We start from the raw sequence: 72,089 nt of genomic DNA on the forward strand, positions 1-72,089 counted from the left end.
AACCGCCAGGTAAGTATCACGTTACTTACTCCCACTTGAATGCCCCAGGAAGCAGGGTTTCTATCACTGACGCTCTTTCTCTCTCTTTCATGCAGTACCAGCGCCCTCTGCTGGAAGACTTCCTCGATGCAGCCCACGGCCCAACCACAGTAGCCCTGCTTCCCCTAATCCTTCCCCAGTGTACTGAATTAAGGAAATAATGCTTGCAACAGGTCCCATACACTGGTTTTGTGTTGTACTGTATTATGCTACAGTGTCTCCCCATTTACTGTGTTTGACAGAGTCTTGGATAGGGTTTTAAACGTCTCACTTTGGATTCACTATTTGTATACAGATTTAAACATACTCACAGTTGTTTCCCCCAACCTCTGTACAGCGATCCTTTTTCCAAATAAACAGTCTTCTTAAACAAACAAAGGTCAGGCCCGTTATTTTCCTCAGTGGTTTCTTTTAAAAAACAAACATACCGCTAAGTTTTCTTTAAGAACTGTCTCGTTCCTAAACGGCCTTTAATATTAACTAAAGCAGTTACTGTAGTTTCCAGCGTTCCAGCCCTGGACCCGCTGAGGTTTACACCAGCAATAAATAAAGAATAAAACGATGTAATCGCTGTACTCCCTGGGTTTTGCTGTACGATGTGCTTTCCACCCACACAGGTAAGTAATTCCACGAAAGGTTAGCATCCAGTCTGAACAGTAGGCTCCCTTATTCCAGAGAGACCCATACGCTGTTACTTTTGTTTTACAAACACGGTTCCATACACAAACAGATTCCAGCACTATATCCACAAAGCTCCGTCTTCTCTCTTAGACTAAAGCTGTTTGTGAATATTCTTTCACTGACTTTCTTACGTGAGGGGAAAGTATCAGCCTCCCCACGTTGCTGATACCTTCTCCTCCCCATAAACGCTGACTATTGCTCACTATATATATATATACACACACACACACACACACACACACACACACACACACACACACATATCAGAAATGTCTTCATCTAGGCAATGTGGGGAAGCTATAAAAAAGGCTAACAAGATACTCGGATACATTGTGAAAAGTGTTGAATTTAAATCAAGGGAAGTAATGTTAAAACTGTACAATGCACTTGTAAGACCTCATCTTGAATATTGTGTGCAGTTCTGGTCACCTCGCTATAAAAAAGATATTGCTGCTCTAGAAAGAGTGCAAAGAAGAGCGACCAGAATTATTCCGGGCTTAAAAGGCATGTCATATGCAGACAGGCTAAAAGAATTGAATCTGTTCAGTCTTGAACAAAGAAGACTACGTGGCGACCTAATTCAAGCATTCAAAATTCTAAAAGGTATTGACAGTGTCGACGCAAGGGACTTTTTCAGCCTGAAAAAAGAAACAAGGACCAGGGGTCACAAATGGAGTTTAGAAAAAGGGGCATTCAGAACAGAAAATAGGAGACACTTTTTTACACAGAGAATTGTGAGGGTCTGGAATCAACTCCCCAGTAATGTTGTTGAAGCTGACACCCTGGGATCCTTCAAGAAGCTGCTTGATGAGATTTTGGGATCAATAAGCTACTAACAACCAAACGAGCAAGATGGGCCGAATGGCCTCCTCTCGTTTGTAAACTTTCTTATGTTCTTATGTTCTTATATACACTTGCATTGTACACATTTGATCTGATCTTATTACAATGTATCATATGACTCTTCTCATGTTACAGTATTGGAAGAGACAGGCAGACAGATACTGTCACAAACACTGACAGTGTTGAAGATTGCAGAATGGGACTCAATAAGATAATACCTTCCAATACCGGTTACTATTACAGAAGAATTGTGTTTCTTATACAGACCAAATAACGTGTGACGTGTCAAGTCAACAACCTTGTCTTTTATGAGGTACAGAACAGTTAGTTAGTAAAACGATCAGAACCTGTTTGAAACCCCATCCAGGACCCCCCTGCTTTATCCTTGTCAGAGTGAAGCACCGTGCTGCTTCTCCGTGTCACCAGCAGAGCCCCTAGTATGGGCTGAGGTCACCGTTACAGTCCATGACTGCCATCTGGTGGAAATGTTTACATGTCTTTCCAAGGCGAATATATAACGGATAAGACAGTTAGTTTTGCCAGTATGCCAGTAGATGGCAGCAGAGCACTGTTAAGCTATCTTTGTTATATATTGTAATTTTACTGTACGCCACTAGATGTCAGTACAATGACCCAAATAAGAGTCCTTTTCTGAAAATATGCACAGACGAGCTATGCTGTACAGTAAAACCTGTAGAGTCTGGCATTACTTCAGACCAGAACATTGTGCTGCACAGTGTGCAAGAGTTACTGTAATAAAATAAAATAAAATAAATAACAAAACTATTTTAACACTTAAAAAAAAAAACTTATTGCTGTACATACACAGTATAATAAACACAAAACTATGTTAACACCTATTTCAATAATCTATTGAAAACAAAAGGGCACCCTTTCCTGGATAAAACAAGTCATGAATGAAAACCATTTGGGTACTGTAAAACATCCATCATGAAAAATACAAAAATAAAAACCACATGTGGCTTACCCTTGCAGGATATAGATTGATCACCCTAATGGTATACCTCTCACAATGACCCTGCCCTCACAATGACCCTGATAGTATACCTCTCACAATGACCCTGATAGTATACCTCTCACAGACCCTGATAGTATACCTCTCACAATGACCCTGATAGTATACCTCTCACAATGATCCTGATAGTATACCTCTCACAATGACCCTGATAGTATACCTCTCACAGACCTTGATAGTATATCTCTCACAATGACCCTGATAGTATACCTCTCACAGACCCTAATAATATACCTCTCACAGACCCTGATAGTATACCTCTCACAATGACCCTGATAGTATACCTCTCACAGACCCTAATAATATACCTCTCACAGACCCTGATAGTATACCTCTCACAATGATCCTGATAGTATACCTCTCACAATAACGCTAATAGTATACCTCTCACAATGACCCCGATAGCATACCTCTTACAAACTTTGAGTGCTGATCAATGTGTTTATAGGGATAAATAACCTCTGGATTTTATTAGGGCTTTTTACAGCATAGGGTGAATTTATTTGCATCTTATCAAGCCCCTTGTTTTCAGGGTAACCTCTAGTGGTCAATGCACTTCAGGGGTTGCAAAGTGTTCTGATTAAACAAAGCCGTGGTTTATGGTTTATTTACGCCAGCGGGGTGAGGCAGGCTGATCAAATCAACACTGAAGTTTGTTAGAATCAGAGTGTGAAGGTGGAAGAATGGACAGAACGAAAGTATACTTTAGTAAATTTCATGTGACTGCAGATAACAATGACAGCTATTATTGAGAGCCGTTGAGTTGCAGTCGTTGAAAGATTGTTTTGAAGGATTATGTTTAAATTTGTAACGTGTACCTTCTGGTATACCTTTTCACCGCCCATGTGTGTTATTTCTCTACTGTGAATATATTATATTGTGGATCTGAAAAAATAAAATCTACAGTGCAATGCACAGTCTGCAAAGTGTTCTCTGCAGGGACCAAAGATCAGTTTACAAGAAATAACCCTTAATATTATGTCAGTGTAATATTAATGTTAAAAAAACAAAACTTTAGCAGCCAAAACACATAGAAGTCCTAATCTAAATTGTGGCAGACAGCAGTCTTCCGGACTGCAGGTTATATAGAAGTTTCCAGTCCTCATATAGAATGTGACCACATCCTGTGTGAATTGACCCGAGCATTGTGTGGACAAAGGGGCAGTGATAAAGATTTGCCCTCCCCAAACTTTAATCACAGCATAGAGAGTACAAAAGCCAGAGGTGACGAGGGAAACACTTACAACACATTTCATTGAAAGGTTTGAAAACTACAGCAAATCCTTTCAACAAGATTAAAAAGGTAAGCATTTTTTATAAGTGATTATATGCATCAGATCTTTCATTCTCATTACAGATCAACCTGGACTGTAAAAAGTGTGCATTCCACCAGTGAACTACTAATGTTATTGTCCGTTATCACAGACTGAATCTCTGAATATAAAAATGATATAGAACTATCAGGACAAACACCCACATAGTTCAGCAACTATAACACTAAAACACATCCCAACAGTACCAATTATGATCCAGCATTGCACAGCCTTTATTAATAATAGGTCATGTATAATGGAAATCAACATCAGTAAGCTCTAGATGACAGATTTACTGCAAGGTATTCATGACTTTGCATTGCAGATTCAGTTCTCATATTATTGTCACTTTATTGCTTGCACTAGATTGTTCTTGCAAGCCTCCTGCACACATCCTGTTTGTGTGGGCTGATCAGTGCTGGCTGCTTTCTGCTGAGCGTGTAACTGACATCCGGAGAAACACACTTCTGACACATTCAGTCTGCACCTCTTATCTTAGTTTCTCTTTTCGTATTTTTAAACTACACCATTTCTTTCCACAGGAAACGGATGTTGTTCACACAAGTGGTGATGTTTTGAATGCGCGACCTAGTTCTTCACATGTGAAAAAAAAAGCAATGGAAAATATGACAAACATCAAGTGACCTTTATATGTTTTTCTGTCGCTAGATGTATTGCTTTTACATTTTATGAATATGAATTTTTCTTGGATGTTTATATATAAAATCATAATACAATGTTTGTACTGGAGTCAAAACCCTGTATTAGTCAGCAGATCAGGAGTTCTCCAATAGTCACTAACCTACATCAGACTATCTGATTCCCAGCATTGCTGTACAATATACAGGCACTCCCTCTTCACTGGGGCTCAGATAGTCACAAACAACGCTTATAGATACGTTGGTTTGAAAGGAGATTTATAGAAATGTATGCCTACAGAACATGGCTGTCATGTAAAATAAGGGCATCACATTGTAATCATTTCCAGTGCTTATAATCTTATTAAAAGTGTACTTCTTCATATCTTGTGAGGTGTTATAAATCATTAGCACACTTCTCTGTGATGTACCATGCTGGTCTGTGCTTTACCAGGATTTCACTACACTTTCTATTATGCTTTATTAAAATGATTGAGGTCAACTTGTATATGGGATATAGGCTGTCAATGATTACATTCACTCCCATGTAAGTGTATTGATTATTATAAAGTATTACTAGAACAATCTATAGCATTGTACAGGCTGAGAGATCACAGTGCTGGACATGCTGAGTGCAGTATTTTGTATGTCTGTGTAATGTACTATATTGAAATTTTGAACAACAGCAATACAAGTGATACATCTTCTCATTTATAGAAATGCATGGCAATTATGGCATACCAAATTCCAATGAGGGCTGTGATTGCTCAAGACCTTTCTTTAGTAAGCATGCATGTGTTCATTTTTCACATGCCATTCAAATACCCTTTTAAAATGTATTGTTAATATTCAATCATTCCTAATGGGGATTCAATATAAACTGCAGGAGGTCATCTGTGTTTCATTTAAAAACTATAGGTTTATTTTCAAAGCATTTTCTACAGGCTTTAATGAATCTGTAGTGGAGAGAATGGGAGAAACAACATTATGTATAGTGTTACATACTGGAGAAAACAAACAACAAAGCTCATATGAAACCATTCATACAACGCAGGGGCCAGACCATCGACATGTTCTTAATATTTACTTTCTTATTTTGTACTTGAGTAACTTCTCAATTACACTTAGTTACATTGTAATGACACACAGTAATTAACACAAAATAAACATTTATATGGGATGGATTACTGTTAATGATGACATTCACACCTATGTAATGGATTGATTATAATATATTGTATTAGAAGTACAACATATTGTATTGTGCATGCACCTAGACATCACAGAGCTTTCAACTAGCAAAATTCCAATTTAATCTCTAGTTTAGTGTATTTATATAATTTAGTTTGATGTGTTTCTTGTATTGGGTGGTCATGATTGTGCCAGTGTATGCAATGTGTTTTTTTATGTTGTAAGTGGAAGGTTATTTTATGACTTGCTAATATTGTAAACTTGTTGAATGTTCAGTGTTTGCATGCAGTCAGGGCTGGTTTTGATGCAGTGTTTTAACAGGAATGGGGTGAAACATCCAGGTTCGTTTGACATCGCCCAGATGTCTCATTCTGAATGGAGTATTTCTGGAGTGAGCTAAAGGAATGCAGGTGAAATGAAAGAAGAGCTGAACAGCTGAAGATGTAATAAATATATCCGCCAGACCCGTACATGCTGTGGACACGCTGGGAACTAGCATAGAGAACTAGCATACCAAGCTTCAATTAGATCACTTTATTTAACTAACAATACATACATTGTTTTACAAGTACACTTAGCTATACATGTAATTTAAATAGACATAGGTAGTGGCTCAATATAATAAACAATTACAAAATACAAATAAAACCTTTTTTTTTCCAAACTGCTGTATTTTTACAATTCAATTGCATATTTATCCAAAGTCCTCTGTTGTGACAATTCAATTGCATATTTATACAAAGTCCTCTATTGTTACAATTCAATTGCATATTTACTTGGTCTTTACTTGTCCAAAACTTTTGGTAATTAATAAAAAGTGTAGGCTCTCTTATTAGTTTCATCTTGATATTTAAATACTCCATTTATACAGGTTTTATTTTAAAACATGTATCTTTAATTAACTTGCAGTTGGAGAGTCATTAATGCAAAGAGGAGACAAATGAATTTTAGCAGCACAATATTATTTGGGGTTCAAACCAGAAACATTTTCTTAATATTATTTTTTACATGAATAAGTTACACTTAGTTACACTGCAACGACTCAGTAATTAAACATGTCGTTCTGTAGATATAACGCTACTACAAATTCACTAAACTTGTAAAAATTGCACAACACCTTTTTTTCGGTTTTGGTAGGCTGGGCAAAGACTCGCACAATGAGTGCTCGTTAGTTATGTTAGCCAACATGAGGCTGACTGTTTCAGCACTAGACAGGCATCGTTAACAACAAAGTGGGCAAGGGACACAAACAAAATAATTATATAATAATAATAAAACCTGTTGTGTAGCCCTTATAGATATGTGGCAAAACTAGTTAGGGGATCTGTAAATGTGTTATTATGCATACCAGTTACAGATTGTTATTCGAAATATTTTTTTTTTACTATAACACATTATAAGAATGTTCTAATATATCCCTTTCTTTCTATAAAGGTTCATTATATTCTCTGTGCTTTAACATGTTTTCTTTCATCATGGGATACTGTGGGATACTACAGAAAAAAAAAAATGAAACGCATCAAAATGTAATCCATGGATACAGGGAGAGAAGACAGGTGGCAGCGCATTCAACCTTACAGCCACAAGGCTGTGGAATGATCTGCCAAGATTTGAAGAGAGGCACTATCTCCTGCTGCTTTTATAGTAAGATTTAAAACACATGTTTACAATTTAGCATATGTATTATAAAGGGAAAATCTATCATTCTATTTTATACTTCTTTTTATTTTTTATTCTACTTTTTTGTCACTGCTTTTTAAAGAAAGAATTAAAATGACTTTTAAAAATGATTTTAATGGATGTAATTTAAAGGGTTATGTTATCATTGTATCTTTTACAATTTCTCCAAATCGTTTTGTATGTTATGCAGTTGTGTTATATTTTATCATTGTATCTTTTACAATTTCTCCAAATTGTTTTGTATGTTATGCAGTTGTGTTATATTTTATCATTGTATCTTTTGCAATTTCTCTAAATTGTTTTGTATGTTATGCAGTTGTGTTATATTTTATCATTGTATCGTTTGCAATTTCTCTAAATTGTTTTGTATGTTATGCAGTTGTGTTATCTGTCTCTGTAAAGCGCTTTGAGGCGAGTTATAAGAAATGAAGCTTGATTGACATGTTCCAGCAGTTCTTAGCCATGTGTAGGATGAGAGAGTGCCTGTAGTGGGATGCGTGACCTTTGCAACACAGCCCTGAAGAGTAGGGGACTTTCCACAGTATTGGGGTTTTCATTTGTATTATTAATGTGTCTATATGTTGTCGTATGTTGTCGTATTTCTGGAAATAATGCATCATTTATTTTTCATAAACATAACTTGTTTGCACTTTTGACAGTATAAGTTATGGGTGACATTAATCTGTTATACATACATGTGTTATAATATATAAACAACAGCTTAGTCTACAGTTATTAATATCCAGAAAAACAATGTTGAAACTCGACAAACATCACTATCTTCAGGCTAGTTAATTAGTCATTGTTAACCTGTCTCTGCCTTCTAATAATGGGAAAACTACTAAATAAAGCCTGGGTTTAAGATATTTTTTTCTCTGCTACAATTTAAATCAAGGAGATTTTAAATGATGCACTTGCTATCAATGTGCACTCCGGACCGGGTATTTTATGCTGAAAAGAAAACCTGTCGGGACAAATCTGAGTGAAAATAACAAAAGCACAGCGATAAACTGGACAACTGTAAACATGAAGTGCAATTAGCGTAATGTGTTTGAAATACAAATTCAGCAAAATAGAATCAGGCTCAGTCAAGATATGAAAGTAAAAACAAGTAACAACGTTTTGTTTTTCTGAGTTTAATTAGGAAACAAAATTGGCTCAAAATAAGTTTAGAGGGGCGTGATGTGATAAAAAAATAAACCCCCAAAAACTTCAATCCCCAGTTATAATTATAAACACATGTTTATTTCTATTGAAGATTAATATCTAAAATAAATATATACAGTGTATATGGTCGAATCCATACACTTCCAATGAGAAAATTAATTGACTATACAAATAAATAATATACCAGTATACATTTTTTTTTTTTTTTTTTAAACTTTTGACCTATATTTCAGAAATAGGGATGCGCTCCCTCATAGCCTGCTATCCACAGACTCTTCATGTATCTCTAGTGGTCTTATAACAGTTCAGAAATAGGGACGCGCGGGCAGAGTTGTTTAAATAGGTATCCTATTCAGTTTGATTTACTTAAAGTGCCAATTTATTTTACCCATGTTTTTCTAAACCAGGTTAACATGTGCAATTACTCTCCCGCAAACTGAGGGTCAGTAGGCATCCTCCAATCCCACCAGCATCTGGCGCTTTTTGGTGATTTCCCAGTCATAAAGCATGCAAACCTAAATTACTGACAATTCATTTGAATGCCCAAAAAGTGCCAAAGAAATCCTGGTATTTCTAAATGTTTTTTTTTTTTTTTCTTTTACATGCAGTGACTAAAGCAAAATATGACCAGATTATTAGAAACCACAACCAGCCAAATGACACAATTTTTATTATTATTATTTTAATAAAATATTAGAATGTATTAAATAACCTATTAGTCAGAATATATCCTCACTCAAAAATATCTCTCATTGAAATTGAACAGTAATGCTCCTGTAGCTGCACACATCAACCCTTATCAATAATCATCAACACCATTATAGCAGATGTTTATATATTGATCATTAATGTTTATTTGATTAAAACAAAGAAATAAGGTGTTATATTGGTGGCATACTTCCTCACATTCTCACGGTCCATTGACGTAAGAGTTTATTTTTTTGAGGTAACCTATTTTCCAATACAGTGTGGTTTCCATGGAAACATCTGCCCCTATACAGATGAACACTTAACTGAATGGCACACTGCTGGCTTGTTAACGCTGGCAATGGCACGTTGTTTTTCCAGCAGTAAAACTGCAGGTGCCTTTGTGGGTTACAGGAACAGGATGCACAGATACGCCTTGAAACCAAAGTGACTGTGGTGCTAAAAATTGATTTTATTGTTTACACTTCCTTATTGTATTGTTCTGCAAATAGGTCACCTTTATGAACACCTGTTTAAAGATTTTGGTGATTACTCCAAATAAATGATAATGCTTTTCATAATAAAATTATATTGACATATTACAATAAGTCTAAAGCATCGTGTCATCCAAAACATTTAATATAAAGTTTCTTAAAAATGCTATAGTTAAATGCTCTTATAATGTTGCTCTTATTATTACAGTTGTTTGTACAGACAATTAGAAAACGATTGAGTGCGAACAGCCAATCAGCTTCCAGATTTAGTGGGCTTCAATTTTGCATAGATGCCCGCTGGAATGTTGAAGTGCTTAACTGTGAATTAAATTTTAAAATCAATCTGCGCATTACAGGCTTTTTCCCTTAACATTCTAATCTACAACTAATCTAATAACCTAAAAAGCTACTTAAACATACTTTCTGATGCTGGTCTAGAGACAAGCAAAATCATGCCTGTGACAGGACATCGTAATGAAGGCTCAATTCACAGCTACTGGACAGCAAATCAACAGGGAAGACACGATTGGTCCACAATTCTGTCATCGGTTGGATGCAAACAACACCCTCCATCCAAAATAGCCAGTCAAACTGCCAACCCTGTTTCAGTTCTTTACGCACCAACCAATCCACTCCCTGCCTGCTTTAATGATGCCCCGCCTCCAACAACAAGTTTCGTGTCAGACTCAATACTACATGGACTATTCAACAATTGTATATATCCAGATAAATTATAATAAGAAAGAGTAAGACCCCAATAAATAAATATGTTAGCAATAATAATAATAATAATAATAATAATAATAATAATAATAATAATAATAATAATAATAAATGTTTTCTCTACCTGTATATCGTTTTTCTATTCTAATTATGTTAGGGACTATTTTCCTCAGCGGAATGTTAACTGGCGAAATATCAGAAGTTCAAGGTAAATACAGGTTTTAAAGTTTTTTTTTAAAAGAGAAAATAAATAAATAAATCATTTTCTAATAGTGATAGAGCCCTCTCGATGCGGGCTCTACCGTGTGGTAGATGACCTTGACTTTTGTTAGCGCCCCTGCCTACGGCTCGGGAAACATAACTCCAGTCACAGGCTCTATCGGTTAATTACACTGAGTGTACAAAACATTAGGAACACCTGCTCTTTCCACGAAATAGACTGACGAGGTGAATCCAGGTGAAAGCTTTGATCCCTTATTGATGTAACCTGTTAAATCCACTTCAATCAGTGTAGATGAAGGGGAGACAGGTTAAAGAAGGATTTTTAAGCCTTGACACAACTGAAACATGGATTGTGTATGTGTGCCATTCAGAGGGTAAACAGGCAAGACAAAAGATTTAATTGCCTTTGAACGGGGTATGGTAGTAGGTGCCAGGCACGCCGGTTTGAGTGTGTCAAGAACTGCAACGCTGCTGGGTTTTTCAGGCTCAACAGTTTCCCGTGTGTATCAAGGATGGTCCATCACCCAAAGGACATCCAGCCAACGGCAGGCCAGTGGTCAAAAATGGCTCATTGATGAAAGAGGCCAAAGGAGGCTGACACGAATTGTGCAGAGCAACAGACGGGCTACAGTTAGTCAACTAATAGTCCAGTACAACATTGGTGCCGAAAGACCCATAAAAGAATGCACAACTTGTCGTACCTTGACACGAATGGGGTATGGCAGCCGACGTCCTAACAGAGTTCTATTTCTTTCAGCAAATCACAAGAAACTGTGGTTGCAGTGGGCTAAGGAATGAAAACACTGGACACTGGAGGATTGGAAAAACATTGCCTGGTCTGATGAATCCCAGTTCCTGCTGTTTCACGCTGATGGGAGGACTAGGATATGGAGAAAACTACATTAGTACATGCATCCATCATGACGCATATCAACATTGCAGGCTGGTGATGGTGTGGGGTGTGTTTTCATGGCACACATTGGGCCCCTTGATAAAAGTGGAGCAATGTTTGAATGCCACAGGATATCTGAACATCACTGCCAATCAGTGCTTCCCTTCATGGCAGCAGTGTATCCATCTGCTAATGGATTTTTTTAGCAGTATAATGCCCCATGCCACAAGGCTTTGATTGTCCAGGAATGGAACATGACAGTGAATTCAGCTTTTTGCAGTGGCCTGCCCAGTCACCAGATCTCAATCCAATTGGGCATCTGTGGGATGAGATGGAACGAGCTATTAGGAGTAGAGATCAACTACCAGCCAACTTGACACAGCTGTGGGAAGCATTGGAGTCAACATGGGCCAGCATCCCTATGGAATGCTTGCTACACCTTGTAGAGTCTATGCCTTGACGAATTGAGGAAAAAAAAAGGGGTGCAACTCAATATTAGGAATGTGTTCCTAATGTTGTGTACACTCAGTGTATATCACATGTAAAGATGCATTATTTAAGCAATGAAATCCTGATTATAGGCATTACTGTGTGGTAGTGGACCGCGTTGGTAAACAAGACCATACAGTGAAGTGCCCAGCCTGGGAATTCTTTGGCTAACTCATGAGGAACCTGATTAGTAGGGACATTTGAAGCAGTCAGCTCCTGATTGTATTACTGAACCTGCAGGATTTGAAGCAGTCAGCTCCTGATTGTATTACTGAACCTGCAGGATTTGAAGCAGTCAGCTCCTGATTGTATTACTCACCCTGCAGGATTTGAAGCAGTCAGCTCCTGATTGTATTACTGAACCTGCAGGATTCGAAGCAGTCAGCTCCTGATTGTATTACTGAACCTGCAGGATTTGAAGCAGTCAGCTCCTGATTGTATTACTGAACCTGCAGGATTTGAAGCAGTCAGCTCCTGATTGTATTACTGAACCTGCAGGATTCGAAGCAGTCAGCTCCTGATTGTATTACTGAACCTGCAGGATTTGAAGCAGTCAGCTCCTGATTGTATTACTGAACCTGCAGGATTTGAAGCAGTCAGCTCCTGATTGTATTACTGAACCTGCAGGATTTGAAGCAGTCAGCTCCTGATTGTATTACTGAACCTGCAGGATTTGAAGCAGTCAGCTCCTGATTGTATTACTGAACCTGCAGGATTTGAAGCAGTCAGCTCCTGATTGTATTACTGAACCTGCAGGATTTGAAGCAGTCAGCTCCTGATTGTATTACTGAACCTGCAGGATTTGAAGCAGTCAGCTCCTGATTGTATTACTGAACCTGCAGGATTTGAAGCAGTCAGCTCCTGATTGTATTACTGAACCTGCAGGATTTGAAGCAGTCAGCTCCTGATTGTATTACTGAACCTGCAGGATTTGAAGCAGTCAGCTCCTGATTGTATTACTGAACCTGCAGGATTTGAAGCAGTCAGCTCCTGATTGTATTACTCACCCTGCAGGATTTGAAGCAGTCAGCTCCTGATTGTATTACTGAACCTGCAGGATTTGAAGCAGTCAGCTCCTGATTGTATTACTGAACCTGCAGGATTTGAAGCAGTCAGCTCCTGATTGTATTACTGAACCTGCAGGATTTGAAGCAGTCAGCTCCTGATTGTATTACTGAACCTGCAGGATTTGAAGCAGTCAGCTCCTGATTGTATTACTGAACCTGCCTGCAGGACCTTTGAAGCAGTCAGCTCCTGATTGTATTACTGAACCTGCAGGATTTGAAGCAGTCAGCTCCAGATTGTATTACTCAGCCTGCCTTTACACGATGAGCCTGTTTTAAAACATATCTTTTTAAATTAGTCTTAGGTAGATAACTAATTGTGTAGACTTATGCACAAAACTAGATTATTAATTAAGTTCCCCTATATTCATTTTTTGTTAAAAGTGACATGCCCTATACTTGTGGCATACTTTCTCTGTACTCTCAAGACTTGTATTGAGGTAAACCATTTTCCAATACAATGTGGTTTTCATGGAAAACATCTGCCTCTATACATATGAACCCTCAACTGAATGGTCTACTTCAGCACAAGCCTGGTATTTCAGTACAGCAGGTGTTTTTGGGGGTTGAACTTGTGTGAAACAAGAAGCATAGATATGCCTTAAAAACAAAGCTTCTAAAAATGGATCTTGTGTGTGTTTCTAAATCGGATTTCTCAGCAAATAGGTAACATCTGTTTAAAGTTATTGATGGTTACTTAAAAGGAATCATTCTTAATCACACATTACTATCGTAAAGCATCTTATTATCTGATTCAGCAATTATGAGGTTTACTAAAATTATATTTATAGTAACAATTAGTTAGCTGCTCTTATAATATTGATGCAGTCTCTTATTGTACTTGTTTCACATCTATAGATTATTGATTATTTTAAAAGTATAATTAAATGAAAGCAGAACTGAGCCCTGACAAAGACCATTGCATCACACTTTGAAAGAATGTAAACACTTCAAATTATTGCCTTTAATATGTTTAGTTTACTAAAACTAAAAATCTGACCAAGAATTCAAAGCTTCACTATATTACAACAACAACAATTCACATTTCAATAGCGCAGTTCACCACAAGGATCCCAAAGAGCTTCACACACAAACACAAATCTGCTTATAATTAAACAATTGAATTAAAAGCAGTCTAATAGAGAATCTGATAAAACAGAAATTAAAAAAGGAAAACACATTTTAGTTTGTTAAGAAAGTAAAACAAAAATGTAATACAATTTGAGTTTAAAAAAAGGACAAAAAGATCATGCAGTTTTGATTGTGAAATAGGAAAACTAAGATAGAAAAGCTATTGTGTACAAATACGTTTTCAATCTTGATTTTAAACAGTACAAGTCCCAGCTTCCCTGACAGAACAAAAATATATTTTTAATATATGGTAGAAAAGTATGATCCATATACTTTTCATATATAGAAATTGGCCCTTTTTATATATTTAAAATATATGGGATATATTTAAAATATATTTTAGTCTGTAATCCATATATTTATTTTATATGGATTATCAGACTAAAATATATTTTAGTAACAATAATTAAAGTTATATCCCATATATATATATATATATATTTATATATATTATATATTTATATATTTTATTCGATATATATATATTCTATATAATAGCTTTTATAGAACCGGCCCTTTATATATTAATGCATTCCAGAATGTAGGAGCTTTACAAAAACAGGCCCTTTCTTCCATGCTATTTTAAATCACCCTGGAATAACCAGCAGCCTCGCATCCTGTGATCAAAAAGTGCGGTTTCGGAGTGTACAGACTTAATAATGCTTGTAAGGATCTGGGATTAATCCATTCAGGGCCTCATAAGGTAAAAGCAAAATCTTAAAATCACTTCTAAACTGCAAAGAGGCCAAAACAGGAGTAATATGTTCACCTTTTCTGATTTTAGTCACAATTCTAGTGGCAGTGTTCTGAATGAGTTGTCAGAGAAAAGTGTGTTACAATAATCTATTGAAGCTGACCCGAAACACTGGTTTAGAATCTTGTGCTAAGCATATACAGGTTTTAATATTTTCATTTTGAAATTATTTTTTCTAAACATCAGCTCTTTGATTTTCTTTTTTAACAAATTACAATCCTTAAATAGGATACGGCATCTCCAAATCAAAATAAACTTATTTTTGCCAACCTGCTGGACAGTACTGAACTAAATTATAATTAAATATCCATACCTGTACACAACTATCCTGTAATTGTGATAACTAAAGTGTTCAGCTAATAGAAGTGCCCAACTAGAGGTCAGCTCCAAGAACATAATTTGATCCTTTAACATGCTCTTATGTAGATACAAAATTACATACAATTGTGTACAACTAATTACATTAAACTGCTGAACTGAATGGTCTATTTCAGCACATGGAAGCTGCATCTTTGATCTGAATGGTCTTCAGCACATGTAAGCTGGATCTTTGAACTGAATGGTCTTCAGCACATGTAAGCTGGATCTTTGAACTGAATGGTCTTCAGCACATGTAAGCTGGCTCTTTGAACTGAATGGTCTTCAGCACATGTAAGCTGTATCTGTGAACTGAATGGTCTTCAGCACATGTCAGCTGTATCTTTGAACTGAATGGTCTTCAGCACATGTAAGCTGGATCTTTGAACTGAATGGTCTTCAGCACATGTAAGCTGTATTTGTGAACTGAATGGTCTTCAGCACATGTAAGCTGGATCTGTGAACTCCAGCGCCTGCCAGTTGAGAAAAATATAATATTGTTTTTTGTTCACAATAAAACTGCAGGTGCTTTTGTGGGTTAAACAAGTTGGACAGCATAAGAACATGAGAAAGTTTACAAACGAGAGGATGCCATTCGGCCCATCTTGCTCGTTTGGTTGTTAGTAGCTTATTAATCCCCAAATCTCATCAGGCAGCTTCTTGAAGGATCCCAGGGTGTCAGCTTCAACAACATTACTGGGGAGTTGATTCCAGACCCTCACAATTCTCTGTGTAAAAAAGTGTCTCCTATTTTCTGTTCTGAATGCCACTTTGTCTAATCATCATTTGTGACCCCTGGTCCTTGTTTCTTTATTCAGGCTGAAAAAGTCCCTTGGGTCGACACTGTCAATACCTTTTAGAATTTTGAATGCTTGAATTAGGTCGCCGCGTATTCTTCTTTGTTCAAGACTGAACAGATTCAATTCTTTTAGCCTGTCTGCATATGACATGCCTTTTAAGCCCGGAATAATTCTGGTCGCTCTTCTTTACACTCTTTCTAGAGCAGCAATATCTTTTTTATAGCGAGGTGACCAGAACTGCACACAATATTCAAGATGAGGTCTTACTAGTGCATTGTACAGTTTTAACATTACTTCCCTTGATTTAAATTCAACACTTTTCACAATGTATCCGAGCATCTTGTTAGCCTTTTTTATAGCTTCCCCACATTGTCTAGATGAAGACATTTCTGAGTCAACAAAAACTCCTAGGTCTTTTTCATAGATTCCTTCTCCAATTTCAATATCTCCCATATGATATTTATAATGTACATTTTTATTTCCTGCGTGCAATACCTTACACTTTTCTCTATTGAATGTCATTTGCCATGTGTCTGCCCAGTTCTGAATCTTGTCTAGATCATTTTGAATGACCTTTGCTGCTGCAACAGTGTTTGCCACTCCTCCTACTTTTGTGTCGTCTGCAAATTTAACAAGTTTGCTTACTATACCAGAATCTAAATCATTAATGTAGATTAGGAATAGCAGAGGACCTATTACTGATCCCTGTGGTACACCACTGGTTACCACACTCCATTCTGAGGTTTTTCCTCTAATCAGTACTTTCTGTTTTCTATATGTTAACCACTCCCTAATCCATGTACATGCGTTTCCTTGAATCCCAACTGTGTTCAGTTTGAGAATTAATCTTTTGTGTGGGACTTTGTCAAAAGCTTTCTGGAAATCTAAATAAACCATGTCATATGCTTTGCAATTATTCATTATCGATGTTGCATCTATAAAACATCTATTTAAACCATTTTGGCAATTTAGTTTTACATTTAGATTTGTCTACTTTAGGGATGTATTTGTTTTGCGCCTCTAGTACTACATTTTTGAAGAACAACCATCCTTCTTCTGTGGGTGTTTTCTCTATTTTACTCCAATCTTCTTCTGTTAGTCTCTGTTTCATACCTTCATAGTTTGCTTTTCTAAAATTGTAAACCTTAGCTTTAGTCATTACTTTTGGGGTTTTAAAAAACACTTCAAATGAGACCATGTTGTGGTCTGAGTTTGCCAGTGGTTCTATGACCTCTGTTTCAGTTATTCTATCTTCGTTATTTGAAAAGACTAAATCAAGGCATGCCTCCTCTCTAGTCGGTGCCTTGAGAAATTGTGTTAGGAAGCAGTCATTTGTCATTTCCACCATTTCTATTTCATCCTTCGTGCTCCCCACCGGCTTTTCCCATTTTATCTGGGGGAAGTTGAAATCCCCCATTAGTATGGCTTCTCCTTTGCTGTGTTTAACCCACAAAAGTTTCTTACAGTTTTTTTGTAAATTAAGTTAGCTGAAATGTTGTGTCAATTTGGCAGGTATGGAATTAAAAACCCATCCCCGGAAACACATGTGCAATGTGGTCAGACTCTAATTGAAACACAGGTGGAAAGTGGCCAGTCTCTAATTAAAACACATGCGGAATGTGGTCAGACTAATTGAAACACATGTGGAATGTAGTCAGACTCTAACTGAAACACATGTGGAATGTGGTCAGACTCTAATTAAAATACACGCGGAATGTGGTCAAACTCTGATTGAAACACATGTGTAATGTGGTCTGACTCAAATTGAAATACATGCAGAATGTGGTCAGACTAATTGAAACACATGTGGAATGTGGTCAGATTATTTGAAACTCATGGTGAATGTGGTCAGACTAATTGAAACACATGTGGAATGGGGTCAGACTCTAATTGAAACACATGTGGAATGTGGTCAGACTCTAATTAAAACACACCCAGGATGTGGTCAGACTGATTGAAACACATGTGGAATGTGGTCAAATTAATTGAAACTCACGCAGAATGTGGTCAGACTCTAATTGAAACACATGTGGAATGTGGTCAGATTAATTGAAACACATGTAAAATGTGGTCAGATTATTTGAAACTCATGCAGAATGTGGTCAGACTAATTGAAACACATGTGGAATGGGGTCAGACTCTAATTGAAACACATGCAGAATGTGGCCAGACTCTAAATGAAACACATGTGGAATGTGGCCAGACTCCAATTGAAACACATGTAGAATGTGGTCAGATTATTTGAAACTCATGCAGAATGTGGTCAGACTCTAATTGGAACACATGTGGAATGTGGTCAGACTAATTGAAACACATGCAGAATGTGATCAAACTAATTGAAACACATATGGAATGCGGTCAGACTCTAATTGAAACACTTGTGGAATGTGGTCAGACTCTAATTGAAACACATGCAGAATGTGGCCAGACTCTAAATGAAACACATGTGGAATGTGGCCAGACTCCAATTGAAACACATGTAGAATGTGGTCAGATTATTTGAAACTCATGCAGAATGTGGTCAGACTCTAATTGGAACACATGTGGAATGTGGTCAGACTAATTGAAACACATGCAGAATGTGGTCTGACTCTAATTGAAACACATGTGGAATGTGGTCAGACTCTAATTAACACACATGCGGAATGTGGCCAGACTAATTGAAACACATGTGGAATGTGGTCTGACTCTAATTGAAACACATGTGGAATGTGGTCAGACTCTAATTAACACACATGCGGAATGTGGCCAGACTAATTGAAAGACATGCGGAATGTCATCAGACTAATTGAAACACATGTGGAATGGGGTCAGACTCTAATTGAAAGTCATGCGGAATGTGGTCATACTCTAATTGAAACACATGCAGCATGTGTTCAGACTAATTGAAACACATGTGGAATGTTGTCAGACTCTAATTGAAACATATGATGAATATGGTTAGACTAATTGAAACACATGCAGAATGTGGTCAGACTAATTGAAACTCATGTGGAATGTGGTCAGATTCTAACTGAAACACATATGGAATGTGATCAGACTAATTAAAACACACTTGAATGTGGTCAGACTCTAATTCAAACACATGTGTAATGTGGTCAGACTCTAACTCAAACACATATGGAATGTAGTCAGACTAATTAAAACACATGCAGAATGTGGTCAGACTTTAACTGAAACACATGTGGAATGTGGTCAGACTCTAATTGAAACGCATGTGGAATGTGGTCAGACTCTAATTGAAACACATGTGGAATGTTGTCAGACTATTTGAAACACATGTGGAATGTGGTCAGACTGAAACACATGCAAGAAACGCTGTGTCTTGCTATGATAAATACATGTTTCATTACCTCTACACTCAGACCATCCTCAGAACCTCGTTACATCTTGCTATGATAAATACATTTTTCAGTACCTTTACATTTTCCTACTTAATTTGAAATGCCCAATTAGAACTTCCAGTTGAAACCCTAGCTATGTATACTACATAAAACCATGGATTTTAACTTTCAGAAAAAGAAACAATTATTTTTGTAATAATTTTTTTAATCATTATTATAGTATTTTATATACGATACAGACATGATAAAAGCACATCATTTTGTACATTTAACATGTAATCAATAAGCTGTAATACATGCCTAGTAACAAAGTATAACTAATCATTTTCTTCGAGTGATAAGCAGTCATGTGTGCATTACATTTCAAGGTTAGTATGAGCGACATTTATATATATATATATATATATATATATATATATATATATATATATATATATATATACACACACACACACACACTAGCATAAGCTACATGAAAGATAAATGGCAAAGCGCATTCTTTTCTAATGAAATTCTGCTTATTTAACAGAACTGATTCAAGTTATAATGCAATGTTCATTATATCCAAAGATATTCACTGTTTGTAATAACTTTGACACCTATTCACAAAGCTTTAACTCATAACTAACTAGTGTGCATTTTGTTTGCACAGTAATAGGAACCATGTAGATGTGCCACTATTCTCTTTTCAGAAGAGCTGAGCTTAAAACATTTCTTACAGCTTCCAATTTGATCAGGTCCCACTTACGGTAGTGGATGTTTTAAAAAATAATGTATGAGTTAAAGCTCTGTGAAATACAGTGCATTGTTTACTTAACTAATATAATCAAACCAGACAGCTTGCAATCTATATTTTAAGCACACTGAAAACATTTCTTGATAAAAGCTACATACATTTTATAGGCAAATCTGATTATTTCAATATTGCATTCTAAAGCATAATGCATTGCCATTACAAAAGCGATATTATTCTTACTGAGAAAAGTACGATAAAGTATTTTCAATTTCCAATAGTATCTCTGTAAAGCCTAATCAAACCCACAAGCCTAGAACTTCTGAAAACTGCTTTAATAAAATGTTTGCTTCATTCCTTTTGGTTCAACAATCCATGTCTTCATCATATATTTGATGTATCCTGTTGCAAAGTAAAGAAAACCAGTTGTTAGTGTTATTGATAATATATCGACAGTCATCACTGCAGAAATTGCACATGTTTTGGGCTTCAATCCCACCCAGTCGTTCTATATTGACATGTTGTGAAAAAATACATTCATAAGAACAACACTAAACGTAAAAGTAAATCCTACTTCCTGTGCTTTAGATCACATCTGATTTATGTAAGACCACTTGATTCAAATTGACCTTCCTCTCTTGGTCTTTGTTCCAACCCTGTTATAAATTGTGTAATTAAACTGTTTAAACCTCCATCCAGACCCTGAAGTAGTTAATGATGTAATTGTATCAGTCTGTGTTTAGACAATGCATGTCACACCACGGTGCCTGGGGAACACTTGCTGGTGTGCATATTGGCTGATAATAAGGGGTAAGAAAATGCAAACCCTTTGTTAGCACACACGCTAATAACAGGTAAAAAAAAAGGAGCCTTGGTCAGCACTCAGAGAACATGACAGACGGATAATAGAACTCACCTAACTCATCCACGCCCTGATTGTCATGACAACATTGAATGCAATGCTCTTCAGAAATATAACTCTCAGACCCAGTACCACCAAACTCAAAGAGTTCAGCTTCTCATCTGAAAGAAACAAGTTCAACATGGAGTCAACGCAATGCAAATGTGATGCTACTTAACTCATGTGATTACAAATTGTGATTGATATAATCTAGTGATAACAGGCTATTACAACAATATCTCCATGAGACAGGTCTTATGTAAAGGTTTGTGTCATTTAATAAAGCAATTAACAAGGTAATAATAATAATAATAATAATAATAATAATAATAATAATAATAATAATAATAATAATAATAATAATAATAATAATCTCTCGGCACACCATTCATTGATAACTACATCACGCTAATGACTAAAGCTAAAATGTAACCTTGAGTTCTGGTTGTAATGGCAATCTAGAAGCACTATTGGCAGGTTGCAGTGTAATAGCCATGCTTTGGAGCAAATCTTTAAACATCCAGAGAGACCACCATATTGGAAATGGTCCATCTAATTGTATTTCTGAATTTATTTTTCAAAACAGCTGTTAATACCAGTAGATAATATTTCTAATGTGCATGTGTACAGTGCTAACAGGAGGGTCAATTCAAACAAATTACCTGATTTAAAAACGTATGCCACATCAGACTCACACACGCTTTCCTTATCTGAAACAGAAACAATTAGAAAGATTATTCATCAAATTAATTTAATAATTAATACCAGAAATCTCCCCCAGTTTCTGTAATATGCTTCCTCATATTAACCCTTGTTACAATTTCTGACAATTTACCTTTTTATTAGAGTCTGGTTTAGTGTATTAAATACAGTGCTTTGTTGGTGAATCTGTCAGCATAGATTATTTGAATGAATGAATGAATGAATGCATAGATTAATAAATAAATCTTACTATTGCTTTCTCCTTTAGTCACACTGCCATTAACATCTGCACTGCAGATGAAGAGTGATCTCTCTTTGCTTTCTTGGAGAAATGCCACCACACTGTACTGCTTGTCTCCTTTAATTACTGAGGGGTCTGCATCAAAGGTTTCACCTCCCAATGTAACACTGATGTTATGTGAACTGAAGTCTGTGATGAGGCAGGCTCTGACTTTGCCATCCTTATTGTCTTGCTCAGATCCTAAAAGAAAGGCCTCTGTTTTCGATTCTTCTCCTGTCAAGACAAAAGAGTAAAGTTTCTGTTATGTGGTGATCCTCTATTTAAATTGGGGACACTTTCCCTGTAATCAGTATATTTATCTTATAAACACCAACATATGGTACATTTTGATTACAATATTATGAAAGATTAGCAGCACAAAATATCACAAAATGCTGTAATGCTGCATTCGAAATATGGATAATGTACTAAATCTGTCATCTGGTTTTACAGACCTCTCTTAGCACTAGTCTTGGGTAACCTTCCCAAGGTAACATTAGCTAGTCCAACATCAGTGTTAATCCGGGTCTCTGAAACCACCTGATTAAACCTTTTTAAACAATAATAACTAACTAGTTAAAACCATCTGAATAGTGATAGTACCATACTTCAAATACCTCATAGCTATCACACACTGCACAGCACTGTACCAAAACCCTTCCCACATCACACGTGCTTCTCTGATAATGACTACATCAATGGGGATGGAGCTGGTCCTGTCATCTCGTGAAGGTTGAGCATCTCTTAACAGGACACACTATAATCAAATCCATTCTCAAACATGGACTACATACTATTAGAACAAAGGTTGTTAGCCTGCAGTCCAGACACCGCTGTTAAATCCCAGATGTTCCATGAAAAATCCCCAAATTAGGTTCTTGCTGAGTCATGACCGATCTCCAAGCTATCAAGTGTTAATCAAAAAGTTATGTATTGAAGGCTGGAAACCACTGTATTGGGCGGTGATCTTTTATCACACTTACCCATTGGCCATCACGTCAGATCCTAATCAATGACACCAGAGATTTCAAAAGTGTGTTTAAAAAAAAAAAAAAAGAAAGACTACTTGGCTCCATAATTATTTTGGCCTTGTTTCCAAATATGATCTGTCCAGCCTGATTTTTCATACAGTGTCTTGTCAGCTCGAGAACCCTCCCCCGACAGACACAACCAGTACCATTCCTCAAAGATTTATCATGAGGGGCCATGTGTGTTTTAATTTAATTCAATACAGGAATGTTTTTCTTTATTAATGTTTTCTGACAGTTATATTGGTTTTAGGAGTTGGTTTTAAATGAACTGTAAATTTAATAACTTTATAATAGCTGAATATTTTTGGCCACGATTCTTATTAGCACTTTTTTTTGAGTTACAAGATTTTTTTTTCATGCCCTAAAATGAACACTTAATGTAATCATGATTAAACAAATTCTCTGAATACTGTCTTACGAATTCAAGATAGATGGATTGCTCCCAAAGTTCCACGGAAAGCCAGGTTCCATTTCTGTTGCTATTCACACTCTGACAAACTCTAAGGTATTTGTCATACCTTTGTATTCCACTGTTAATACTGCTACCTTATTACCTGACCTTTTTAATTATATTTTGCCAATAAATACAATTATGACGAAACACGTCTTTATTAAGTTAATATCTATCACTGCATGCCATCCATAACTGTGAACAGTCAATCAGAAGCAGTAAAACATTAATAATACAAGTACACATAATATAATTCATGCTAACACAAACGTTTTCCTCAAAACACTGAACTTATTGTATCAATACATTTCTGATTAGCACTGATATAAAACATACTTGTTTCCACTCTAAGCTGGGTCCCTGATCCAAAGATGATATTCTCTGTGTTGCTTCTCGCACAGTTAGGAAACCCAAATCAAAACCGAAAGCCTCACCCAGCTTGTGCCGTCCCGTGGTCATGTTTAATCCCGCTGGGATGCATCTCCCTGGTGACAGGGGTCCAGAGGAGGCCTGTATATGTAACTGTATCTGGAGAAGCGTTCATCCCTGTCTGCACACATTACTTGTCACTGTGAGTTTCAGATAAAACTTGGTCAGGACATTCTTTAGCACATGTCATAGAGAGCACTGGAATCAGGGGACAATGCCTGTCCATTTGTCTTTACATCCATCCATTTACTGTATCACATGTTTTAAATTTTAACAGGTAGGTCCTAACATATTTATGTAATGTTTAACTAAATCTGTAGCACTGATATGCATTGGTAACATCAATGCTCTATATATGCTGTTAATTAGAACAGGTTCACCTATGTTCTTGAAGTATAATAATGTACCAGAATATTATAACTAATATTACTCACACAGTACACTTACTAGATGCACCTTCAGCTGGGTGCCAGATCCAACCATCTTATTAAAGTTATTATTCACACAGTGCATCAACTCAGAGCACAAACATTGCTTCCTGACCAGGAATTGCTATGAATTGTTCAGTAAGAGTGTAAAGTATAGAGTTTTATTCAATGATTTTATTTGTCTGTTATTTTCACACAGTGAATCGAGTCTGATCAAACATGCCCAGCTGCCCACAATTTAAATTTAAGTCTAACAATATTGCTGTATTTGCATTGTATGCGTATAATAGCAATTCAACTGTAATTAATGTAATAAACACTTACACTGGATTTCTTTAAATGCAGCTTCATTTTTCACATGATGACTGAGCTCACCTTTTCATAAAGGACACAGATACGTACTGGAAGTAAACGATTCCCACATGATTTACTGTATCTGTCACTTCAGAGATCCACACTGAGATTGTAGTTGTAATTTACATTTTATAGCAAGCTCTTCCTCAACTTGTGTTCACAGATTCATTGGTAGGTTTTCAGGCATTACAGATATGATGCTGTGATCACATTGGAAATTGCCAGACTTTACCAGACTATGTTAAAGACTGTTTTTTGTGTTTATGAACATTCTCCTAATTAAACCTTGCTTTAAAAACTAATAAAGCCTCTCTGAAACAGTTTTCATTAACTACAAAACTTATATGATCCAAACAACCTCTAAAATCAAAAACATTCCTTATCAAACTTTCCTTAAAAACAGTCCTGAATGTTTTGTGAATAAGACCCATAGTTACAAGTTTATACTTTAACATAATCTCACGCATACAGCAAATTGGTCAAGAGGAACAGCATTTTTACTAAAAGGGTGACCCCCATTCTACAGCATGTCCTTGAAGGTGGTGCACATTGTTCCTCACATACACTACCATTGGAATGAGTTTGATTGACTCCACAGGTGGTCAGTTCTATATATGGACTGACCCTCTGGTAGCTAAGCAAAACCCAAGCTCACTGCATTGTCTACTATTGCTATCTCTTTTGCTGACCATGCAAACGGCATTAATAATTACTGACATTTCTCTTAAGTAGGGTATTATTCTTCTGGAATCATAGACAGAGTACTTATTGCACCCTTAGGTATACAATACCAGGCAGTGACCGAATGACAGCAGCCACTGGATTGTATTTGTATTCTTGTTTAGTCTTTTTTAAATGTTTCTTATAGAAATAAATAAGAGACTTACTCGACTGAACTGGAAGTTGTGTTCCTGCTCCAAATATCAGTTTGTCATTATTCTGATTCACACAATGAATAAACTCAGGTCAAAAACATGCCAGACTGTCCTGACCCTTATACATGCCCGACCCTCCTCAATATAACTATGGCCAAACTATCTAAGTATGTAAGTACATTTTCTCACAATGCCTTTGGGTTTTAAACAGTCAGAATGCTGCAGTGGTTTCAAGCTGACATTTTAAACCACTGTTGCAAGAACAGGTTTTAAAACATCTAGACTGACCAGTCTTGTACACAATTCCTTTATACCACTATTAGTATTTATAGTAACTTTTAATAATCAAGACGGGGACACGTTTACTATTACAATAACAATCATGTTTTTCAGTTTCTCAAAAAAAGTTGCTTAAATTAATGAACTCACCACTCAGCACCATTCTACATGCTAATTAAATTAACACAATTACTTACTGGCTTCCACGATCAGTCGTGTCCCAGATCCAAACGTTATCTTATTACCAATTCCATTCACACAGTGAGGAAATCTACAGCAAAAACCACTAGTCCTGGCTGCCACAAACAGACCATTTCCACCTGCAAATCTCTTACAATTAACTAAATAAAAAGTTCCCAATCTGTGAATCGGGGCAGCTTGTGATCCAAGGTGATCCTTGCAGTATTCCTAAAATAATGCAACAGCATCTCCCTCTCATCCAAATGCATCAATAGCTCAACAAAATCAACAGTATTTTTTCTTTCAATTTTCAATCATAAACGCTCACTTAAGGATTATCAAGTCTAGTTGAATCAGTAAAAAAAAAGCATGAGACCGGTTTCTGCTTTGCGTTTCATTATGTATTGGACTATTTCAAATGTAGGTTCTGTACAGCAGCACACGTATAAGAAAGATAACTTGTGTAAAGGGTTCAAGCTGTAATGAAATGAACTGACTTGGTTCCACCTGAAGTTTCGTACCAGATCCAAGTGTAAGCTTGAAACCACCTGCATCCACACAGTCATACATTCCTTACTAATATCACTGCAATGCTATACTGTGAAGCTGCAGCTTCTTATCACCTTATTCCATCATTAATGAAACACATATTCATATTTTGTAATGCTATTTTGTTACGAACTAAATATTCCAAAATTAATATACCTTTTTGATTTTCACACATTGAACCATGATTACATTTTAATGGCTGAGCCAAAGAACAAAACCTGTGTAAACACATCAAAATTGCAGAATCATTACACTGCAATGTAAAGGCACTGGTCACATTACACTGCAATTTAAAGGCTCTGGTCATGTTACACTGCAATATAAAGGCACTGGTCACATTTTAGTTTAAGGATCCATTTATAAAACATCTACAAATGTGGTGTTTTTGGTTCTGATGATTTTTAACAAGGAACAGTTCATTACAATAAAATTATAATCATACACCACACGATTTAGTTCAGAGAATGTCACATGTTTTTTTTTATTTTTTATAAGGTTTCTGATGATAACACATTTATAGACTGTTTATAACAGATAACTAAACTGAAGAGGTACCAAAGTACTGTTTAGATGTTTAGAAAGCTGCTACATTCATGGAACTAGACCTCATTACTTGGTACATTTTGTTGTTGTTGATTTGTCTGGCTGTAAGGGTCACCATTATTCAAATGTAAACCAGCATAACCAAATGGAATTTATTATGTGTCTAGATAGTTAGGTTTTGCTTTGTTTTGTTTTATTTTACTTAATAAGCACATTTTACATTGTATTGATATATTAAGATGTGCATTCAAATTAAACATGCTTTTCATTACTAATAGGAATACAAGTATGACCAATGCTTATGCATTTTTTTCTTCTAAACAATAATTCATTTTTACTTACTTGATTCAACAGCAAATTTTGTGAAAGATCCAAATGTTATCTTGTAGTTATTATCATTCACACAGCATGTAATGTTACAGCAAAAACCTTGAGCAATTAAGATCATCTGATTCCTATGTGTTTCACTTGCTTAACTTAACAATCAGATAATACTTCACTAAATTACTTGGTGTTATACAGTACATATTCCTCAGTGATGATTATTAATAGGAATATCACGCTATAGAAACACAGTATTATGAAACTTGCACCAAAGAGGTTTTTTTTTGGAATTAAACTTTCTTGTAATTTCATGATTGGGTCCTTATATAGACAATTATTTATTTTTTACTACACTGTCCAGTTTGAGAAGATTAACCATTATAATATACTTACTTGGCTGTACTGAGAGTTTGGTACCATGTAATGTAATCTTGTATCCTCCAGTAGTCACACCCTGTTTTATACCACGTCACAATCTTTGGGAAGATATAATATCCTTAGATTTATACTTTATAAAATGTTTACTATTTAAGTTTAAGAAGTTGCATACGTTTGAAAATATGAACATTATTTTTTCTACATATGCACAACTTTATTAAATTATAGTAAGTTTTATTGTGGCAAATGAAACTTGTTCTTATGAGGGCTTATGTGTATTTAAACAACTCAACCTTTATGTCACGATCAAGCCACTAACCAATCTGTCTAACACATAATATAAACCAGTATACCCCATTGCACTAATCAATCTGTCTAACACATAATATAAACCAGTATACCCCATTGCACTAACCAGTCTGTCTAACACATAATAAAAAGCAGTAGACCCCATTGCACTAACCAGTCTGTCTAACACATAATATAAAGCAGTAGACCCCATTGCACATTGCTTTAATTCTCATCTTGTATTTACAATGATTTCATCTACAGGTCCAGTTTTATCTCATCTTACCCAATGTATTTCACTTACTTGTTTGTAGTGTAAGTTTGGTTCCAGATCCAAATGTAAACTTGAATCCACTACCAGTCACACACTATTAAACACCACGCCAAAATCCTTTGAGTGGGAAGCTGTACTGGAACACATCTGATTGGCACCGATTTAATCAATATTCAAAGATTTCATCGATATTTGATCTGTTTCAAATTAACAATACTAATAACGTACTATATTTGATAAAGGAAACCACGTGTTGTTTGAAGTACAACATTTATTATTTTCAAAGACGATTTCTTTACCATATATATTTTCAGCACTTAATGTTTATTGTCTCACGGCTTTATCACGTTTTAGGATAATAGGCCTTTCTTGGCATCCTCATTATGACTCCTGATAGTGTTCATAAATCCTTTATAACTGATTTACAGATGTGTCACTGGTTATTTCTGATGGATACGTTCACTGAAGTGTTACTAATATGTTTTACATTATTCCAGAACTCACAGTTACTTACTTGGACTCACAGTGTCACAAGGTTATTTTGATGTCATTCACACAATGAATGGAGTCTCAAAAAAAATATTTAGTCCAGCCGACCCACTGGCAACACTTTACATTATAGATGTGTTATGAATAATGCATTACATATCTCTAAATGATAATAACACTTTACATTATAGATGTGTTATGAATAATGCATTACATATCTCTAAATGATAATAACACTTTACATTATAGATGTGTTATGAATAATGAATTACATATCTCTAAATGATAATAACACTTTACATTATAGATCTGTTATGAATAATAATTACATATCTCTAAATGATAATAACACTTTACATTATAGATGTGTTATGAATAATGAATTACATATCTCTAAATGATAATAACACTTTACATTATAGATGTGTTATGAATAATGCATTACATATCTCTAAATGATAATAACACTTTACATTATAGATGTGTTAAGAATAATAATTACATATCTCTAAATGATAATAACACTTTACATTATAGATCTATTATGAATAATAATTACATATCTCTAAATGATAATAACACTTTACATTATAGATCTGTTATGAATAATAATTACATATCTCTAAATGATAATAACACTTTACATTATAGATCTGTTATAAATAATAATTACATATCTCTAAATGATAATAACACTTTACATTATAGATGTGTTATGAATAATGCATTACATATCTCTACATGATAATGCCATCCATTGACCTTTTAAAAATATCATTTTGTAAAACGGGGTCAATTGAATTTGTCAAAAACAATTTTTCAAACAAACAACTTGAAATCAATCCATCAACTTGCATGTTCTCTAAAAAAAGGTCAGCCAGTTACAAAAGCGTGAGGCAGTTTTCTGTAAGTTGGTAAAACAGTGTAATGGGTTTAAATAGCGCTAAGCGGGGTGTGTGAAACCAGCTGAATGACTTGAAACTGTGTTGAAATGATTCCCATCACAGATTAAACACATTTTGATACTTTTGAAAAGAGTAGACCTATTTCTGTGTTGCGCAACTTCATTTCCATAAATGACAGCTAGTTCTGTTATTATTGTGACTGGCGTCTCGGTTGTCCAATACGTTACTGTAAAGACTCTGAAAACATCTCAGCAGCTTTAATGGCTGATATTCATGGGATTCCAGAGCTGATGGTGTAACCATCTCTGAAAGAAATCATCTTTTAGATCATGTTATATTGTGGCAAGTGAAACATGATCTTTAAAGAGCTTGTCTGTATTATCTTAGTTCAGTTCAACCTTTATGTCACGATCAATCCACTGATCAATCTGTCTAACACATAATACAAACCAGTATACCCCATTGCACTAACCAATCTAACACATAATACAAACCAGTATACCCCATTGCACTAACCAATCTAACACATAATACAAACCAGTATACCCCATTGCACTAACCAATCTAACACATAATACAAACCAGTATACCCCATTGCACTAACCAATCTAACACATAATACAAACCAGTATACCCCATTGCACTAACCAATACCCCATTGTCTAACACATAATACAAACCAGTATACCCCATTGCACTAACCAATCTAACACATAATACAAACCAGTATACACCATTGCACTAACCAGTAACACATAATATAAACCAGTATAATCCATTGCACAAACCAATCTGTCTAACACATAATATAAAGCAGTAGACCCCATTGCACATTGCTTTGATTCTCATCTTGTATTTACAATGATTTCATCTACAGGTCCAGTTTTATCTCATCTTACCCAATGTATTTCACTTGGTTGTACTGTAAGTTTGGTTCCCAATATAGACTTGTATCCATTAGCTGTTACACACTAATATTACTGGTTTATTTAACCATGTATTATTTTTATTATTATTTTTTATTATTATTTTTTATTTTTTTATCAAACACTTTTGTTATAAAAGCACTGAATTCATTATCAAGCTTTAGGATAATAGCCCTTGTCTTGACATCAGTGTTATGACTTCTAATACTGCCCTTTATAACTGATCTATTGATGCATCATGTGCTATATATAAAGGATCCTTTAACTAAAGTGTTACCAATTAGTTTTACATTATCCCAGAACTCACAGTTACTTACTTGGACTCACAGTTAATCTGGTCCCAGATCCAAAGGTTACTTTGATGTTGTCATTCACACAATGAATTGAATCTCAACAAAAACCTTTGGATCTGGGCAAGAGTACATTATAGCTCTGTTATGAATAATGCATAACTAAATAGTTATTAAGTATAACTAAAGAATAACCAATTTTATCTTTATCCATCAATTTAATATGTGGTAATACAATAACATGAAACACACATTTTTACAGTTCTTCCATAACTTTAAAGTACATCTAAGGTAGAAGAATGTAAATAAGTTTTGGGATATATATTATAATGTGACACTGATAAAGACTTCAGATCTAAATGGTTGTCTAAATATTTCTACATGTTTACACTTACTTGGCTGGACAGATAGTTTGGTTCCAGATCCAAATGTTATACTGTTGTTCAAATTCACGCTGTGGTGAACATTGCAACATAAACCTTCATCAATGATCCCTCCAGCAACATGGCAATGACTCATCAAAATAAACCTTGGACCCCATCAATAATCCATCCTGCAACAAGGCAATGACTCATCAAAATAAACCTTGGACCCCATCAATAATCCATCCTGCAACAAGGCAATGACTACATCATAAACCTTGGACCCCATCAATAATCCATCCTGCAACAAGGCAATGACCCCATCAATAACTACATCATAAACCTTGGACCCCATCAATAATCCATCCTGCAACAAGGCAATAACTACATCATAAACCTTGGACCCCATCAATAATCCATCCTGCAACAAGGCAATGACTACATCATAAACCTTGGACCCCATCAATAATCCATTCTGCAATAAGGCAATAACTACATCATAAACCTTGGACCCCATCAATAATCCATCCTGCAACAAGGCAATGACTACATCATAAACCTTGGACCCCATCAATAATCCATCCTGCAATAAGGCAATGACTACATCATAAACCTTGGACCCCATCAATAATCCATCCTGCAACAAGGCAATGACTACATCATAAACCTTGGACCCCATCAATAATCCATCCTGCAACAAGGCAATGACTACGCCAGGAGTAACGTTCTGTATTAGTTATAAACAAGACATTCATTTTAATGATCTGCTAATAAGCACCTTTAAATGTGTTATGGAAGTGATGACAATTGGTAACACCTTAGTTTAAATTAACATCAATCTACAGACACTTTCAATAGTTTGTGATTGTTATGGCTTCACTGCAGAACTGCAGGCACCCTATCGGCCACAGGGGTCACTTGTGCACAATGAACCATAGATTCCACTGCTGACCTAAGCCTTCCATGCCTGGGCGACACTCGACCACACCCTATGAACCCCCGGTCAAGGTCAGCTGTGACATAGCCTGGATTTGAACCTGCGTTCTCCAGGCTTTAGGGTGCATCCTGCACTCCACGTGGAGCGCCTTTACTGGATGATCCACTCGGAAGCCCTCAGTACTTTTTTTTGTTATTTGTATAAGGCTATTTAAAGTCACAGTTTTATACTTGGCTGTACTGAAAGTATAGTGCCAGATCCAAATATAACCTTACTGTAGTCATTCACACAGTGAGTTGTGTAACAACAAAAACCGTTGACCCTTCAATTAGAAAGTCAAGACCATCATTTCTATTTGTATCTATTGAACACATAACGCTTTAGATAAAGGAACATCCTTGTGAGAAGAACATGTACCTAAGGCATTTAAAATAACCCTGAAGACCTTTACTAACACATGCATAGCTCCTTAATGAATAACAGTGTTACCAATAATATTCATGATGCCGAAAAGGTTTAAGCAATAAATTGAATGATGAAACCATACTACTTTACTGAACATGCTGGTACTATAGAGCACCGTTGTTATCAAACAATTATGTGAAATACACCCCCTTCTCCTGCTTGTGAAATACACCCGCTTCTCCTGCTTGTGAAATACACCCTCTTCTCCTGCTTGTGAAATACACCCGCTTCTCCTGCTTGTGAAATACACCCGCTTCTCCTGCTTGTGAAATACACCAGCTTCTACTACTTTTTGATTATCTCTGCCCTCTCCCTGTTCATCCACAATGATTCTCCATAAAACTGTACGTAATGCATTTGTAAATACATTTTATCAATAGTCATATCATATAAAACCTGAATAAAATAACTAACTATCATCTCTATATCCCTCAAAATGATCAATTACAATAAAAAATAAAAATAAAAAAACTCACTCACTTGGATCAACAGTAAGTTTTGTACCAGATCCAAATGTAAGCTTACGGCCACTGGTATCCACACAGTGACTGGTCTCCTACTAAAATCCTTTAACTGTGAAGCTGTGATATAACACTGTATCATGTCAAATATCTCTCTAATTCAATGTTTTAGCAATGTCACTACATTATTAACCATTTATTTAGGAATACCTATTTTCAATCAAAATAAAGAATACTGGAGATGCTGTCCAATTTACAAATACAGTGGCAACAAACAGGAAATATCATTTATGTATGCCTTACTTTATTTATAGAGAATGTTTTACTTACTTGGTGTGACTAAAAGTTTTGTGCCAGATCCAAAAGTTAGCTTAAAGCTGTTAGTATTCACACAGTAAGGAAGCATACAACAAAAACCTCTGACCCTAACTGATTTTTCCTTTTTAATTTGTCATTGTTATGTGTGTATTGTTTATTAACCACGGTCCTGTTCCCTATTATACTGTAAATGCTCTTCTTGTTATTGCTATATGTGTATTGGTTACTCAGTTCCCTATTACACTGTAAATACTATACTTGTTATTGCTATGTGTGTATTGGTTATTAACCACTGTCCTGTTCCTTATCATACTATAAAGGGTTAAATGTACCTCTAAATCATTACTATTTGATTTTTTTCCTTGTCTAACTCATTACTAGAATAAGGCTGATTCTTCTCACCAGAACAGAGATGGATCTAAATATGTAGCTTTTTTTTTTTTAATTATTATTATTATTGTCCAAAAGTAATGCAAATCGAAATTTAACAGTGAAAGAGGTTGAAATCTGAACTTTTACTTACTTGGTTCCACATAAAGTGTTGTGCCATTGCCAAATATGGTCTTTTGACTGTTAGAATTCACACAGTGTGGCATTCCTTACCAAATACCTTTGCACATATATACAGCTATGGATATGATGATTTGGAGCACATGTCTGATTCATTTTGATGCTACTCTAGAGAGCACATAATTTACTGAAACACATCCCAATCTCACTGAATTATGCATTAAAGATAATTGCAGGTAAATCTTACATACCTGAACTTTTTATTTTTAAGAATGAGGTTACAATAATATATCAATAGATGTGTTATAAAGGTTGTTACAAACATTGTCAGACAGTTCTTGTTTCTAACATGATTTTACAGCAATACTGGGTCATACAAACACAGACATCATTTAATAACCCTGGACTTGCTTATAACATTATATGAAACAAAAGCAATGTGCAATTAAAATGGTATTGCAATAAACTGTCCTTCCTTATAATTAATCATTCAACATTTTAATAAAACATGTATAGTTTTGATATATTAAGAAATTCCTAAATAACATTTGGACTTCCTAAGACAAATGTGTTCTTTCTGAAAAATGAACTATTTGTTAACTAAGATTGATTATCCAAACACACATCAGATGTAATGCTCACCTGGTTCAACAGTCACTTTAGTTCCAGATCCGAATGTTATCTTAGTGTTGGCATTCACACAGTGTGGAGCCTAACAGCAAAAACCTGCCAACCATCAGGTAACACCAAGAGCAGCAATCACTGTGAACAGGTGACTGACAAATCATTGACGTGGTCAGTGAAAGATTCTGCAACCTGGCATTATTCCCTGAATGTAATTCTAAATCTGGAATGCTGTCTGGAACATTCATTGTGTAGCATGTGGATGAGAAGCACGTTCTGGAAGTCAAGAAAAAGGCATCACTGTATCATTGATTCATTTTAAAACATGAAAACAGCGGCTTACAGGGATTGACTATTAATTTGGTCCCAGATCCAAAGGATAATTTCACTCCGGTTTTGTATAACAAATACACGCTTGTGATTCTATATTATCAATAAGCCCTGGCATCAATTTAACCAGGTACAATTCTGCACAATCACAGTTCCTCTGCTGCCCCCAGGTCAATAAAGCTTATTTCAAAATTACAATTAACATTTTAGTAAAGCATCTAGTTGTGCAGTTCCAATGTGCATACCATACATTTGCCTCACAGTGAAAATCCCAAAAGGAAAGGATCTTGGTTTAACATGTAACTGCGTTCCTTTTCCAAACAGGATTGTCCCGTATCCAGAAGTCACACAATATGAGCTATCATCACACAAACCCACTAGCACACAACAATCTCTGAATACCAATAACTGGGAGTCCAGGGAAGGTTTGTCAGTAGGAAGGAAGTAGGAGGAAGTTTTGATGCCTAAATGTATACATTTTTAATTGTAAGAACAGCTGTATGTTAATGTATAGTGATGTCTGTAATTATTGACTGCCACTATTAATTTCACTTGTATAAGTAGCATGCTATAAATGTACATTTCAAATTAATGTTTTTACATTAGGGTGGAAACATCAAGGCTCTATGTCCCAGACATTCGCTCTCAAACCAATGGAACACCAGACCCCAGCTCTCAGAACAATGGAACACCAGACCCTAGCTCTCAAATCAATGGAACATCAGACCCCAGCTCTCAATGGAACACCAGACCCCAGCTCTCAAACCAATGGAACACCAGACCCCAGCTCTCAATAAAACACCAGACCCCAGCTCTCAATAGAACACCAGACCCCAGCTCTCAATGGAACACCAGACCCCAGCTCTCAAACCAATGGAACACTAGACCCCAGCTCTCAATGGAACACCAGACCCCAGCTCTCAAACCAATGGAACACTAGACCCCAGCTCTCAATGGAACACCAGACCCCAGCTCTCAAACCAATGGAACACTAGACCCCAGCTCTCAAACCAATGGAACACCAGACCTCAGCTCTCAATGGAACACCAGACCCCAGCTCTCAATGGAACACCAGACCCCAGCTCTCAAACCAATTGAACACCAGACCCCAGGTCTCAAACCAATGGAACACCAGACCCCAGCTCTCAAATCAATGGAACACCAGACCCCAGCTCTCAAATCAATGGAACACCAGACACAGCTTTCAGACCAAGGTGAAAATAAGATACTATACACTGACTAGGTGTCAGTGGATATGACCAAACCTTTCTATACTACACATATTATTGATAAGTTTTATTTAGGAATGTGCATTGCTATTAATAGATGTGTTTACGCTATGAGCTAAATGATTGCTTGGGTATCAGAAACCTTATGAGCTCTGAGAAATGTAACGGGTTTGCCCAGTTTCCACCAACTTAAATCAAGACATAGACATGGAAATGAAATGCCAATCATGTTTTATAAACTAATATAACAGCATGGCAGTATAAGGGTATGCTATAATGGTGCCTAACTAAACTAATGTTATTTGATACATTCAATAACATTACATTCACATTCTAAATATCCATTGTGTTTGTTTCACAAAGACCATCTGTCTCATAATTTAGAATGTCACTTTTACCAGCCTATAATGGACTAAGGAATGTATTAGCATGTACATAATGTTTAACTGCATTGCTATGGCATGTTATTAATAATAGCCACCTTATATTGTCTATCAAATACTATATAAGAAATGTATATATGTATTGTTACCTATAATAATCATTAAACTAATATAATCTGGTATGCAGCATATAATGAATTTACTGCAGCAATCAAACTTACGTGTTTCTACTGTCAATCTGGTACCACTGCCAAATATGAGCTTCAGTGAGCCAGATCCAGAATTCACACAGTGCTAATTACCCTGACAATATCTCCCTTTCATGGGCAATTCAATTCACAAGCAGCACTTGATATTTATAACACTGGGGCTTGTATCTGCAGTCATTGGTTTTAGTCAACCCCAAATTTTATTTTATGAACGCTCCAATGCTTGTTGGTTATCAAGCTTTTCCACTGCATCTTGTTGATGGTAATATTAGGCAAACTGGGTTGAATCTGAGATTGTGGGATATCAAGATCTTCCTCGACACCCTTCAAATACTACTGCTACTGTATCTTACTTGGACCAAGAGTTTATCAAGAGTTTACATTGTGGGTATAAAATTAATTATATTAATTCCTTTTATTAATTGCTTATTTCTTAGTATCTCAAGAATCTTTAGTACTCTTAAGATAACTGATATAATTACAACATTTGTAACACACACAAAAAAAAGTTATTTGTTTATGTTATTGTTTATTACAAAATCCAAGAGATTTCCCAATTAAACCAACATTTTAATTCTATTTTTTACTTACTGGGTTCAACTTGTAGCTTTGTTCCATTTCCAAAAATGATCTTGTTGCCATACTCCACACTGTGCTGTATCTGCTAGCAAAAACTCAGCCTGTCTACAGGATAACATCACTATGGGCACACTTTACACTTTAAGGATATATAAAATAGATACTACCTGACTATGAATGGCATGTTTTGGGTCAACTTGAGGTTGGTTTAAATTACATTACAGACCAGGACAGTGAGTGTTCTGGGCATCAGAACATACCGAGATGTGCCAAAAACAGTTTACAGAGGCTAGCCATGGCGTTTCATAGTGCTTTATTAGTCGAGAAGCACAGAGCCCCCAGCACTGTCATTATAGCAAGGGGTCTTCTATATGTGTCCTGGGACAGTAAAACAGCACATACCTGCCCTTATCACTGATTTTGAAAATTGACCATACTTAACAGGTTGTACAGTCAAGGTGGTCCCATTCCCAAAAATAAACCTGTACCCAGAAGTCACACAATGAATTCCACTGTGTCAAAAACTAATCAATGCAGTGGAACTCATGGTGCGATTGTTAAGCCCATTCCAATCCAGAACCATGTTACAAACAGGTCCTTATTTATGCAGTTGAATAAACGGCAGCTTAGATCAAGGCTCCAGACTGTGCTCTAGATGTATTAAGGTTAGCATGGTTCTGAACTGGAGTGGACTGGCCATGTCACATGTTTTTACCAGTGTAAATGTCTGCCTCAAATCAAGTTGATGCGTGTTCAAATGTATACCCCAACATTACTTACTGATATAATAAATACATATGAATAAACAACACATGTGGACAATTTAAACCAATATTATTGTCCATACTGCAGTTTGAGGATCATTTTTTTTAAAACATTCATAAATGTGTTATTTAATGTTTTGACTATTAACAGAAAAGACCAACAATTTATTGCAATAACATTGTAATGAGACGGTACTTGTGTGAAACATCACATATTGTTATAAAGTGATTTTTTTAAAAAGTTATTTGATCTTAAAAAGCTATATTGCCATATAATATTATCATTTGTATCTGTAACACATTTATAGATGCATTATTGACTCTTTAAACAGACCCTTAAACAAAAGTGCCAGAACATAATCTCCAAACCACATCTCTAATGAATGGGGACCAGAAATCCATGGAAAGATGACATTGAAACTCACTGGATCTATTCTAGAGATATCATTAAATAGCGTTCTATAACATATTTAGATTGATAACATGCCATCTATGTCCCTGTACAGTCAACACATTTGAAATGCTTTCAGAAATCTATTAATATCAAAATTAGATTCACGGATCTCAGAAATGTTGTTAAAACAAAAGTAAAGCCCAGTCATGTAAATTGAAATACTTACTGGTTTGGACAAATAACCGTGTCCCCTGTCCAAATGTTATCTTATATCCATCAGTCACACAGTATAAACCACCTCATCAAAAACCCCATGCTCAGCAGAAAAGTGATATACAAGAGGGCTGACAATATATGCCAAATTAAGGGTTTAAATTATATTTAGATGCAAACCACACACATTTGAATTATTACTGCACACATCTTCTATTAATGTTTTCATGGTTTCTCTTTTATAGTGTTTCTTTTAATTAATATTTTAGTGGGTGTCCAGCCATGCATTGGATATTGAAAATGATATATAATTTAATGTTCATAATGTAATATGATGTGATTATGTTTGTTTTTTTGTAATCATGTAGGCCGTTTTCAACTTTCACTACATTTCTGTCTAAATATGGATGAGATTTACCAATTCACTGCATGTTTGTGAAATCAATGCATTTACCATTCTCATTTTTTGAACTCTAAGCTTTAATCCACACATGTTACTCTACCTCATCTTTTCAATGAAATTTCATTGCATTAACTCATACTCACTAGATTCAACAATTAGCCTCATCCCATTGCCAAAGATGAGCTTGTTTGTTCCATAAGCCACACAGTGCTAAACCCCCAAAAGAAAACCATAATTTAGCTCAGCAATCTTAACCCTAGACACATTATGTACTACTCTGTACTTACACTGTGATTGTAATAAGCACTGTAATAAAATGTGAATGTCACTGCCACAGTCTGCTATAGATAACTATATTTGAAATAATATGTATTTTCATAGGTTGTTTGATATTTAATGCATCATCATGAAATGCTTATAAAATGTCATCATGAAATGAATGCATTCACATTTCAGTTGCTGGATCTGTGATAAATAATTAATTACACATTAACACACGTGTGTTAAAGATTGCTACAATTATTTTTGGTTATAAATATGAATGACAACCTATAGCATTACGGTGATATAAAACGTGCATCATGTTCCTAAAACACTGTGCAGCTATTAATAATGGTCTAATATCATAACATCCTTTAAAACATGGTATTGAAGCATCATTCGCTGTTAATAACACAGCCTTAGCTATAAAATGCCTTACTTGAGTTCACTGTTAATGTGGTCCCTTTGCCAAACAAGAGCTTGCCATATCCTCCTCCAGTATTCACACAGTAACTACAATCCCTACAAAAACCTGCACAGCCTGGTCTAGCTAAAGAATAAAATGCATGAACTACAGAGCCTATTCTCACTGGAATCTGCTTAGTATACCTTGGAAAGCTTAGAGCTGTTTCATCAACAACATAGACAAGAATATGGAACCCAGTATATCTGAGGCTGATGGATGACACATGGCTGCTTATTAAATGTGTTAAATCCATTGCTCTATAACAGAGGAATGGTAACCCACACTGGTCCTGGAGGGCCATTTCTTTCCAAGGGTTAATTAAATTATGTGAGTTTCAGGACCTGGTCAACAGTGTAATTGTCTCAGTTTAATAAGCAAGGACTTACCTGAAACAACGCACACTTTGCTTTGTGTGTTCCAATAAGGAATTTGTAATACTGGCGTTTGTCCATGACAAAGTACTCTTTTCCAAACACAATAAATGGATATTTGATGATATAGTGCAAATCCCAATATTAATTGGTTGCCACACATAATCACACATAAACAATATATTTATCCAATGTGTATAACAGTCAAGCCAAAATAATTACTGGGTTCGACTGCGAGTTTGGTTCCAGTTCCAAATATCAGCTTGTTCAGGCCAGTTCCAGAAGTCACACAGTGCTCACATCCATGACAATAACTCTCAACACATACACATATCATTCAGATAATACCATATGCAATTTACTGTTTATCTGTTTATGTTTATATAACATATTTAAACATGTTTTTAAAGGTTTTGGTAGCTAGTCATATGAAATTACAGCTCATGGATTTACTCAGAAATTGAAAACAGAACGCGACGATCAAAATGAATCAAATATCATAGTAGTCAATCTCCAAGCAGGGTTCAATTATAATCATTACTCTGTCAAATCAAATATCATAGCAGGCAATCTGCAAGCACAGGTCAATTATAATCATTACTGTGTCAAATCAAATATCATAGCAGTCAATCTGCAAGCACAGTTCAATTATGCAATGGGTTATTTTGCCAAATATTTGCTTGTAATTGCCAGCTGTTGTAGTCACACAGAGAGTCTGTCCCTAACAATGACTCCCTATACGCACATACCATATACAAGCAAAATGTAAAAGCATAACTGAAAAAACTATGTATCAGAAATAAAACCATCTAAAATGTTGTATTATTCATTGTCCTGTCTAAAGTATCCACACTCTCTTGCTTGTGAAAGTTCCTGGTTGGCCCATGGGTTTCTGTTTGACCCCACTCAGACCACAAGCTAATTGTCTTGGTTTTGTTACGACAATGTATTACTCTCAACACAAGATGAAACAATACTATTTTAATAAGCAAGAACAGCTACTGTGTTTATAGATCAGTACTAATGGAGCCTAAAACTAAATTGTAACCCTAGTAGAAGTCCTACTATATTTAATCCCTCATCAGATATAAAGGTCCAGGCTATAAACTGGATTAAATACAGTATCTATCATTTTACTCACTTGGGCTGATTAAATACAGTATCAGTCTCATTTTACTGACTTGGGTTGATTAAATATAGCATCAGTCTCATTTTACTCACTTGGGTTGACTATGACTTGGGTTCCAGATCCAAATATCAGCTTGTATGCACTGTATCCTCCAGTCACACACAGTGCTTAAACACCTATCAAAAACTCAACACACTCAATGACAAGACATGAACTATTAGTACTGCTAATATTACACAGATGGCAGGTTACCTTTCAAACTTTTTTTCAATAGTTTATCATCCAAATATTCATAAAAATGCAAATCCCTTCAAGTTTACAGCTTTCCTGAAAAGTAATTGTGTATCACTTAAAAAATATAGATCCTGGACTACAAATCAGTTTATCTCCCTCCAGCATCCACACTCTGATAACCACCATGTGAAAAAACTATGTTTCCCAAACAACAAAGCTATGTCTATATATCTCTCTTGAACCATAGTACTTTTGAGGACCAAAAGTCATTGTATAACCATGGTATTACAATAAACATGTCTATGAGATGTGTATAACCATGGTATTAGAATAGAATGTCTATGAAATTTGTATAACCATGGTATTACAATAGACATGTCTATGAGATATACAAGGGTTTATGTGATTTTGTGAACCAAATTGTCTTGCAATGGTTACCCATGGTAAATGGTGGCCATGGAAGGGTTGGCTTGGGCATGGTTAATAGTTTAAATATGATACAGTACTGCAGTCTGTTTTATGATTCTCTGACTGCTTTATCCATGCAAGCATGACTCTATTTAGATACGCTGTTCACTATACAGATAGTGTATTTGTTTGTTTGCTATAATTGCAAATGCATTTAAAATAGTGCAGCAAAAAAGTTCAGCAACAAATAAAGTAAAATACTTACACGGCATTACTGTTAGTTTAGTCCCTGCTCCAAAAGTCAGCTTTCCTCCAAATCCAGCATTCACAGACTATAAACCACCCTATCAAAAACGTGTCTATCTCAGTGCACAACGCACACGGCTGTGAGTTTAAGCGTGCTAATGATAAACGGAAATAAAAATCTTAAACAATATACCACAATGTCCTTGCATATATGTTTACTTCTTTTCTCCATGTTTTCAGATTTGATGATTATAAACACATTTCCTTCACTCTGCAAAAAGAGGGTTTCCAAATAGGATTCAATAATTTGATGCTTTAAACTGAAGCCCCTAACCGGGAGTTTCAGATAGTTCTATATTGAAAGCACATGTTGTTGTGAATGCATATATACCTTTCATTACTGTTGAAACCACTAATATTATTGTATGTGATTTCATGTCTCGATATATTCCATTCATTTGGTAATGTATGCATAGATGTTGTATTACTCTGTGTTGAATGTGGCTGTAATTACACAGATGCTATGGAAGCAAAGAAGAGTTATAGCATCAACAACATCAATATATGCGTACTTTTCTATAAACAGCACACACAGTATCTATCTGTGTTTAGCGAACACAGATTGACCATTTCTGTAATTGTGGTAACTTTTACTAGGTTAAAAAGAGATGAATGTTGTTATTTGTAATAGTGCATTTACTAAAACACATGAAGTACTATGTAAGTAAACAGCACTTGCATGGCACGACACTAGCAATATCTTTGTAATACCTAATAATGTTGAAGAGATGTTTTAAAACAATACATTAGCCCAATTACATGGTCAATGGCTTTAAACATGTGTTTTACATACTTACTGGGTTGTACTGATAACTCGGTTCCGGAGCCAAATGTTAGTTTGTATCCAGCCCCTGAAGTCACACACTATAACTCACTCTATCAAAAACCCATTGCAATGCCTTCTGAGCTGCAGCTAACCTGGACTAGCCATTGAATTTTCTTTACTTCAGTGACATGCCAGTGGATCAGAACTGTGTGTGCAACACAATTCCTCTAAATTCTGAATTACTATGGGTATTATACACCATTGATGGCTATGCATAGACAGTGGCCATTGGTAAAATCAGAGTGCAGATAATTGAATTCATATTTGTTATTCTATTGATTGATTTCCTATTTTGAACATTTTAAAGTGCAGAGGACAGCAGGACAATGGTTGCTCTGATCAGCACAGAGAGGTTGATAATAGAAGAAGAAGATGATGACTTACTGGGTTCCACATTCAGCTTCGTTCCTTGCCCAAATATGATCTTATTTCCTTCGGTATTCACACAGTGCTGCATCCCTTGTCAATAACTCTCTACAGTGATCTCCTAGTTTATATCATGTTTCAGATACACATTGCATGATGGTCTATAGCTCTTATCTGTAGTATTGTATTTGACATTTGGCAACCTGGCTTTAGGTTGTAACAACAAATATGATGTTTTTCTATGTAGAAGTGACAACAATCATCTGTATTCTCATGGAAGAGATCTTCAAATCACAGTTCAAAGTTACGCCATTATTAAAATCAGACTCCTGGCACAATGCTACACAACACAGCAGCATGCATTCATTAAGTTATATTTAGTAGGTTCTTGTTACACTTCTAAAGAATTTTTGTAATTATACAGACTTTTAACACTATTTAAATCTAACATCAATATGAATGGTGCTTTCCCTGTTAATAAACACTTTCTTATTAATTGTTGCAAATGTACTTTTTTTTCATTTTATGAGCAGAAACTATAACAGCTGATACTTACTGGGCTCAACAATCAGCCTGGTACCAGTTCCAAAAGTGAGTTCTGTCCCAGCTCCTCCATCACCCACACAGTAAATCACCCCATAGCAAGAACACAGTACAGCAGGAACACTATGGACCCCAATGCATCACCTCATCTCCTAGCTAAATGATACTGTATCTTGGAAAACCAACCTAAATTAACTAATGCAATGGGGACTTGACATATCCTTGTCTGGCCCTGGAGCAAAACATGTGGTCATTTTACTCATTGATTTTCATAGATCTTGGGTAAAACCTTTTTTTTAGGGTAGTTATAAGTGGAACTATCTACTGTTAACAGGTTTTAAATGTATGTTTATTATAACATTCTCATAATATTCTCTAACTGTTAATAGCATATTTAATAATACATTGTATATAGCGACTTATAATGAATCCTTAAACTCAAATGTGGCCATATTTGAATGGCCACTGTTTTCTTTATACCCTATATGGGTGAGCATGGAGTTTTAATTGATATTTTAGATTATAATACACTTACTTGGTTCAACTACAAGACTTGTTCCTTTTCCAAAGGTAAATTTACCTCCTCCTTGATTCACACAGTAACACATCCTCATACAAAATCATAGCTAGCTTGTCAAAACGCTACAACCTTTCAATACAATGAAGACGTGTTCAAGTATACTGTAATTGGTTCCCCAGAATGCTAGAATATGGATCTTGTCATTAATTGAAGCTCAGTAAATTCTACCTTTACTGTTAATGGTGATTCTGAGCTTGTAAGAGCACAAGACATGTGCTATATTGCATTTCTACATTATCATGCAAATTGAACCCATGTTGTTCAATGTGTGGGATCGTGGAATCCAGCCCCATTAATCCCACATTACTGGTATCAATAATGTACTTTGGCACTTACTTGATTCCACAGCTAGTTTGGTACAGTTTCCAAATAGCAGCTTCCCTGTTCCAGCCCCAGAATCCACACAGACTTACACTGCATTACAATAACTAGCTTCTGTGTGCACTGGTGATCAGAGACCTGATCTACAATTCATATTGCACGATGCCACAGAAATACAACTCACCATAAGAAACAATACTGTTAATTGATATCCAGTCTGCTCTGTAGACATTCAAATCCCATTGACAACATTCTCAAGAACAAAACAAAGATTCAATTTGCCAATCCCTCCAAACAGGGATACGCTAAACAGGAAAGAAGATTCAATCTATCCTGCTCAGAAACATTGTTAAATGAATAGTATAAACCCTGTGAATGCATTTCAGAAATACACTGTGCACTTGCTTGATTCCATAGTTTGTTTTGTATCACTTCCAATATGAGCTGTTCAGTTCCCAGCACATCTATGCAGCGGTAGAAAGCATCACACACAGTGGCTCATTGCTGATTGATCAGCTTGCTGTATTCATTATTATAGCCGGAGGCTGTATTCATTATTATAGCAGAAGGCTGTATTCATTATTATAGCAGGAGACTGAATTCATTAAACCAGTGCTTCCCAACCTTGGCCCTAGGGACCCCTGTGTGTCTGTTGTTTTTCGTTCCAACTGAGCTCTCAATTACTTAACTTGACTCCTAATTGAGCTGATAGTTTGCATAATGTTTGCTATTATTTTCAGCTCTTAAACAGTTGCAGATTTCATGTTACTGATAAAATATTATAGTTGACTGGAACTCTGCAACCGTTTAAGAGCTGAACACGAGTAAAAAGGTCTAATTGAGCAAATTATCTTTTCAATTAAGTGTCTAGTTATGTAATTGAGAGCTCAGCTGGAATAAAAACCAGCAGCCACAGGGGGGCCCCAGGACTGGGGTTGGGAAGCACTGCATTAAACAAAATAAATAACTATTTAATTTAAGGATCAACTGGGAAGGGTAACACTTATTTTAGGGATCCGACATAAGTGATTATCAACTATAAACATGTTATTAATTATGCTATTAACAATTATTGAATATGATTAGATATATGAGTATTATCCCTTTTTGGGTAACACTTTATATTAAGGTTCTGCTTATTAATGTTTTATAAATATATAATATATGCTTAATAACTATGTCATAGGGTGTTAATAAAGCATTATAGACGGGATATAACCATGCAGTAGTCATAAACGGAATTACGTTTAAACATCACAGAGTACAATGGGTAGCTAAAAACTGTCATAAAAATGTAATTCCGTTTATAGCTATTGCATGGTTATAAATCATGATGTATTAACAGTCTATAACATAGTTATTAAGCATCTATTATATATTTATACAACAGCTACAATACATTAATAAGCAGCACCTTAATATAAAGCGTTACAAATTTTGGTCATTGTTTTTGCGCTATTGTTTATAATCGCTTATAACAGATATAGTCTTTTCAGGTCTGTTTGTCTATCTATGCCTGTCTGTCTGTCTGTTTTTATATGTATGTCTCACCAGTTGTATGGCTTTGATTTTGATTTGTTATACAATTTTGCCATTGTTTTGTTTTTGCTATTGTGTATAACCACTTATAACGGATCCCTAAACTAAAGTGTAGCCAGATAAACATCTATAAGTAACATGTCTATTAATATTCCTAAACAAACCTGTTATCTCAAATATTAAACACCTCTGTGTTTATTGCATTTAGATATAATTTCAAATGCACACATATTTTATTACAGACTACTGTTATTAGATATTTTACATATCATGTTCAATGTATTTCCTGCAGTATATTGTGTATTGGATATTATTTTAATTAAACAGTGTTTACACATTGCATATAAACAATACAATTACTATATAACTGTGTGTGTAATAATAGTAGAATGACATTGTAATATCAGTCACAATGTAAACTGGCCCCTCAGCCTGCTATGAATAGTAAGAGTGCACATCTATTTATAAACACATTTACCAGAATAATTTCATTTCATACTTTAACAGCTCAAAGAAAACTTACTTGGTTGAACAATCAGCCTCGTGCCCTTCCTGAAAGTGATTTTCTGAGCTCCTGTATTCACACAGCAAACTATGCCTTTGCAAAAACTAATACTGCTAGAGACTTGAACATCTGCCCTCATTACCAATCCTATGTGACTTAAAACATCTCTCACCTTAAGTGATGATAATCAATTCAAATGCATGTGTACTAATAGTGTGTCACATCTGTTATCAGAATTCCTGACTAAATCAATGTGTTTCAGAAAGTAATAGAGTATTCAGTGCATGTTTTACCACTCACCAGGCTCCACAAATAGTTTAGTCCCTGATCCAAAGACAAGCTTAGTCCCAGCATCATTCACACAACACCAAACCCCCTAACAATAACCTTTCACTGTATCACACTGTCTATCATGCAGCCTGGCAGTAAGGATTTGGATAATGCAATTGAATTTGAATGTGTGCATTATGATTTCAGAAGTGTCTGTAACAGACATAAACAGATCCATCTCTTGTTAAAAGCACGTACGAGGCTCTACCGAGAGTTGTCTTCTTGATCCACAAGTTATTTGTTCCCCAAAGCGATTCCCAAAGCAAGTGTTTTCATAGCAGATTCTCAAATTGTTTTACACCAAATCGTAATTTGCATATTTATTTCAGAAATGGAAAAAAAAAAAAAAAAAAAAAAAAAAAAAAAAAAACACAAGTTACCACACCAGGGATAAACTACTCAAACATTTCATTTTGGGACTTAAAAAAAAGTCTTTAGAATTGTAATGGGTGTTTGTTTTTGTTTAGTTTTTTCCTTTTAGAAAATAAAAAAAAAGTGCTTTGGAGTAAATATCTTTTAGAATTTAGCCCATAATAAACCATTTCAAGCAGAAAATCCAATGTATAGAGACCACAAAAAGCCAACAAAGGAAAACTAGAATATGATTTGGTTATTATGTTAGGATCTCTGCTTTTCTGTTCTTCTATTTTTGTATTTTTATATGGGGCTTTGTGGTCCAGTGGTAAAGAAAGGGGTTTGTTACCAGGAGGTTACAGGTTCAATCCCAGCTCAGCCATTGACTCAGTGTATGTGTGACCCAGAGCAAATCTCTTAACCTCCTTGTGCTCTGTCCTTCAGATGAGATGTAAAACCAAGGTCCTATTGGAAGTGAATCTGCTGCAACAATGTGATGCATAGCTCACCCCCTAGCCTCTAAATTACTTTGGATAAAAGCATCTGCTACATAATAATAATACTGTCACAATTACAAGACCATTTTCACAAGATCTCAACAATTTGATTTGTTTAGTTTTTTCAAATGTTTCCCTCAATGACCTACTGTCAATTTGGCTTTAAAAGAGATTGCATTACATTATCTAATCTGTGGTGGTTCACAGCAACACAATCCTGCAGGCTGATGGTAAATATTATCAATATTATGTAGTTTCTGTACTTTTGGTTAGATATCTCTAGCATTGTTTACTGTAGTATGTATTATATCTTTGTCTGTATTGCCATACTGTATTTCACTTACTTGGCATCACATTCAATTTAGTTCCTTTCTCAAAAATGAGCCGATTTCCACCCGACTGAGTATTCACACACCATTACACTCCATAGCATATACCTCTTGCTATGGGGGTAGAAGCACCAAGGTCTTAAACTCCAATGTCGAGTTTCTATTTTTCAGGGATAATCGCATTGTTACCTCATAATATGTTTTCAGAGGTTGTAACCCAAGCTTCAATGACATGGTATTTGCGTTATAAATGTTTAATAAGCAGCAGTACAGCATTGATCGATCATGGCATCTATATTACCTTGATTTCTTGACTATGTAACCTAGTTGTGAAGATTACATTTCTAAATACATAAGTGTTTAAAGCTAAAAAATTAGTAATACATAATATTTGGTATATAATATATTATATATATAATATAGTATATATAAATCTTTATATATATAGATATATATATATTTTTTAAAAAAAAGTAAATTTTGATGGTGTTTCAATACATAATGTTTCATTTGGACACCTGTATATAATATATTATTATTATTATTATTATTATTATTATTATTATTATTAGTAGTAGTAGTAGTAGTAGTAGTAGTTTATTTGGCAGACGCTTTTATCCAAGAGTATCAAAGACACTTTCAAAGGGCAAAATATTATCATTGGTAATATCAAATATTCTTGAATCTGAACACAGTTATTACTACAATTTGAGACCAATAATCTCAAATATTACCTGATGTATCTCATCTGCTTTTAACACCAGTCTGTCAATACATTATCAAGGTATCCACACTGGAGCATTCCTATTCTACTTACTTGGCTGCACATTTAATTGTGTTCCTCTTCCAAAAATGGTTTTATAGCCACCCTGAGAATTCCACACCATTACACTTCATAACAAATACCTCTGTTACTAAAACAGATAATATTATAACAGAGATACGATTGCAGTTTATCCATTTGTATTCAATTCATTTAATTGGGACAAAAAGGCAGATTTATCAAGCCATGCCGAAGGTTAATGTAAAACTCCAAGCTATCTTGCAGGTTATTTGTTGCTCGTTTTGTGACATTAGCAGGTCATTATTTGATGTAAAAGAGTCCACTGGGTGTGTAATAAGCTGTTAGAATGTAATGTTTGCTTGTTTTCTTTAAGCCATGTGGTTTTTTTTGCACTTCATTGTTTATTTGATGTATCTTCTATATTCAGCAAATGTTTTAGTTTTTATTGTATTATTATTGTTTCACAATTACTGTTCCTGCCACACAATTCTTCCCAGATATATGACAATACATAGAATAAACAAACTTACTCGGCTGCACAATCACTTTTGTTCCTTTTCCAAATATGAGCTTCCCAGCTCCTCTGTCATTCACACAGCATTATATCCTAATACACAAACCCACTAGAGCAGGGTTTACTGATTCACCACATAAAACAAACTCAGTCTACTTTTCTTTTTATAATTGTTAATATATTAGTATTTCCAGCAAGAGGGTCATTGTTGCAGTTTCAGTGTTTTTTTCTTGTTCACAGTAAGTCATCAGTTGCAACGCTGCATATATTTGCAGAGCTATTTTTTAAGGAATGTATTTTAAAGGCACTTACTTGGATCCACTATAAGTCTTGTTCCATTTCCAAATATGAGCTTGTCAGCCACTCCACTATTCACACAGTGCTACACACCCTACCAAAAACCTCCTGGATGGGCAGTCGTTTCCAGGGGCCGCACAAGGATTTTACAGCACTCTAAATTAACACTTGGTATAATGAAATGCATTACCAAGAATTACCAACATTCACAAAAATACCTTTCTAAAAAAGTAAGTATTTAAGCTAGATTTAAAACCACTTTGAGTGACTGAATCCCTGATTTCTTTAGGAATGGTTTTCCAGAATTTTGGGGCACAACAACAAAAGGCCCTGTCACCCATGGGGCGCAGACGAGCAGAGGGAACACATACCAGTCCAGAATCAGTTGAGCGAAGGTTGCGTGAGGGAGTGTAAACAGATAAAAGATCAGGTAAGCCAAACCATGCAGAGCTTTAAAGGTAAGAAGAATAATTTTAAAATCAACTCAAAACCTGACAGGCAACCAGTGCAAGGACTCCAAAACAGGAGTGATGTGAGCCACAAAGAAATATATATAAAGATTCAGTGTACTCACGGGGCTCAACAGTGAGTTTGGTTCCATTACCAAATATAATCTTATTCACACCAGCTCCAGCAGTCCACACTAATATACTCCCTTACAGGAGCTGACATCTGAATGTGAGGCACATTGCATTAATGCCATGGTTTCTGTCTAATATTTAGATAACACAATCAATAATGTCATTGTTAAGTAGATAAACTGTAGATACAAATCCTAAATATTGGAATATTTACACACATCAACTTACCTGGTTCTACCAAAAGTCTTGTCCCAAATCCAAACGTAATCTTTTCATATTCTGTATTCACACAGCCATTTCCCTCTTTACAAAAACTAAAGCAAATGTCATAGCAAGCATGTATACTGTTACCAGCCAACCTGTATAGGCAGGTATCAAGGAATGGCATCCCATTGCTATGAGCAAGAAGGTTCCTACACGTACTAACACGGAGGAATACCGGATCCTTTATAAATAATCACAATGTATATAAACACTTGAGATGTATGAATGACAATAACAGGCTACAGCACTACACTGTTTGAAAACATATTACCAAGCATTATGATAACTGTATTAATACTTTTGTCTTATTTATATTATGTAATGTGTGTAGTTTTAGTTAGAAATCTCTAGCTTTTTTTTATCATAGTATGTATTGTATCTTTTTTTGTATTGCCATACTGTATTTTACTTACTTGGCGCCACATTCAATTTAGTTTCTTTCCCAAAAATGAGCTGATATCCACCGACTGAGTATTCACACACCATTACACTCCATAGCATATACCTCTTCCTATGGGGGGAGAAGCTCGAACGTTTCTATTTTTCAGGGAGAGTCATACTCTTACCAATAAGATGTTACTTAATAATATGTGTTTTACACATTGTAAAGCAAGCTTCAATGACATGGTATTTGTGTTATTAATGATTAATAAGCAGCAGTACAGCATTGATCGATCATGGCATCTGTATTATCTTGATTTCTTCAATATGTAGCCTAGTTATCAGGTATCCATTTCAGAACTATGTATTTTTATAGTCTAAACTACCACAAAGCTATGCCAAAATATTCATATTATTAGTTTATTTGACAAACGCATTTATCCAAACACACATTACACATATAGAAAGCTCTATGCCTTCTATACATTATTTCTTCCTAGAATTATATGACTGCATTTTAACATGCATTGATATCAAAGACACTTTCAAAGGGCAAAATATTATCATTGGTAATATCAAATATGATTATTTCAACTACCAATCAACCAAGTCGTGTGTAGCATGTTATACAGCTGCAATTAGTATTGGTGGTAAGTGACCAATTTGCCTGCAGAAGCATTCCTTCATAGATATCAAACTATCTGAGCCTTAAAGAGTAGGGGTACAAAGTGATCCCAACTGTGCTACAATGTAAATCCCAGATGAGATTTTTCTAAATCAACATGTGTAGATGAAATGCTCAGTTTCAAGGCAGTAAAACACATTTGTTCCTATACAGTTAAAAATCAGGCACCTTTTCTAACCAATACATTCCAGATCAGATTTCTTGTAAATAGAAGTGAATGACTAGCATCTTGAATACATCTGGGATGGGTATTGTTCATGTATTATTCACTGTGAATCTGAACTCAGTTATTAGACATACAGCGAAAGTTTGCCATCAATAATCTCAAATATTACCTGATGTATCTCATCTGCTTTTAACACCAGTCTGTCAATATATTATCAAGGTATCCACACCGTAGCATTCCTATTCAACTTACTTGGCTGCACATTTAATTGTGTTCCTCTTCCAAAAATGGTTTTATAGCCACCCTGAGAATTCCACACCATTACACTTCATAACAAATACCTCTGTTACTAAAACAGATAATATTATAATAGAGATACGATTGCAGTTTATCCATTTGTATTCAATTAACAGAAATGAGCTTAATTGTTACAACACTGGGTGTTTAATAAACTGTTAGAATGTAATGTTAATGTTTAAAAAGTAGTGGCACAAAATGTCCCCAATTGTGCTGCAATGCGTGTAAATCAAATGTCTCAATGAACGTTGGTTAAGAGTTGCTCAGTTTCAACGCAGTAAAACACATTTGTTCCTATACAGTTAAAAATCAGGCACCTTTCCCATCTAGCCAATACATCCCAGATTTCTTGTAAATAGAAGTGAATGACAGATGCATCTTGAATACATCAGGGACGATTCACAGAAAATGTATTATTTTCTGTGAATCTGAACTCAGTTATTATTACTACAGTTTTGCCACCAATAATCTCAAAAATGTTCTGCTTTTAACACCAGTCTGTCAATATATTATCAAGGTATCCACACTGGAGCATTCCTAGTCTACTTACTTGGCTGCACATTTAATTGTGTTCCTCTTCCAAAAATGGTTTTATAGCCACCCTGAGAATTCCACACCATTACACTTCATAACAAATACCTCTGTTACTAAAACAGGTAATATTATAACAGAGATACGATTGCAGTTTATCCATTTGTATTCAATTCACAGAAATTAGTTTAATTGGGACAACAAGGCAGATTTATCAAGCCATGATATATAACAATACATATAATAAATACACTTACTTGGCTTCACAATCACTTTTGTTCCATTTCCAAATATGAGCTTCCCAGCTCCATCATTCACACAGCATTACACCTCAAAACACAAACACACTGAATCAAACTAACACAATACAATGAATGCTGCTTATTTTCTTGTATTCTAATTGTAAACATGATGATATGCATATTAACATTCCCAACAATTTTTTCTCACAATCTCTTTTCTGCAACCAATTCAATACATTATGGTGCTGAATAGACGTTTGGGATTTTGAGGTTGAATTGAGAACCATGAGCACTGTAAAAGAGAAAGGGTTTTATGGAACAGTGTCAGGTCTAATCACTGCCCCTGTTTATAATTAATACTGCACACTGTCTGTAAAAGATTAATACTAATTATATTTACAGTTTATCAGTTTATTCTTCTAAGCCCTTGCCATGTACTCTTATTATAACTAAGTGTAGGTGATTGAAGGGTCTGAATCAGGGCTCTTAATGGTGATCTGATCATCATATCTATCTGATCATCATATCTCTGTGATCTTCTGTTACAGCACTCTATATATTCACAAGCTCACTGTTAAATGTATTTGACTTGTACTTACTTGGATCCACTATCAGTCTAGTTCCGTTTCCAAATATGAGCTTTTGACCCCCTCCAGTATTCACACAGTGTTACACCCCCTACTAAAAACCATCTGGATGGGAAATCAGTGTTACAATCCCTACCAAAAACTACCTGGTTGAGAACGCAGCGTTACAATCCCTACCAAAAACCACCTGGATGGGAACTCCAATCCAGTGGCCCCTCTAGGATTTTTCCGCACTCCATGTTAACATTAAGAAGAACATAATTAATAAATTACAATAAGCAATATTGTCTCTGATAACTCATACATACTGTCTGATCCTCTTTGCACAATATGTAAAAAAAAAAAATAGCAACTCATTATTAAGAATTACTAATTCCATTAAAGTCAGATAAATTAAATTGCTTGCATACTGTATAAGCTCAAACTTTCAATTGAAAAGAAAGAGAGCAAAAAATCCAAATTATTCTATAAACTTCCCCGGATACTTTAGTTCAACTTTTCAATGGTTCCACTCAGTAACTGATTAGTTTAATGAACAGTATTTAACTGTAATGTAGGAGTGCCGTCACATACAGGTTGTCCACAGTATCCCCAAATCATATAGGCAACCTGAAGCATTCCCTGTCTTTGCTTTAGTTAAAAATGCCACAGTGTTAATTAGAGTAACAATGACAAGTGTCACTGTTAATAATAGGCTAATGGAAATGGATGGCACATCATGTCTTAATAAATCTGCTCCAATGCAGCATTTCATTTATTTTACTATCTTAACTCTCTTAATATTATTCGTTTTCGTTTCTGCAAGCAATGTGTACATTTTATTGAACTGTATCTGTTTTTAGTTTCTTTATTAACTGTTGGCAACTATATTACTAACTTGCTTATGAATAGGTTACTATATATAAACTAACATGGAAACAAAATACACAATTTCATTAAACAGCTTGTAAGCTAGCGGTTTACAGTTAACAAAGGGAGAAAGGTGCCACCTTCAATAAAGAATGAATTGTTTTAATTTATATACTGTGTACAGTGCCCTTCGTTTACAGCAATCCCAGAAAGCTTCACTAAATAAAAACAATTTTATAGTGCCAGTTAAACACAGCTTATCAACACATCAAATAATATCTCTAAGCAGATGTTAGGGTTAATGTATTATAAGCTGCTTATTAATTCCAATAAGGAAAAACACATCATCACACATTCTGTCTGCTCATTCTTGAAAAGGCAAATTTCTATTGAAGTTAAATAAAATATATCGCCTGACTATGAGAAGTTTCAATTGAATCTGTACAAATAAAACCCACATACAATATTAATTAACTGCATTTATATAAAAACTTACTTGGTTCCACGATTACTTTAGTTCCATTTCCAAATACAAACTTCCTACTTCCATCATCCACACAGTAATGCATCCCTGTACATAAACCTACTGAGGACCTGACCTGCTAACCCTGGTGCTGGATTGCCGATGGTCCCATCTGAGAACACTTTGAAATCATTTTTAGCACAGCTTTCAGTTTTGTTTTTCTTTAATTAGGGAATTTAAAGTCAGTTTGTGGCACTAGAATTAAACATAAAGTATGGGTAATAAAATGTTGATGAGATTTAGAAGTGATATCTAGAGAAAGCTAAAATAATGATATTTCAAGCACAGTTCTCAAAAGCGAAAAACAGCAGATTTCAAAATATATCTATTTAAACAAGTTCTTTTGACCTTCTCTATTGTCATACAAAATACATGATATTCCGAAATCAAATAGCAAGCGTATATGGATTTGGCATTAGATTACAAAACTACTACTGTTCAATTTAATCTCTACTGCATTGTGGATGACATTTTATATTCTGATTGCTGTTCAGTTTAATCTCTACTGCATTGTGAATGATATTTTATATTCTGATTGATGTTCAGTTTAATCTCTACTGCATTGTGGATGATATTTTATATTCTGATTGCTGTTCAGTTTAATCTCTACTGCATTGTGGATGACATTTTATATTCTGATTGCTGTTCAGTTTAATCTCTACTGCATTGTGAATGATATTTTATATTCTGATTGCTGTTCAGTTTAATCTCTACTGCATTGTGAATGATATTTTATATTCTGATTGCTGTTCAGTTTAATCTCTACTGCATTGTGAATGATATTTTATATTCTGATTGCTGTTCATTTTAATCTCTACTGCATTGTGGATGATATTTTATATTCTGATTGCTGTTCAGTTTAATCTCTGCTGCATTGTGAATGATATTTTCTAGTCTGATCTGTTTATTCCTCGTTATGATAGTAAATCAAACAGCACAGAATATGTTTTTCAGTTATAAATGTGACAGGGTTTCTATTGAAATGTGCTTCACTTATTGGGTTCCACAGTGTGCCATTTCCAAAGGTGAGTTTTTGAGCGCCTCCAGCATTCACACAGTGTAACACCCCGTATCAAAAAATAGCACCAAGGCAATCAGTATTGGATAGTTGAAGTACATTAATATATTTGACCTATGCCTTAGACTACAATATACGGACCAGTAAATCAACAGATCATTTAGTTCATCCATAAAATCATGATTTATTGAAAACAATAACAAAAGTAAAGAAACTATATTGTACTAAATACAAAATGCTTAACATTCTCTACATTCTCTCACTACAGAAATAAAACAACTGGACAAAAGACAATCTGGTTGCAATTTAACATAATGAACAGAAATGCATATTCAATTCACTGGAATTGCATAGTTATTTCTGAATATCTTATGCTTTTTTTCACCACTACATACACACCTAATGAATGTAATCTATTATCATAATCTAGTGTAGAAATGTACACATACATAGTTTAAGACATTCAAGATCAAACTCATTTTACAATATTCCTAAATATGCAAAACACTAACGGCTGGTTTCATAGAGCCTGTTTAGCAATAATCTTGTATTAGCTTACCTGAGATATAATTAGGTAGTTTAGAACTGCTAATCAAGATCTATGAAACCCATAATAAAATCAGTCCAGCACAGACCCACATTAAGGCGCTCTGTGTTTTCTCTATGCCCAGTCTGTCATTGGAAGCAGTTATTTATTATATTTACTCACTTGGTTCCACTGCTAACAGAGTTCCTTTTCCAAACACCAGCTTGTTTGTCCCTCCAGTAGTCACACAGTATAGCATGGCTTAACAAAAACTAGTAGTTTAAGGAACCACTTATAAAAGACCTATAACCATGCTATTAACACAAACAAAGTGTATTGCAATACAATCTTGATTACTTTACTGGTGGAGAGCTTGTCATTTTATCATTCTCCCTTGCCTTATAATGCCCTTGTTTTTTGTTTTTTTTACACATCGTTGACATTGGCGGTTATTAATTTCATTTATAACACATTATTAGATTGCTTACTAAATCTGTATATCATATCCTTAAACTGAAGCTACCACTCAGACCAGGTGACCCCTTCATTCTATATAATGTAGCAACCATCCATAATTGTGTATCTCTCTCTCTCTCTGAGAAGAGAGATGAGAGAGAGGAGAGAGAAGATATATATCTCTATATATATATATATATATGATATATATATATATATATATATATATATATATATATATATATAATATATATTAATGCATACATAATGTTGCTTCTAATGGCATGGCTAGTGGTTAAAATCAAATGTTTAATCAAAAAGAAAATCATTGAATCAATCAAAACATCTACCCCTGTTTTCTCAATCCATATAACAAATAAAAGTTAAAGACTTGTTTGAGATGTGCTATATTCCACGCATTTCAAAAAGAAACATTCAGTACTTACTTGGATTCACTGTTAATTTTGTACCAATTCCAAATATGAGCTTTTGACCTGCAGCATTATTCACACAGTGAATCATCACATAGCATAAACTATACAGATTCCTTCTCCATTATAAGTAATGCAATAAGCATGGCATATTTCAAATATGCAATTTAGTTAAAGCTTCATAACAAGAATTAAACATGTTGGGTCTTTAGGTTGTTGATTTTGCATTTTACGACTATGAAGCACCCAAATATTTAACATGATTTCTGTCTTTACCTCACTACACTGGGCTTCATGTTCCATGCTTCAATTACTAAGAATACATTATTATTATTATTATTATTATTATTATTATTATTATTATTATTATTATTATTATTATTATTACTACTACATGTTTCTTTTTCTAAGAATACATGGATAACGCTCTATGTTTTTACATTTAAATTACATTAAACCACAATGTAATTAAAGTACAATATTATATGCAAAGTGTTTTTCTTTTTTTTTTTTTTTTAACAAATATACAAATAAATAAATAAATAAATCCTACTTTGATTCTAGGTGTGTTTAAAACAAAGGGTCAGTTATTCAGTAAGCTTTAGGGGAAAACCCACAGCACCCTAGACTTTGTGTCAGTGTTTGGATAGAACGCAAGACTAAAATGTAGATATTGTCAAAGTCTCTCTTTGCAAGTAGAGACTTATAATACTACATTTTCATTTCGAATGAATACATATGATTTTGTATAAAGATGCAGACTGTCATTTGGTTTAGACTATCATTTTACTGGTTTCCACTGGAAGAATTAATATGTTAATAAGGATGTTAACAGTTAGTGCATATGATCTGTAATTGTGCCATGATATTCATTTTATTGTAGTTGAAATTGTGATTCTTTAGAATCTTCCTGTAGAACTTTCATGCAGAACCTTCTATTCTGTATATTTTGAATAACTGAATGTATTTCTATAATTTTGGAATTACCCTAATTATACCTATTCTGCCCATTTTATATAAAATGACTTAAATCAAACTTACGAGGCTCTACAGTGAGTCTTGTTCCTTTCCCAAAAATCAGCTTGTAGCTTCCATCATTCACACAGTGTTAAACTGCATCACCAAAACCCCTCTTTTAATGTTGGCTTACATCCTTGTACACCTGTGCACTTATTACCATGTGTAAAAATAACTATAGAATTTAATACTGGACACCTCCAATACATAAATCCATTATATCTTCTTCTTTACAGACAAGAAAGTACATAAACCAAGATCCATGCTTGTGAAAATATCTATTTTACTTACGACGGTCTGCAATAACTCTTGTTCCAGATCCAAATATGAGCTTCATACCAGATCCAGCACACTGCTGTACCCCATTACAAAAACTGGACTCAATCTACATTTTCAGAAACCAGTATGATCCACCACTCCACACTGGTATGTCCTAGTACAAAACTGCACCCAGTCTACATCTTCAGAAACCAGTATTTATGTAAAGGGACATTTTATTTTACTAACTGTTAACTAATAGTTTACTAACATGTTAATGTATGTTGTTAATTTTTGTTTGTTTAATGGGTAGTTAATAAAGTTTAATAGTAACATATTTCATACAAAAAAAAAAAAGCCAGCTAAAACTGTTCAGCAAATATCACAAAAAGTCTGGATTATCAACACCAACTCCATTTCAACAAACTAAAAATACATGCTTGCATGTAAACATGTTATAAATGGCCCCTCAATTATTGCACAACAATATGCCAAGCTGTGCATTGCATTTCTAAATGACTTACTTGCTTCTATTGTCAATCGTGTTCCTTTTCCGAATATTAGCTTCACACCAGAATTCACACAGTGATTATCCTTTTTACAAAAACCTGAATCATGGACAGGATTTCTTATACCACACACAGCTAATGCACAGAGCTAACAAGAAACATGTACCTGGGGATCATAAATAACTGTTTAATATGTAGAGCTTTCATTACTTTCAGAACAATAGAGTAATTCATAAGAACATTACAGATATCCAACAATGTTAAATGAACGAACTGCAATATGAGAGACCACAAATACTATAATGCACTATTTCTATTGCACAATTTCGATTAGTTTTGTGTAGCTCTGTGTTAATGAAAAAATACATTGCACTAATTCAATGCACAGATGCACTAATTCAATTAAACAATCGTGTTTAACTAGTGTTTAACAATAATGTACAATGTACTGCTTGATTGAACAGTAAGCTGTGTTCCAGACCCAAGGATTAGTTTTGCACCACTGCCAGTATTCACACATTAAAACACAGTCAAGTTCTGTCTAGCAAACACACAGTAATGATTTAAATCACTCTGAGAAGTAAATGCTTTAGATTATAACATGTACTTGCTTTGTAATACAGAATAAGATGTAAATACTGTGTTATTACAATGTAACTAAGTCATTAACACAAAGTTAACACATAGTGTAACGTCTTTCTAATGTATAATAAAAATGGGATCACTTCTACAGATTCTTTAATAAGGAGATAAAACAACACTCACTTGGTTCAATATATAATTTGGTACCTTGACCAAAAATGACCTTCCAAGATCCAGTCCCCTGAGTCACACATCAGTACACACCACTACACAATCTACAAATACATCTTCTGCACATAAAGGCAGGTCCAATCCCTTTGAATGGCTCAATCACAATTATAAAACACATACTATATATACTGTTTGGTAGGATGTCACCAAAGAACAAGGAACATCACACGTTCTGTATTTATCTTGAATTAATTATTATAATTGCAATATGACACCACAATCTTCTTTGACAAATTGCATATTCAAACAAAACCAACAAATACAAGCTAGCATTGTTTAATAATGAATCAGACATCTGGCAGAAACGGGATGGGTGATTGTGTACCTACTATAATTGAAATTATTCTGTGTTCAGTTCCAAAGGTAAACTTGCCACACCAACGCACATGCTATACAACCCTAAACTGCATCTCAATAATCCTCCCTTATCAAATCATTACAAAAATCCTAATCAATGATGCATACATGTGTGTAAATGCACAGTGAAGAATGTTAAAAACACTCACGAGGCTGTACTTGTAATTGTGTTCCATTTCCAAAGACTAGCTTGTCATTCTAACTGTCACACAGCAGTAAATCCTTGTACAAAACTCTGCACTGCTTTATCTACTGTTTAATCTACTGAAAAAGTATATAACAAGCTATTAAACATGTTGAAGTTAACAGGGGAAAACAGATATTCATCTGAATGACACAATTCTATTGAAAGCTGTCTGCTATAAAGTAATGTTATTGTGTAACACCAAAGTAACATCTTTCATAACACTGTTTTGTAATTACTTATTAATTTTATACCCATCACTTCTTATTTATAATATCCCTTATAACACATATATAACATTACATTTTAGAAGGTAAATCAGAGATGGTTAATTAAAATCTTTAAATGATGGTAGATTAATTTGCACCTTGGTACTTATGTTATCTTTACCCAGATCGATCATTCAAACATCCCTGCATTCCCTACACTCTATTTCACCCTGTCTAGGTCAGTTTGGAAACGTTACCAGCATTCACACTTCAATACAACCCATTACTTAAACAACCATTGGACCTCAACCTCTTTCTTAATGGATTATAAAATAGTATTATTAACTACCAGTATGTTCTGTGAAAGAATACTCACTTGGTTCTATTGTTAGCCTTGTTCCAGATCCGAAGATCAGTTTAGAAGCACTATTATCATTCACACAATAAGAAACCTAGTTACAAAAACTCTCTCCTCACTCCCAAATTCATAGAAATAGCTTAGGGTGGCGATTCAAACTTGAATTAAATTAGATTTTTGTACAACCACAATATTACTTTATCATAACCCTAATGAATTCTACATCACAAACTTTGCTTTACTATCTATTTTAATCTGGCTTTTTCAATGTATCAACTAAAATCCTTTATCAGAATCTATCCACAATGCCATGGCGTGTTCATAAACAGCAGTACTAGGAGGCTGAGCATATAATTGTGTTCCAGAATGTTCATAATATTGTATCACAATGCAGTACTTACGAGGCTGAACATGTAATTGTGTTCCAGACCCTAAGATCAGCTTATTGCTCCCTGCTGAGTCACACAGAAGTATAGACTAGTACAAAAACAGCACAGCATTTACAGCAACTTCAATACAAGTAAGCTTTCACTGTCATGTACAATATTGTAAATCATTGAGTGATTAGAGAGCTGTAATATGTTGTACACTGGGGACAAAAATGAACAAATATATATTCATTGTGTCCGAAACTACAAGTTTGACCCAATCCCATTCTTAAACAAACAACACAGAAGCAGATCAGCAAAACCATCTCTGTGCCACAGAGCATCCTGTGTGTCACCTATCCAGCTATTGTAACACTGTGAAATAATGATTACACTCGAATGAATCAATCACAGTGTTGAAATGTCCCCAACCTGGAGCAGATCGTGACACCTGGTTAGATAAAGAGACCTTAAAGAACACCAATGAATTAACAACAGTGTCCTCTCCATCGCAAACCACAAACTAACACAATAAATTAATCATTGAATTAACAATAGTGTCCTCTCCATCTCATACTACAAACTAACACAATAAATTAGTCATTGAATTAACAACAGTGTCCTCTCCATCGCAAACCACACATAAACACAATTCATTAACAAGACAGACTGATCAAAAGATCATTTCCATGATAAAATATTTACTTGGCTGGACCAGTAATTTTGTTCCAGAACCAAATGTGACCTTGTTTTCCTAATTCACAGAGCAGTACAATCCATTACAAAAACCTATCATCACAGTTCAATGCATGTTAACTGTTACCCAGCTTTATAGTCATGCTTACAATATATAGGTTTAGAAATATCGCAATGTGTGTATTTATTAAAATACACAAACACACTTGTTATTGCAAGGATAGCAAAGACATATTTAGTTTTTGTAAAACAAAAACCAGACAACTCAAGTTGTTTCTTTCTCATTCCATTTTTTTTTTGTGTGTGTGTGTAAATTGCTCTTATCTGTAAAAATCGTATTAAAATGAAATCACATGACAAACTGGATATGATGCATGGGGATACATTGCAATCTACATGAAACCATCAAAGCTCAATTTTCTCTTTTAACAATTGTGTAGGTTATGTTATAAATAATTATAAAGCAATGAAGTGTTCCATTGCTAGACAATTCCTATTTGTATTAAAACGTATGAGGTTCTAGGACAAGAGAAGTCCCTTTTCCAAATGTAATCTCATCTACTGTATTGAAACAGTAAGTAACACTACAACAAAAACAAACATATCTGAAGTTGTTTCCATTGTAAGAGTATAATATTACCAAACATAGGTTTTCTGCTTCTTTGGTCATAATCAATAAGCGCTGCTGCATTTTCTGTCGCATCATATGAACAGGTCAGTTTGATCACATAGTATACACTGAAATGCATTTAGACTAATAGCTGGTTCCACAGCCTCGGAATAGCATTACCTACTCTTACCCTCAGTAAAGTGGTGTAGATTAATGCAAATGTTGCCCTCAGTAAAGTGGTGTAGATTAATGCAAATGTTACCCTCAGTAAAGTGGTGTAGATTAATGCTAAGCCAGGTCTCTGAACCTAGCTGTTATTATTTAAAATACCAAACATGTGCCGTACTGGATGACATAAAATAAAAAACAAACAAGTAATAATGACCTGGTTCCACGATGAGTCTCGTACCCTTTCCAAACAGTAGCTTCTCAGCCCCAGTATTCACACAGTGCTATACAGAGTTACAAAAACTGCCTCGCTGAGGCTGGAGTCGAATGCATTGGTCCCATTTAACATTTTAGAAAACAAATGATTTCAAGCAGAGATCTAAATAAAGTAAATGTGCATTGAATCCCAATAAACAATGTCCCCTGGTTATCACACATGTACTCACAAACCCAAATGAGATGTAATCAAAACTAAACCCAACGAACCAACAACACCCACACACCAAACAGTTCACCTGTGTTTGCAGCTGGGTTTGTAGAAAGTTATTCAGGGCTGATAATGCTTTAAATGAAGTGTCTGTTATTAGACTGTTATAACTATGTACTAGATCATGTGGTTATAGTCTAATTACATAGTACATATATAATCCTATCTGTAAACACAATGTAAATATACATAATATTAGCCACTGCATACAATGCCCTGTAACTGCCACACCATCTCTGTGCCACAGAGCATCCTATGTGTCACCTATCCAGCTATTGTAACACTGTGAAATAATGATTACACTCGAATGAATCAATCACAGTGTTGAAATGTCCCCAACCTGGAGCAGATCGTGACACCTGGTTAGATAAAGAGACCTTAAAGAACACCAATGAATTAACAACAGTGTGCTTTCCATCGCATAGTACACACAAACACAATAAATTAGTCATTGAATTAACAACAGTGTCCTCTCCATCTCATACTACAAACTAACACAATAAATTAATCATTGAATTAATAACAGTGTCCTCTCCATTGCATAGCACAAACTAACACAATAAATTAAAAACAAGACAGACTGATCAAATGATCATTTCCATGATAAAATACTTACTTGGCTGGACTAGTAATTTTGTTCCAGAACCAAATATTAACTTGTTGTTTCCCTGATTCACACAGCAGTACAATCCATTACAAAAACCTATCATCACAGTTCAATGCACGCTAACTGTAACCCAGCTCTATAGGTCTGATTCAGTGTTATGCCTACAATATATAGCTTTAGAAATATCACAATGAGTGTATTTATTAAACATCAAACACATTTGTTTTTGCAAGGATAAAAACACCTGTCTAGTTTTTGTAAAACTGAAACCAGACAACTCATGTTTTTTTTGTTTTTTTTCCTTTGTCTGTAAATCGCCACTTATCTGTCAAAATCGTATTAATCAAATCACATGACAAACTTGATATGGTGCATGGGGATACATTACAATCTACATGAAGCCATCAAAGCTCTATTCTCTCTTTTAACAATTGTGTAAGTTATGTTATAAGTAATTTTAAAGCAATGCAGTGTTCCATTGCAAGACAATTCCTATTTGTATTAAAACATATGAGGTTATAGGACAGGTGTAGTCCCTTGCCCAAATATAATCTCATCTGCTGTACTGGAACAATAAGTAACACTACAACAGAAACGAACATATCTGAAGCTGTTTCTATTGTAAGAGTAATAATACCAAACATATGTTTTCTGATACTTAACATAGTAAATATAAACATTTCTGTCCCGGTCAGTTTGATCACATAGTAACACTCTTACATGCAATAAAAACTAACAGCAAATGTATTTATATTAATAGCTGGTTCCACCGCCTCGGGATAGCACTATCTACTGTTACCCTCAGTAAAGTGGTGTAGATTAATGCTAAGCCAGGTCTCTGAACCCAGTTGTAATGTTTTAAATACCAAAAATGTGTCGTACTGGATGAAATAAGTTATCATAAAATGTAGTGCTATTAGAAGAAATGCTGTACAATGGTACCGGACCAGTTTTGTGTAGTTGGTATTTCTTGTCTATTTAACCATATTGCAGGTATTCACACTAATTGAGCTGTTCCAACTTTAATTTCTTGCCAAAAGAAATTGAAAAGAACACCTTTTTTATAGATCATATAGCAAATGATAAATGCAGGGATTTCAATTCATAAATTTTGAAAATAAAGTGCACACATATACAATATGATTGCATTATTATCTCAAGGGATAGAATGCAGTTACAAATTCACGGATGCACGCTTAAACTGAGTGAGGAATACTTACTGGGATCAACAAACAGCCGTGTTCCTGCTCCGAACACTAGTTTACCAGTCGACCCCCCAGAAGCCACACAGTGGCTTCCACCATATCAAAAACTACTGTGTACAGCTAGCTGAGTGATATTCTGCTGTGCTCTTAATAATAGCATTATTTTTCTTTCTTTCTTTCTTTCTTTCTTTCTTTCTTTCTTTCTTTCTTTCTTTCTTTCTTTCTTTCTTTCTTTCTTTCTTTCTTTAACATGCATCGACATTTAATTATTACATTAAGCAGGGGAGTATGAGTTATTTTGCTTTATCTTTATCGACAGATAATCCTAGCTCTGTGCTATAGATAATATGTCGGTTTAACTGCATTAAAGTCCCTGTTTCGATCGGACTCTATCAGGGTTATTTCAATAATTCGATACACTTTGAAACAACATTCTTCCCAATTGATAACTATGCTGCTCCTTTTCTTTTTTACTCAACTTAAATTGGTCCATTGGTAAATAGAGAATAGATTTCCCCCAGGGGTCTGCATGTTCTGCCCATTATAACACTGTGTTCTCAGTGGAACCCAGCTGTAATTGTGATCCCCCTGCTTAAAAATGCAGATTTCCTTGGCTACCTGCTAATCATGGAATTGCTATATTAACACTGCAAACAATCCCCATTAACAAATCATCCCACTTACTTGGGTCCACAGTCAGTCTTGTCCCTGTTCCAAATGTAACTTTACCACCTCCAGAATTCACACAGTAAACTGTCTCATTACAAAAACTCACAATCCTGCAAAGCTGACGTTCTGGGTTCTATACAAACTATATAAATAGTTTCTCTTGTTTTGTATTATTTTAATTAATACAGACTAATGGCAATAGATTTGTATCTGTAGCACTTAAGTTTAAGAATCTGTTATAATAATCAAGAGGCACCAGTAAATGTGTTCTAACTGACATTATGTACTCTGATGGAAGGTTATTGTAACAGGCTGTAGCTAAACACTAAACTCTTTCCAGTACAGTATGTCAAGACACTAGATTACTGAGTGGTGAATGCAGTCTGGTTTGGAGAGTAACAAGATCTTAGCCACAATATTGTATCGTAATTACATTAATAAGTACAACCTTTTCACAGATAGCAACCACATTGCATTTGATAAACTATTATTGCTGGTTAATAATCTTCAGTATATTTAATTGCTGATGTTTTATAAATGGACCCTTCAACTAAAGTGTGATAGTTTAAACTGTCAGAATGAGGCACATACTTATATTTATTTTACACAAACTAGTTTCAACAATAATACAACATTTTACTTACTAGGTTGCACTGTAAGTCTTGTTCCAGATCCAAATATCATTTTACCAGCATTGTTTTTCACACTGTGAGAAACCCCAGCACAAAAACCCTCGACTGTATCTCTACCATAGTTGAAGAAGCATGTTTAATGAAAATATACGAGTGACAGGAGAAACAAACATCGCTTCAACAAATACATCTAGTAACTAGTAAATGTTGTACTGTACGCAAGTCATTGGCATATTATTTTGCAATAATATATATATTTCCTGAAAAGCCAACTTCCCAATGTTTCTGTTTGTTTAACACACCTCTATCAAGAGAAAGTGTGTTTAAAAACAAGCACCAGAAGTTCTTCTGGGCTTTTCAATCCATGGTAACTGCACTTATTTAATTATGAATTATTAATTCTATGACTGTGCTTGTGATGTCATTTAGTACACAATTAATGATGTAACAGTCTACTGCTCATTTCTGTTTAAACCTTCAGACATCGTGGTAGTGAGTCTATTCATCCTTTATTTTTCCAGTGTACATGATCACATTGTGTTTCTTCTAACATTACGCATTTCATTCTTTCATGTTGTTTATTTGTTGTAAAGTGTTGAACTATTGGTTTGTTTAAGTGAATGTTTGATTGTATTATTTTATATATTGCTGTGCCTGTCCCTCCTGCATATTTTTGGCAACATATACTAAGGCTGCTAGTTTTGAATGACGGTTTTAATATATACATAAAAATGAAAAGAAAACTAGACATATTTGTAGCAATACATCCCTCAGAAACGCTGTATTCTCAATTGTCTGGAATAACGTCTTCAAGAACATTATTATAAATGATCCTTTTACTTGCCTGATTCTACAAAGAGGTTTGTTCCAGATCCAAATAGTACTTTCCCTATACCTCCCATCACACAGTGACACAGCCGCTCTTCAAACCAGAGATATAGTTTTACTAATGGGGTTTTCAAGCTGTTGTACTAGATGTCAAAACCTTGAATGGTTTATATACAGTGCAGTAAAAGTGGTTACCGAGTTCATTATTATTCACCCATTGATTTGAATGCTAATCAATGACATGAACTGTGTAACAATAACAGAATCTATAATATAACAGCACTTATTGGGTTCCACAGTTAGCCTCGTCCCTTTTCCAAGAATCAATGTATCTGTATTTCCAGAACCCTCAGTGATAAAGGGCTTAACAAAAATGTATATGAAGTGTGTGAAATGCAAACCTGCTTTTAATACTCCTCATTACTTTATTACTACAATGACGATGACTACTACTACTACTACTACTACTACTACTACTACTACTACTAATAGGTAGTACAAGAGTAGGGCTGAATGGTGTTTGTACAACTAGACATATGCACACACTAAACACTTTCTTTCTCAAGCTACTACTGACTATACTGCTGCTGCTTGCAATTATTTCAATTACATACATTATATATATATATATATATATATATATATATATATATATATATATATATCCTAGAATGTGAAATTGAAATAATTGCAAGCAAATGTTATAGAGAAGGTTGAATAGTTATACACTTTATTTTTGCTCTAGTTTAAAACATTATGCAGTCAACCTTTTCAGTCAAATACACTTAGAAACACACACTCATGGCTATTTTCACAGATACCGAGTGCTAATCGGGATTGTCAATATTCTAAACACCATGTTGCAAATGAAACTTACTTGATTCCACCATCAATTGTGTTCCTTTTCCAAATATCAGCTTCCCCGCGTTCCCAGATACACACAGCAGTACACAGCATTACAAAAACTACCACGCCGAACTTAAGAAGCTCAACCTTTTCAAGCTGAGAAAAACTCAATACTTTGACACATTATCAGCATTCACATTTTTATTTTGTGTTACGCCCATTTCATAATTGAGAGTTTTTCTTTTTTTTAAGAAAACAGTAACTATTTAGTTTAAGACCTTTTAATAATAGTATAACATGAAGCTTCACTGTTGTGTGCTATTAAAATGTTACTCCAGTAAACTGCTTTTCCTTTTCAATAATTGTCAAAACCTGTTATAACACATTTAAAATGTTTTTTTTTGTTTGTTTTGTTTTTTTTAAGGAATATTGAAACCAAAGTGGGAACTAAAGCAAAGTCTCCCATGCACTGCTCCCAAATGGTATTTAAGAGTCACATAAGTAATGAATATCAATAATACAACAAAAGATTAAAAACTCCAGTGAACTTACTTGATTCCACAAATAATTCTGTACCAGTTCCAAACATCAGCTTCCCTCCAGTTCCACCAACATTCATACAGCACTTCAGAGCACAACAAAAAACATCATCATTGAGATAGCATGCAGCTTTCGTACAGTGCAGTTCTTTAACTCTGTATAGTTTTAATGTATAATAGAGACATGAGTAAAGGGTTGTCCTATTCTGTAACATAATAAATAGATGTGTGTTTATAGCTAGAACACATTCATAATGACAGTTTTCTATTAGTTTTCTTTTTTGTTACAGCATGATGGCACACTTATACCAGTGGCTCTTGCTCTTGGCACTTTAAAATGTACAAACACCCAAAGAAGGAGATACATGTTGACATGAATGTGTGCCATGCAATTCAACCAAACTGCACTTAAACTAGGCCACTGCGTACATACCCAGATTAGAGTCGAAGCAGGTGTACAGGGGGCAGTGTGTCATAGACATCATACAGACTGTGCTTTGTAGAGTCACAGGGTTCCTTTGATATTGCAGTGAACCCTTGACATGTTTAACCATGTCTTTACTGAACTACAGGGTTCAATATAATGGGTTCCACGTTCCAATAGGAACCCCTGTTGGATCAAATGGTTCTGTTTAGAACCCTCTGTTATTCAGAATGTTATAAGAGTGGTTCTGTATAGATCCTAAACACCACAAAGGTTCTAAAGGAATCCTGAAAGAACCACACGGTTCTTTATGGAAACACCTAAGAGTTTACAATAGAGACAAATGCTATGATAGTATAGCACCACCAGATAGTCAGTGGATTGGACAAAACTGTGTTAAAAACGAAGTAAATATTAAGAGGTGAAGGTACCTGCCCTCTTGATATCCCAAGTCCTCATGCATCTCTATAGTGATAACACAAGTCCTCATGAATCTCTACAGTGACATCACAAGTCTTCGTGCATCTCTATAGTGATAACACAAGTCCTCATGAATCTCTACAGTGATATCACAAGTCTTCATGCATCTCTATAGTGATAACACAAGTCTTCATGCATCTCTATAGTGATAACACAAGTCCTCATGAATCTCTACAGTGATATCACAAGTCTTCATGCATCTCTATAGTGATAACACAAGTCCTCATGAATCTCTACAGTGATATCACAAGTCTTCATGCATCTCTATAGTGATAACACAAGTCCTCATGAATCTCTACAGTGACATCACAAGTCCTCATGCATCTCTATAGTGATAACACAAGTCCTCATGAATCTCTACAGTGATATCACAAGTCCTCATGCATCTCTATAGTGATAACAGGTGCTGCTGTAGAGGTTGTATCTGAAAACATACTAAATCTCATGCATGCATTCATTTACACTGTATCTAACAGAAGACTTATAATAATGCAGTCCACGGGAACTATTTAATAATGCAGTCCACGGGACCTATTTAAATGCAGTCAATTTTTTAGGCATTCTGTATATTTCTGCATTTAAGCACTTCCTAAACAACATTCACAGATATTGTTGTACATGTGTGTATATACATGTATGTATACTTTGCAAAAAACTTGGTTAATGCATCAGTTAGGGCTGTTATTAAAATGACAAAAGTAGGGCAATCCGATGTTAGGGTTTTTAACCCTACTCTGCATTCCCTCCCACCCTCTTACATGCAGTGGAAGGGGCAAGGCAACACAAGCAATCACAGACAGTCATCATCAGTTAAGACGAACAACATACCACTCTGCAGATAACACGAGACATCCATCTGCATTGCATAAGGATGGATATTTACAGAACGCATGTGTGTGCTATCTGTCAACATAGTCCTAAAACACTGGAGAATACAGAGCATACTGGTATTACAGAACAACGTCTACAGCCCAACTGTGACGGTGAGGCCATCCCTCCCATTAAACTGTATTCTGTTGCTCATCCAGTATGACACTGGAAAGCCCTTGGCTGATCCGTGTTGACATGACAGCACATTCCACTCGCTCATGCAATCACAATGTACCTCATACACTTCCATGTTTGCAGGTCTCAATATCATTGTGATATTGAACCTATGTGGTGTTTGGGATCTATACAGAACTATTTTTATAATATTCAAGATGCAGGGCTGCTGGTTATTCCTAGGGTCAACAAAAGCAACAAGGGAGATAGGTTTTTATCTTGTAGAGCTCCAAAATAATGGAATGCTCTGCCTTCATTTGTCAGGGAAGCTGGGACCGTTACACTTTTCAAGCCAAGACTAAAAATGCACTTTTATAAAATGGCTTTCTTATCTTAGTGGGTTTTAATGTAACTTTAAAACTGCCAACATAAATACAATATAATTGTAAATCTCAAAAAACTTCTCACTTCTAAATCTTTCGTAGTCACTTTTGTATTACTTTAGTATAAATATATGTTAATTTGGATTCATATGTTGTTTTTTTCTGACTTTATGTGAACAAAAAGACACACATTTGCCCATTTTCCCATTGGAAATAGTGATATTTTGAAATATCACTGTCCTGGTCACAAAAGCAAAGTTTGTGGGGAATAATAGCCATTTTCTATACTTTTGAGGCATAAGCAATTAGGAAATAACACTTACTACCCAGGAACAAAAATTGTGTTACATAGTGTTATTGTATTTATATAATTAAATGTGGAGTACAAATATGGTCAAAACTAGATTGCATCAAAAACATAATCTCTTGTTTTTAGTTTCATCGGAAGAACTACAGAAAATCGTAACTGGAACAGTAACTGAAAGTTTTTTTGTATGTTTTTTTTTTTTATTTATTTTTATGCTCTGTTAAAATGTTTCATGATCTCAAAATTAAATAATTTTTCTGTTCTCAAATTTTTTTCTGCTTTCAAAATATTATTTTTATTTATTTTGCTTTTTTATTTT

General features: G+C 35.0%; 1 gene segment (V, D, J or C); it reads right to left on the bottom strand.

Moving 5' to 3' along the window:
* Positions 1–19,787: 19,787 nt before the first annotated feature.
* On the bottom strand, positions 19,788–57,525 carry LOC121304786. The segment is given in 5 exon segments: positions 19,788–20,680; positions 21,195–21,301; positions 21,842–21,889; positions 22,132–22,395; positions 57,129–57,525. Coding segments are annotated over 4 exon segments (495 nt in total).
* Positions 57,526–72,089: the final 14,564 nt, after the last annotated feature.

The sequence above is a fragment of the Polyodon spathula genome, chromosome 39 (assembly GCF_017654505.1).
Source record: "Polyodon spathula isolate WHYD16114869_AA chromosome 39, ASM1765450v1, whole genome shotgun sequence".
In the NCBI taxonomy this organism is placed as follows: Eukaryota; Metazoa; Chordata; class Actinopteri; order Acipenseriformes; family Polyodontidae; genus Polyodon; species Polyodon spathula.